The following is a 71,508-nucleotide window of genomic DNA, read 5'->3' as shown; positions in this document are numbered from 1 at the left end:
GCCTCTAATGAACAAGGTGAGAGTGTAACAGCCACTGAGGGAGTGTGTCCACAGAGCGATTTTCTCTGGCAGGGTACAGAGGAGAGCTTCATCCCAGCACTCATCAGAAAAAGCTCTGCGTGTGGGGTTTGTTACCATGACAACAATATCTTGACAATACATCACCTCTATCGTGCCCTCATATCATTTGCTTTTTTATTACTCTTTGTTTGACAGTTTCTCTCTGTGAGCACCAGCTGGAGGATGCTTGCACTTATACTTTGTATGGTTGAGCCTCCCCAGGTAAAATGTCTTAGCGTGATGTGTCCTGTCTTAGCGTGATGTGTCCTGTCTTAGCGTGATGTGTCCTGCTGTTGTGAACGCATCTGACCTGGACAAGCTCCTGCAGCATTGGTGATGTGTGAGGCAAACTCCAGAAACTGTCCAGTCCCAGTTTTCTAGACATTTTCAGGAGTTCATGTCTGAAAAAGGCTAAACAATGAACGAACAACATTCTTTATTGACTTATCTCCTCCAACAAATGAGCTTACTGTGTTACTGTTGTACATACAGCTCCATGTACGTCTAGGGGGGATCTCCAGTCCTCACTGCAGATGCCACAGAAGAGATCATTATTAAGTATATGAGGCACTTTAATACAGTCAAAAGTGAAGGCTTAAGAAATTACTGTAACTACAGTAGAGCAGAGACGTCTTAAACAACGGCTACCTGCTGCAGTTCCTCATGACAGAGAAGAAGGACCTTGCTTATTTTGAGATTAGCCTAATATTCTATATTTTAAATAGTATATTAAGTCATGCATCTGCAGCTTTGACTAATTGATGCTATTTGATTTCAAGATCGTCCACCTGGCTGAACATCTGCACCAGCCATAAACCGTTAGGGAGGTGGAAGAGGAGCTGGCAGCAAGCCATACAAGAGGACACTGTCAAGTCACCACCAAAAAAAAAGGGAGCTAGAGATAGAGAAGTATATGACTTCTGGGAAATAACAATACAAAAATTATAAAAAACTAGGTCACTCAGTAGAGTGTATACCTCCTAAGGCCAAACAATCCCCTTATGAAACCACATTTAAATTCATAAGCTCCAGATTTTTATATGGATCTACTCTAAAATGTAAACATTCATAATATCTGTACCTTATACACTGAGAAATTACTGAAAAGGTTGTTAAAAAATGTTCAACAAAGTAAAACAAAAATCCTGGATCTGCTCCCTGATCTGGATCTGCACCAAAATTGACCAACAGGGTGAAAACATAACGTCCTCCGTGGGAAGTTAATGTAAATCATAGAAGTATACATTAAAGCTGAAATCCTACATTTATTGTAGCCAAGAGCAGAAAGCTGCTTCTAGGATTCTTCACTTTGTAAAACCTTGTGTTGGATTCAGAGCCACACATTTTATTTTATTTTTTTAAATAAATGTCTTTCACCTGACGATACACAGCTCATATACTCTCCATCTCATGATTCAGCTGCAAAGCTTTGAATAATCTCTGTCGATCACTACAGCAGCTCCCCGGACAGCCTTCGTACATTCATCTCTTTGAGCATATTGGAGTGTGTGTGTGTGTTTGTGTGTGCAACAACTCTTCCTCAGAGGCAGTATCAGCTTCTGCACAGTGTGATTGACTCAACATGAATAAAAAATGGCAAGCGTGCACCAGTCAAACACCTTTGCTGAAAAAACACCATCTCCACCAGGACCAACACACTGTAGAAGAAAATACATCTGATTCACTGCCTCCTCACACGTGTGCGCACTCACACACATAAACAGATGGTCGTCCAAATAGACAAACATGTGCGTAAGCCAACTTGCAGCGTGGTTACTATATTTACTCCTTTCTCAGGGGCAAAAACACACACACACACAGATCCTGCCAAAAGTGTCACAGTCCCCAACTTCACAGCTAATTTTATGAGCAAGCAGACAGAATGTGACAATGCTTTCAGACCTCACAACACACACACACACACACACACACACACAAGCCCATTTTGCAGATTCTTCAATTAAGCAGTGAAGTCAAGCTGCAAGGAGCGTGTTTGACTCTCGGCAATATCCTACAATCACATCGCTCCCTTGGCCAATTATAAAAAAGCAACTTGGTAGACGGAGCTGTGGCGTGGTGTGAAACAGACACATTTAGCCTTCACAACCTGTAGAGTGACAGCAGCTGGACTCCTGCAGTTTGGCTGCGATTCACTAGAAGAAGCTGTTTCCTGACAGTGTGACACTGTGACGTTTCTTGGGAGGGTGAGGCTGCATTCACGTCCAATCAGATGATGGACAGTAGAGTCAGAGCATCAGATAGTACCACTTAAGGTCTGATGGTCATTGTTTGAATCCCAACAGAGCAGTTAGGTTTTAGGTTGTTTTTTTTAGATTAGAGCCAATTTGTGATCATAATGTTAGAGGGTCACAATGTGTCTACGTGCTGGAGCTGTTAGATAATGTCAGATCTGCCTAAATCAAATGAAGATGTACAACACAATTCAGCGCAACTCAGAGTCAACGTCTTTCTTTATCCAATTTGTACTATATTTGTATATTTGTACTAAATTTGTACAATGATAATTTCAGAAGGAAATCGAAAGACAGAAACAGAGACATCTCGCCCTTAAAGGAAAAGTTTCAGGTTGTGAAGCCCGTTGGCTGCAGCAGTCAATTTAAGAAGAAATAAACAAATTAAACAAACAAATAGCCTTCTTGTCAATGATCTAAAAGTTGAGATTAAAAGTTCTGTGGAGTGAACCATCTGCTGTTGGATGACGATTCCTGAAACAGAGAATATTCGAATCATAAAAGAACAAATGACAAATTATAACTCTCACAGATTCAACGTCGAATTCATAATAAAACACAATGCTGGGGTCTTCTTATGACCAATAGTTTATGGATGATGATGTTCGTTATTGACCTAAAAAAAACAGCAGATATGAACTTTAGCTTTACAGTACAAGTTCATTCTAACTGATTAACTCAATTATATGAGAAATAAAAGTGAATGAATATAATGAGATGTTTACTGTCAGTGTAGTTTTGAATGTTATGGAAGATTTCAGAGTGTAAATGTAATCTAAGTGAATCTTTAGTGGTTTCCACAGGTATAGAGTGTTTTTCACGGAGTGACAGTATCTGGGATGTTCCCTGTGCAGCTATGTGCTGCCTGATTGTGTGTCATGGAGCGCCCCCCCCCCCCCCTGCATGTGCCAGAGCTGCTGATTTGGGTTGGAGCTTGGCACAGGAGAGACGCAGTGGGTGGGATGTTGGCACAGGCGAAGCAGTCCTGAGTCAGGATTGTCCAAAACCCACCGATTTAATCCGGATTACACCCATCGTCTCTCTCCCTCCCTGTGCGTCTCTCTCTGTCTCCCTTGTTTCCCGCCCGTGCATTCGGTCTCTTCCTCTTCACTCCCGCTTCTGTCTCACCCCTTCATCACAACCTTACAACCTCCCAGAAAAACCAATGCTCTCACTGGTTGGTCTGTTGCCATGGTGACCAGTCGTGGCACTTCCTTTTGTTCCCTCCATCTCTCTGAGAAGATTTTAGAAAGTATTTTTGATGCCTGGGCTTTTATTTAACCCTTACTTGACTGCCTAATCTGTTGCCAAGGTAACTGCCACTGTAATTATGGACATGGAGACCCTTGTGTATGGTGCACTTATGAACCAGTGCATTGGTAGAAACGTCTAATACTCTTAACCTTCTCCTGGGATCAATCTGATTGTTTGAAAAAAAAACAAATGGACAGACAAATGGACTTCCTAATGGATTTCATTATAGAACATAATGAAATGGTACATATCCCAAATGACATAGGACATTTGCATGTGTGTGTGTTCATATGCACATTCTGTATGTGTGTCTTTGAGTCATGAGCTACATTTTTCAATTTCAGTTCACATTCATCAACACACCATTTAAATTCCTTTGTCTGTAAGCGTGTGCTTACAGAGAGAGCGAGAGAGAGAGAGAGAGAGATGGATGGATAAGTGAACAGTATTAGAATATACTATTATTAGATTTTCATTTTAGCAGATTACAGAGGCAGGATTACACACCGAGACTACAGTATATCATACTATATAAGAGTACTGTCAGTGTCTACAGTGCACCTAATGTAATACAGGGCATAAAGAACATGAAATCTGTTCATGTGCACACTTACAACATATTAAAGTAATATCAATGCAAATGCTGAGGCTTTGGACTTTTTCAGGAAATATAAGATCGTTTTTTTATCACTTAAAGTCTTGAAAGAGGAAACCATGCAAGTTTATAGGGGAATGTCTCTTTGGTGGTAATAATATCAATATATAGGTTTGCAGTTGTACTTTTTAATGTAAGATAAATCTATCAATTACAATTACACACACACACAGACACACACAGAAATATAAATACAAAACAAAACTGAAGCAGTCTGTGGGTATTTACCCACCAGTCAGCAAGACAAGGAGGTAGAAGTAACACAAGCAAGCCCAGCCGCCCACACACACCTGCACAACTCAGGAAACACTGTAAGCTAAATTTAGATTAAAAATAGTAGGATAAAAAAACAAATGCTAAAATAGATGAACATATAAAAGGCTTAACTGTAAATACATGAACAAATAAATTCAATTCAATTGAAAGCCAGACTAAAATAAATAGTTCTTGAGCTTGCATTTAAAACTTGTCACCAACTATAACTGTTAAATATATGTAGGAGTGTAATAATTGATATACAGATATCCACAGATATGCAGTGGAGTAAAGTTACAAAAAGGAAATACTAAAGTAAGATATAATTCCAACATCTGAATTATACTTAAGTGGAGTTTATAGAGTGTACATGTAAATTTAGTTTGCTTTGAATACAGTACTTCTTGAATTTTCCTCCACTGGTACTAAACTTCTCAGATTTATCTGGGCTGACCCAAACTGAGCTGAGGCTCTGACGCCACCTGATTGGACATCAAAGTTTAACCAGACCAGACGATGATAAAACCATTAGAACTGTTCGCTATGATAGAAATTCATTTTCATCTTCTCCCCAGAGGATGGAACTAACACCCGTCAATGTCAGACACAATCGGCTTTGTAACGCCCCGCAACAGCTGGGAGAGTGTGCGTGTCCCTGATTAAAATGTGTGTGTGTGTGTGTGTGTGTGTGTGTGTGTGTGTGTGTGTGTGTGTGTGCACATGTGCACAGAGGTGTCCTTATCTTGTGTGAGCTGAGAGAATTCAGTCCATATTCGGTTACACCGCATATAGCTCTTATATTGGTCTTAGCATGGGAGTGTGGTGGTGAATGTCTGTGTGTGTGTGTGTGTGTGTGTGTGTGTGTGTGTGTGTGTGTGTGTGTGTGTGCGTGTGTGTCAATGTGTACTTGTTTGTTCGGACATGGGTGGCCATGCAGGATAAAGGTCTGTCAGCAGGGGGGAGTGCAGCCCCCTCACTCCTTCTGTCACTCGCCTCAAGCACCGGAATGTCCCTTCTGTGTGTGTGTGTGTGTGTGTGTCATGGCTCTTGTGTGAGCCTGGTGCCTGCATGGTGACCTGCTATGAACTACTAGCTATTGATAAACCCTGGCAAAGCAATAGTGAGAGAGAGAGAGAGCGACAGAGAGAGAGTGAGCGATAAGGGTCCGTCTGTATTTGACGATACAGAATTAGAGCTGTCAGATGTTGAATGTTGTATTCAGTTAACCAACTGACGCCCTTAACACAAACAGGAGCAAAAGAAAAAGGAAAGAAACTGTAAGAAGGGAAGCAGGATAAAGATTGATGTAAACAAAGAGAAAGACGGACTGACGAGGGATTTTCCCCAAAGCTCTGCTAACACTGATGATAAAACATTACTACAACTACATGGCTTCCATAGTACTACCATATGCCAGTAGTCAGTCAGATTTATCTTTAGCCTCAGCGTACCCTCAAGTTCGGCCAAAACACTTGATGACACTAAGGCGTACAACTGAGGTTATGTCCCTGACATCTGCTGGCGGCCGCTAACACTTGCTAACATCCACAGTTTATGACTTAAATTGTGCAGAAGACTTTCAAACGTACAAGAGACATTCACCATCAAGTCCTTTATTCTAAAACATCTTGTACAGAACACACTATTAAATCACTTTGTTTTTTCCTTTTAAGAAAGATGTCTATATAATTTGTAATGTGTAAGTTGCTCCCTTGATATATTTTTTATTTAGCTGTTTTACAATAAAAGTATAGAGGTGGTAAGTTGTTACTTTGCAGCCGGAGAGACGATGTTGGCTTCTCGCAGTTATCATATGTTGATGTGTTTTGGGCGTGCAGCTTTGATGAGAGGGCCGGTGGGAGGGGGTAGGGTGCAGCCTGCTATTGCTTGCTTTTCCAGGATAACCAACCCTAGCGTTAAACAAAAAGGGAGAAAGAAGGGGAAAAATAAAAATGAAAAGCGAAAATGACCAAGGCATAAAAGTTTTGTGACTTTAATGGTGCACATGACCATGACAAAAACAATTCATATAATCATTTAAGATCTGTTGACTCCATTGTTAAAATTTGGATGAGCTCAGAAACTGTTAACCCTCTTGAATCTGCCAGGGTGCTCAAATCCTGTGATATGTCCAATATATATCATCTTATATATAAGTGAAAAATTATTCTTTGTAGAAATAGGCAATGTTACGCTGAAAAATAGATATATGGGCAAAATCATAGGGGTTCAAAAGGAGCCACAATAGCTTAGTTGCTTGTGAAGTCATAATGTTTCTCAGATTTTCTTTGGGCCTACAGCATAAATTCATTAAAGCTAGGGTTGGTAATCCTGTAAAAGCTTGCGAGAGCAGGCTACACTTTGAAATACATCCCATCAGCCCTCTTTTCAAAGCTACTCTGGCTATCATCTCTGCTTCAGTGGTGTTTGTCTCTAAGGCTGCCGACTCCAGTCATGCACACTGAGAGCAAAGTGCATGCAGGTCGGTAAGTGACAAACAGGTACACCAGTCAATTGTCGGACCAAATGAAATGATTGGTTGTGTTAATTAAGCGTTTTTTAAATAATTTTGATTTGACCTCCAGGTAAAATCCAGAGAATTGGCTTCAGGGTTTACCTGCACTCATGCTCAGACGCGTTCTCAACATCAACAAATCCTCCGCATTATTCAGGTGACAGGTGGAGCAGCAGGAAGTGACATATTATTCATCTTCGTCAGTGTCTGCTGTGTTCACACATCGACTTCTCCTGGATTTCTACAGACTTTATATTTGGAGGCCAGGTGGATAAAGTCCCATAAAGTCTTTTTCCCTATCATAAGAAAATCAGTCTGAGAATCATTTTGGGAAATCTTAGCCTGACAGCGACTGTGTTGCGATGAGCTAACATTAGTCCATGTTAGTTCTTCCACACATCTTTTCCACACAGCTCATCCTGCTGTGCTAGCATGCCTTGGTCTGCTGACCCGTGAGAAGAGGTGAACTCCTGATTCGATGAAATTGCACGTGCTATGTGTGCTAACCTGGTTCCAGACCCCTGGACCTGAAGTGAAATGCCAATTCGGTGTGATTATCAGGCTAAGTGAGTGACATTCACATCTGAGGCTGTGAAACAGAAGACATGAGATGTTTGGTGAATAGTTCAGAGACTGGATCTGGGATGTAAAGGAAACAGAGATACAGGTTAGAGATGCATGTGAGAGTAGAAGCGGAGCAGCGCCAGCAGCGATGGATGAGCAGGAAAAAGCAGTGAGGGGAGAGGTGCAGAGAAAATCAGGAACAGGTATTGATGGAGGCTAGAGGTGACGCTCTGAGAGGGATTAGCAGGTCAGCCAAGGTGCTGCCTTTTCTACTTAATCATTAATGATTCCAATCAGGAAAAAAAGGAACGTTTTCTCATAACAGAAATAAAATCACAAGATACTGAATGTCTATTTTGAAAAGGATTATGTGTCTCATTTGGTAAAGAACCTTTATTCTCTGCGAGTTCAGCCTGCGTTTCTTCACGCTCTACTTTTCTTCACTGAATTATCTTCTAAGCAGCTTCCAGCACAGCAGGGTCAAATTGTTTGCCTATTTGGCATAATTTGCTGTTTCACTGAACTTTCGTTCAGGATTTTTTTAAGCATCAAGCTCTCTGAGGCGACTAAGCCACGATCTTAACTGGTGCAACAACAAATCTGCTCGCCTCCTCAGCAGAAATATGCTGTTCTTCAGTTGACTTAGCTTCCAGTAGGCACCCCTCTCTCTCACTTTCTCTCTCTCTTCCTTCGTTTTCTGCCCCTCGCCTGTTGCCGTGGTAACTAGCAGGGGGAAGTTGAGCGGAGGGGAGAATGAAGGGAGGGAGGAGAGATGGGAGAGAAAAAAAAAGGTTTTTGTTGGTAGTGGTGGTGGTGCGAGGAAGAGGTTGTATTTTCTGGGTAAAGGAACCACAGATGTTCTTCCTCTCTTCTCCCCTTTTCTTTTTATCACCACATCTTGCAATCTCTCCAAGACTTGCGCTCCTTATCGATTCCTGGCCAATTATTTCCTGTCCTCTGCCTCCTCCTCCTCATTGTCTGCACACTCTTATGTCTTTTCCCGGTTTAATTTCCTCTTTTGTCACTTTCTTTCATTCACAATGCCTGAATTTTTTGCTTTTCTACTCCGTCTCTTTATCAAACACTGTCCCTCTCTCTAGCAACATACTGTCTATACTTGGTGCTTTTTTTAAACTCTGTTTTCATATGCTTTGCCTTACTAACCCCTAAACTCTACTCCAGCTCTACCTATTGAGCACTACTCCAACTCATCTTCTCCAAATGCCATGTAAACAGCGTTCAAGGTTTCATTGAAAGAGAGCCTCATTATGCATGGGATTTTAATTTCTCTGGAAGTTGAATAATGCAGACCACTGGGGCAGCAGCAGTATTGGCTGTTTGCGTGTGTGTGGGTGTATGTGTGTATACTGAGTGTCTGCATACATGTGCATATTTGTAAAGTACATGCATATGGAGGTACTAGATGAGAGGATTTCTCACGTCAGTTGTGGAAATTATAATTTCTTTAATGTTACTGTGCACCTTTTGATTTAGAACATTAACTGCACATCCATAATTACAACTTTGAATATGAAAAACACCATTTTAATGCAAAATATCCACAGTCAGATACTGAGGAAGAGCAGGAGAAATCAAATGGTGGGTGGGACATGATTGTTGGACGGGAAGAGGCGTTTTTGGAATTGTGCTGGGATAATGTTTTTGCATAATCACCACCGCCTGTGTGCTAACACAGGCAACATATTAGTCAAAGGGAAAAACAAACACTGTCTGCTGGGAACAGAAGGTGTGAGTGTGTTGAGATATGTGCTAATATGTTTGCCATGTGTATGTTTTTGAAGCATTAGTAAACAACATAGGCTCGCAATTGATGATTATTATTTGTGTTGGCATTTTAGCCAAAATGAAAAGTCAAAATTGAATCAATTCACTAATCAGTTTAGGAGAAACACAAAGGAAATGCAGTTGCCGGGTGAACCAGTTCCACCGTAGTGTTCGTCAGCAGCGAGTAGTTTAAATGCCTTGTGGGACTGAGAAACAAGGCTCTTCATAGAAAAGTACAGACACAATCTGTGTGTGTGTGTATCAGGGGGGGGGGGGGGGGTTAAGAGAGAGAGAGAGAAGAGGAAGAAGGGCCAGAGAGCCCTAGGAGTGCAAATGAAAGAAAAAAAGCAAGGAAAGAAAGATTCTCTAGAGGGAAGAGAAAAAACAGGTGGGGGATGCGTGGGGTACGATAATCTAAAGCTATTCGATGGCATTAGCAAAAAAAAAAAAAAAAAAAAAAAACCTAATGCAAGAATCCTCCCTTGGCCCAGCCGCAGATTACAGCAGTGGGTTTGCGTGTGGAAGCTATTATATAATTCATTCTCTATGATGAGATTTTCCTTCATTGCTGGTTTTCCTTACTACCCCCCTTCATCTCTCACACTCCGTCCCAGCACTGGCAGGTTACTCTTTTAATTTAAGGAGAAGATGTCCCAGCCACACTGGGGTTTTTTGGTGACTTCATAATCTTTTTATCCCTGTCTGGAACTAATTCATCTTAAACAGCAATTTGATGTCTTCTTTCTGTACTCACTCAGTCTCCTTTCACTGTCTGGGATGCATGGATATGTGTGCAAACGTGCATTTGTGCACGCGTGGCCATGTAAAATGTGTTTGCGTGCACACGTGCGGACATTAAGCGCAATGCTCTCTCGCTCTGGTATTGTGAATTCTCTGCTTACTAAGCTCCTTAATGGAGTCACTACAAGGGCAAAACCATTTTCTTTTTTTTTTTGCAGTCCTCCCTCCATCCTTCGTTCGCTATCACTCCACATCCCTACTGATTCCAGGTGGACGGATTGGCAATAAGTCTTTCAGGTTTCATTTTGGAGGTCGCCGCTGGTGACCTGTTGTTTTGATGAGAGGTACATGTGACCCGCACGCTGTCAGTCTCTGGAAAGGATTAACGCTGCCCTTCGACTCCACATCTGCACCACACAAGACTGGCAAAGCGACTGCGCGATACCATTCACACCACCAAACCCCATAATGATTATCATACAATGGTGTCCACACATACAGAACTTCTTGTTGTGTTTGATTTCATGAATCTATTCTCAACACAAATATAACTCTTTCTATGAAATACAGAGGAGTGGCCTGAGGTAAATTCAAGTGACAGCTACCATCTCTTGCTGATGTTATTTAATAAATTCAGAGTCACCCTGAGGGAGAGTTACAAGTGACTAAGAGGAGGTTTGAGGTGGCTGCTGTGAACACGTATGACAAATGTCCTTTGAAGAAGTGCATGTTAGTGAGGGACTGAGACTAAACGAGATGTTTGAAGTTTCTAGCTTCTCTCGCTAAATAGCTTTACCAGCAAATTCTGGACTCTCCATTAATGTCATTATGCTGCAGAAATAAAAACAAAAACTACAACATGAACCCTTTTTTAACAAAGATGTGATTACTATCACTGTGTCCTGTGTTTTTGTGCAGCTTGACACCATCTTTAGAAAAAAACCTATGCTAAATCTATCTGTGTTTTACACTGTTCTGAACCATGATACATTAAAATGTCACTATCAAACCAAATACCTCTCAAAATTAACAGCATCATGTAAAACTGGTCTGCTTCAAGACTCTAGTAATGAATCTGTTGTAACTGGGCTTTATCTCTTTAATTTAAATGGACTGGGTTCAGCACATTGACCTTTTCTCAGGAATGAACTGCACCTCATACTGTACTGCCCAGCAGCGCTGCCTGCGAGCCGTTTTTATATGTCACCATCTATTGACTTGTATGCACACAAAAGTCATAAATCCCTGATAAATGTAATGAGGTCACATTTTGATGGGCTACAGTAATGGCGCGCGCTCTGGATTCACATGGAGTAATGGCAGTGATTTATCTTACAATTATTTATGGGATTATCATTAATATAAATGGCAGTGATTAGCGAGTGTTGATCTAATGCAGAACTCAGTTTGAGCTCCCTCATATTTGTGGCAGTAATCAATCAACAGATTAACAGCGATGTCCGGGCCCGTCTGTAGTCTGCAGCCTGGTCTCAGACTTAGTTTAGTCACAGGTTACAGCACGAGACAGCCGACACGCTTGCACAGACGAGAAGGAAAAAGCAGAGAGCTTGCTATCTGAAGTGCTTGCCTGTTCTCAGATCTGAAAAATGAATGAGGGATGAATATAGTAAGAAAAGAACAAAGAGAGAGATGTCTGCAAGAGAGGAAACAGAACAGAGAGTGGGGGGGGCAGAGACCTGTAGTCCATCTACTGTGTGTGTCGAACATTATGCAGCGCACAGTCAAACTAAGTTTACGCCAAGTCAGCCCGCGTAAGTATATGCTTGGATAGATGCACATAACATGCACCCATCCACAGAGCAAATAGAAGTCTCTCTCTCTCTCTCTCTCCACACTCCACACAGAAATAGCTCCCAATCAGCAACTAAGGTTATAACCTCAGTCACACCTGTTGCTAGGGCATTGAAAGCAGATGACACGTTTGTATTGTTCATAAGCGAAACACAAACTGAGAGGTGACTCTGTGTTGTTTGAATGCGCGCGGAAATTAATCACAGCTCCAACTTAAGTGTTTCTAAACAGAGGTTGCCATGTTAACTGGGCCTAATGATGGAGAAGAGATTCAAAATAGTCGAGGAGGAGGCATGTCATCTCAATTCTCCTTATACCTGTAACCACACACACACGTACACACACATTGCATACTGAGTCACCTAAAACAGGCCATGAGCCAACTGTCCTTCTTTTTGGAGTGCTTACTTAGGCTGATAGATGGAGTCTGGAGTAGACCTCTTCTGTGGAGGAACAGTGACTTTAATGGTGGTCCATCATTAGTACAGCTTTCCCTCTGTTTTCTCTGCCTCTTAAACTTCTCTCTCTGATTAAGGAGTTCAAAGTCCTTTCTGAAGCTCCCCCCTGGGATTTCAATTTCAAACCCCTCCTCTTAACCTCAATTCTGACTTTTTTCCATCCACACTTTGTGTCCTTTACCGGATGTCTCCTGAATTTCTTTCCTGGTCATATTGCTCTACTATGTCTTGAAGGCAAGTGGTAATGTCCAGTTCCCCTCTGCTTATTCACTACGTCTGCTTTCTGTCCATCTCCACCATACAGTCTCTGCTTTTTGTCCCTTTTCATTAGAAGACCGTTTGTTGAAAGATTTGATGCTTTCTCATAAAAACATTTCATGGCCGGAAGTTGGATGTATCAGTTGAGGCCACAATTTAAACAGAGAGGCCAATTATATGTCCATATACAATCCCTGATTCAGTAAGGTGCACATATAAGTCATTTCTAGGTTACTGTTAGCTCTAAAGCCACACATCATTGAATATATTTGGAAAGTTGTTCCTTCAAACACATTGGGAACTTCAAAAGAGCTTGTTGAATAAAAGTTCCTGACAAATTAAATTTTTATTGTTGGTATTGTTAGAAGATGACATAAGACTACTGACAGGACAGGGGCACTTCAGGTGCCTCTGTCGCACTGGCCCCTCCCCTAGATCTCTGAAGTGTTTTCTGCTTCCTCCCTTCTGTTTACTCTCTCCTGGTATGTTGTTACTGTCATCGCCCTGTTCACATTACCTGTGTGGTACTGGGACAATAAGTTCAATCAAAAGACGGATTTTTACTTTGATTCCTTTCTCATAACAGCCTAGCAACCTTCCTGTTTCATGAAGCACTTAATATCCTGACAGAGGACGTTAAATGAAACTGAATGGAGCAATAAAGTTCATTTGAAATTATAGTTTCGGTTATTTTGGATTCCACAGCTCTCTGCTCCCTTGGAGTTCAGCACCGTTGAGCACAAATTTACACATGAAAGCACGTTAGATGTACTTTCTTGTGTCGAGCCAGTCCACAGATCCCAGTATTTCTACCGAGTTATATTTATTTCACTGCAACCTGCCACTATTTTAAAAATAGTGCAGCGTATATTTATACACAGATATTTCTAGCACTGCTTATTGATGTTTCTTTGCTTTTGTGTCGAAACTGTTACTATACCAGAAATATGATTGCAAATCTTTCATCCGTTCCCTCTTCCTTTCACTTTCCTTTCGTATTCAGCACATCTGTAGAACCTCTTCTGGGAAGGACATCAGGACATCACATCCTTCCTAATGCAGTAGATTATTGTATGTCTCTGACTGTACTAACCCCATATATCTCTGTCTTCCTCTGCTAGGATCCTCCTGACAGTGGTGGTTATCTTCCGTATCCTGATTGTGGCCATTGTGGGGGAGACGGTGTACGAGGACGAGCAGACAATGTTCATCTGTAACACTCTACAGCCAGGCTGCAACCAGGCCTGCTACGACAAAGCCTTTCCTATTTCCCACATTCGCTACTGGGTCTTCCAGATCATACTGGTGTGCACACCCAGCCTCTGCTTCATCACCTACTCTGTCCATCAGTCGGCCAAGCAGAAAGACCGGCGCTATTCCTTCCTCTATCCCATAATGGAAAGGGACTATGGAGGAAGGGACGGGGCACGAAAGCTTCGCAACATTAACGGAATTCTAGTTCAGCATGGTGGTGATGGCGGAGGAGGGAAGGAAGAACCTGACTGCCTGGAGGTGAAGGAGATTCCCAATGCTCCGCGGGGCCTGACCCATGGGAAGAGCTCTAAGGTTCGCCGGCAAGAGGGGATCTCCCGCTTTTACATCATTCAGGTGGTGTTCAGAAACGCGCTGGAGATCGGCTTCTTGGCGGGCCAGTATTTCCTCTATGGCTTCAGCGTGCCTGGGATTTTCGAGTGCGACCGTTACCCATGTCTCAAGGAGGTGGAGTGCTACGTGTCCCGGCCCACAGAGAAAACAGTTTTCTTGGTCTTCATGTTCGCGGTGAGTGGCATCTGCGTTGTGCTGAACCTGGCTGAGCTCAACCATCTGGGCTGGCGCAAGATCAAGGCGGCCATCAGGGGCGTCCAGGCCCGCAGGAAGTCTATCTGTGAAATCAGGAAGAAGGACATGGCCCATTTGTCCCAGCCACCCAACCTGGGTCGCACACAGTCCAGCGAATCAGCCTATGTGTGACCGTGAAGAGAAGAAAACGAGGAGGAGTGGATGAATGTGCACGAGAGAGAATGAATTAATTTTGATTTTAATTTAATGACGACAGCGTGGAGGTCGAAACAAGATGACCTCTCCTCTGTGATGATGGAATGAAACACAATGGGAGAAGACCAAACCTCTGACTCTTCGACTTTGTAGGTCTGGAGAGAGTAGAAGAAGAAGAAAATGAAAATGAGCATAAGAGGGGACAAAAAGTTCTCTGCATACGAATATGATTCTGGTCTCCTGGGGAGCTATTCCATTTTCTACTTTTGTCTTTTTTAATTAATTACCTTCTCCTCTGACCCTCGTTTCTTTTAATTGGAGGAATTAAATCCTCAAGAGGCTGGAGAGGGCAGGACTTGAGAGAAGAGAAAGAAGAGGGGAAGAGAGATGAGGACTGATGAGATGCTGTTTAGGTTTCTTTGGGGATTTTGGAGGACAATGGCAGTTTGATGCATCCCATGGTGCTTTTCTTCTGGACTGTGTCAGCCTCAGTGAAAAAGGGAGGACAGGACAAGGGGTGGGACAGAGAGGACAAGCGGCAACATCATTAAAAGAGTAAACGGAAGAACTGTCAAAGCCATGACAGACTCGAAGGCAAATTATTGAGTGAGAAAGAGTAGGAGGGAGGCATCACACTCTGGGAAAACATATGAAAGAAGGGGGGAGGGAGGGAGCAGAGGAAACTTTTCTTTTTTTGCTTCCTCCCCTCGCTGAAGACTGGAGGTAAAATTGAAGCCAAGACAGACGGAGCTGCCTCTGATCAGTGTCAGCCTCACCTCTGCTGGAACACTGTCACGAGCCAAAACCAAGAGAAAAAGACTGACGACGTTTATGTTTTGTCTCTTGGCAAAAGATGATATTAACACAAACAAGAGCGAGTACCATAAACACTTCCCTCTCCTCTATCTCTCACTTTCCCTGCTCCACGGTTGGCAGCTACATAGTCCCCTGGGGCTCGGGATGACAGTAATGACCCTCGCTGCACTCCTGCTACGTAAACTCTGGAGAGGAACTAACGAACAAATGAACAAACAACGTGTAAACGTCAGTGTCTCCAGAAGCACAAACCAAACGTCCCTCGTTCCAGCATTCCAGTGTGTTGAGAGATAACGGAGAGGGGGACAGAAAGAAGAAGGGAGCTCGTGGAGGAGGCAGACTGATTACAACTTCAAACAAATTTTATAAAGTTTAACACCATGAATCATGATTTTTTTTTTGAGAAAGCGACGGTGCCATCCTTAAGTTGCATAGAGTATAACATGGTAATATTATTTCTCCATTTATCCAAATAGAGTATATCCAAATAGATTTATTTATCTTTGCAGGTGGGCTGGTTGGGACGTCATGTTGCTGTTTTTTCACATGTAAAAAACTATTTGTCTTTTTTTCCATTTTTAGTTTCGTTTAAAGCGTTTTTCACCGATGGAACTGATTAATGACATGTGAGGGGTGGGAAGGGACAAGTTGTGAGCTTTGTTTTGAAGCATTTTGAGGCTGTGCAGCTGATTTTTCTTTTCTTTGCAACAATCTTGGAAGCCACAAGTGCAGTTGTGAATCCACTGCATTCAGAATGCAGAGCAAAGCAGCCGAGTGTTTCCTTCAGACATCTTTGCTTTTCTTCAAAATCAGCTGCACGGCTTCGGGCAATTAATGCCTGTGAGCCGTTTTGAAAAAGGCATGTTTACACGGAGCAATGTTTCTCGATGAAGCTGTGTAACCAATGAGTAGTTTACTCTCTCGGGACAGTTGTGGGTTTATTTTTCTTGTCAGTGGTTTTCATTTTGCATTTCTTTCCTGACTGGATTTCAGAATGCATGCCTTGTAAGAGAAAAGTAAAAGAATGACATGAAAGAAGTAGAAAAAGATAATGATGATCGAGAGTGCTGCACCTTGAATAATGCAGACGAGTGGCAGAGTGGTGGACTGAAGGAACTCACTTTGGGATAAAGGCCACGTTCATGGACTCACTGAAAACTACCAAAATGTGAGGCTGCAGTGAAACCACATACAGGGACCGTTGAGTGGACTGTGTGTGGTACCCTTCAAAGAAATTCAATTATTTAACTGATATGGACACACACACACACACACACACACACACACACACACACACACACACACACACACACACACACACAATAGACCAGCATTCTATTGTCAAGACAAGAGGAAGCAAGCACAAAACAGATATGATGGGGTGTATGTACATATCAGTCATCGGCTAACAGAGGAAACTCCCACTAATGTTTCTTATACCTGGTCTAAACATACTGCTGTGGGTCAGAGCATTTAGCTGTGCCAGCTAAGAATCTCATTCACCACCGCGAACCTTATGTAGCCTAACACTGCAGCAGCTTAGCATTGCCACATGTCTGATTCTCACACATGCACTAATGCTGCTCTCGCTCAATCTGCATGACGCTTTCACTCATCACATTATCTTCATGACAAACTTGTTCATCTGCAGCTTCAGAAGTTCATCGTATGCTACTTAATGTAAAGAAAACATCCTTTTAAAAAGATTTGTAGTTGAACGTCTTTTTCCTTCTTCTCAACTTGCCTTACGTTTTTATACTTCCTACATTTCCCACAATGCAGGTATTGCATTAGTTACTTATTGACTAGATATAATTCCCTTTACAACAAATTAATCAATACAATTGATAAGCAGCTAATTTAAACTATATATTTAAATAGCACTTCCTTTTTGTTTTCTGGATGTAAAATCTTTATATTCTTTGTTTCTGGATTTTGTATTTTTTTAAGAAGAAAAATGTGTAGTCAGGTTTCATTGTGGCTGTACTGAAGACACAGTGACATGACAGTAAGTAATACTGACAGCACATGTTAGCCAGATCCTCAGAAGGTGTTTAAGCACCAGTTGATGTACCAGAACATGGACCCCCCCCCTCCTCCCAACTCTCTGTTTCTCCATTCACTCCCACTGACATAATCTCTGTGATTCTTACAGGTGATTATCCCCAGATTTAGATTCCTCTGAGGATTTCTATGGGGCTCAATGCGATCGGTGCAGTCTACAGTACGCGCTTGGAAGGACACGCCAGAATGCCTAATAATAGAGGCAGAGTCTTGTCTTCCCTCAGTTGCTGGGAGCTTGTGCTCCGAGCGAAGGCTTAAAACGCTAACCTTGAGCTTAGAGGCCAAGCTGATGTCCTTTAATATACGCAGCTCCTTCTGGAGTCACTGCACAGAACAGCACCGATCTAATCTCCACAGAGCACAGGCACTGTGCACTGTGAGCACTGTTTTCAGTATATGGTACACACACACGCACACACACACGCACACACACACACACAAACACACAAACACACACACACATGTTAATTCTCAGAAAAACTACTTGAATGTAACAGGAGGAGTTTAGGTTCACTGATGTTCACTGTTCCTATGTGTGGTTTCATTCAGGTCAGAAACACAAACTGTGTGAGGCCGTACATGTGTCACGGTTTTCTTTGGTTTACATTTATCCAGCGTTGATTAGTGAGTCACAACTTCTACAGCTCCACAGGCTGAACTCCCCAAAGTAAAATCAGGCACCGGATATCCCAACACTCCACTACTCTCCACTACTGTCTGCTTTTGTATTTGTCAATGTGAAATGAATTATGCAACTTGTCTTTTTTTTCATTTGCTTATCTTTTTTGACTTGTGAATTCATTTTGTTGTCTGTTGCTCTTTTTGTGCAGTGACATATCAAAAAAAAAAGAAAGATGTTTTTTTGTAAAGGAACAAAAAGTTGTTTTTTTTTCAATGTGTAAAATCAAGGGTAGAGTATTCAAATATAAGACTAGCAGAAAATATGTTCTATTTGCTCCCTTGCCAAAGTGATATACAAAATTTCATTCATTTTAAAAGATTTTTTAACTGCATGTGTAATGGCTAGAATAAGCATGTTTCTATGTTTCAACAGAATCTTCAAAGAAAGACTTTTTTAGTCCAAACTATGGAGCAAAGCTATTATGTCTTGATGCAAAGTGTGTATAATAATTAACCAGTTTTTCAGACGGTACAGAGCCAGGCAGATAATACCAACTCAGTGATGTTAAAACTACCTATTACAGTATCAGTCTCACGCCTGGTTCACACTAATGTGGATATTTCGCAAAACAAACTTTTTCTTCTGCGTTTGAGCCTCTCGTCCACATGCATACAACATTTTGTTTCACTAAAACAGAGCATGTGGGAAAAGATTACGTCACAGTATAGTTTGCACATGAATGGCGGCTATACACAAGTTTCTGTGCACTTGGTTAGCACTGCTTGGTCTAATCACAAGTTTGCAGCTACATTTACCATTACAACTTACTTCCCATTACTTCACCACCCACTGGTGCGCCAAGCTTGTTTCAGCATTTGTGTTCTCGTGTTTTGTAAAACAAAGGTCGTGTGGACAGAGATTTTTTTGATGAAATATCCATTCAAAAAAAATATCTGCAATAGTGTAGACAAGGCATCAGAGATTTTTGAAAAACACTACACACAGTCCATCCTCTACATTAAGAAATTTGCACATGAATATATATATATACCTTTATAATCTTTCTGTAGAAGACGTCTTTTGATCTATGAGCAAATCAGTCAAATGATCTACTGTAAAACACAGGGTACACAGGAATATAACAGGTCGAAGGCTCGCACCGTGAGATGTCACACACCAGAACATTCCAGGGTTTAGTCCCCAGCACAACATCAAATTTACAACCAACATCTTTTTAGAGTGTAAATATGATAAATCCTCTGTGAAGCTCCTTACAGGCGTCTGATCGGGTGAAGTGCACTGACAGCAGACTCAGGAAAGACAACAGTGCTGATATTTTACACCAATCTTTTCTAGAGAAAAAAATGAATCCTGTTAACATACAAGAACACTTTTATAAAAATGGTATGACATCATTTCAGAGAGACGTTTCATTCACCATCCAACCTTGTACTGTAAACCCTGCTAAAGAAATAGTCTACAAGCCTGATTATTTACCAGTTGGTGCTACTGAGGCCGGACTCTTTACCAAACACATGAATTCAGACACATTCCCTCGTCTCCAGCACACGACGGAGGACAGGTAGCAAAGCAGATGTCCTCTAAAAGAATTAAGCTGTTACTTGTGACTGTTATTAAAAAATGTCCACTAAAGCCTATATCAGGTAATGATATCATTGTCATCAAGCTCTCCACAAACTTTATAATGAAATCCCGTAGCAAACAATTAGGTTCCTCAGGACTGTAAATGTAACTGAGCTGTTTCACTCACTGAATGACTACATCACTCTTTATACTGCCGCCAGAGGGACCTTAGATTTACTTAGTAATCGCATACGTATGTAGCCAATCCTAAGGGCTGGTTGGTGGTTATTTTGGAAGCGCCCCTCTTATACTGCACATTTAAGGGCTTCTGATTTATTATGACCTAAAAAAAAGCCATAGTTTTTTGTTTTTTTTTAAACAAAAAAAAACTTTACTTTACTTTGAAAGAGTCCAATGTGCACTCGTGCACTGAAATGCGGTCAATTAGGTGATTTTTTTTATTTATTTTAAATTTGAAAATTAGACATCTTGTTCCAAATGAAAACCTTTTTTATGTGTTTAATCGAATGAGAAAATGTAAAATGTAAAGCTCCTTTTATCCAGATGTTCAGCCTCAATTTTCATTTTATTCTGATAAGAAGTGCTCCCTCCCTCCCTCCTCCCTCCAGCGCCGTCTGATACTGGTCGTGCTGTCCCATGGGATAGATTATTATAACCATTTCAGGTTTCAGCAGAGGACCTCTCAACCTCGCACTAATCTGTCATGATATCAGTTGTGATTACTTTGTCTAATTATGCTGAGTGGCAGATCCAGGCGGAGTGGTTTTTATACCATCACTCATATTTGACCGAACGGCCTCCGTGCACCTCCCTCACCACCACTGCCTCCTCCTACCGGCAGTGAGGTTGTGGATGTGACAAATAGAAATTGCTCAGTAAAATTCAGTAAATCCAGATTGTTAAATTATAGAGTTTAAATTGTTATATCTCCTATATCTGTCCACTTCTCCTGAGGTTAGACCACATCACCTTTACGTCATGGGGCTGTGAACTGTGAGAGATGCTGGTCACCGCAGAGAGAGTGATGAAACCTGAATGGTGGCCGTGTCAGGGGAGCGGGGGAGCATTGTCAAGTTTAGCCAATATTTGGCATCCTGTAGCAGAGATCAATGAAAGGGAAGCTAGTTAAAAACCTTCGCCCCAGGAACTTCTACAGCCATCTGTGTCACCTGCACAGATGTAAAAAAACGTGGACTGAAAACAGGAATGATGAACAAGACACTCACACACGCTTAACGCTTTGTAACCTTCATCTGAAAATCTGTGGCTTTGGACTGCAGATTTTATTGCGTACCTGCCGGACCTTCATTGAAGGGTCACTGTATATTTCTGACTGGTGTACTGTATGTAAAGACTGAATAAAACCTTGAATGTTACATCAAGCCTGAACTGGCCTTGTGTCTGAGGATTTATGACCTGTAAGCATGTGTGTGTGCCGTTTCCTGTACAATGTGATGTTGTGTGTGTGTGTGTGTGTGTGTGTGTAGAAAACTTGAGTGGGTGGATATCTGAAACATGTGGGAGTGATGCGATTTGGGCGACAAAAAAGCGCTCAGTTGTGTGAAGGGAACCGAGCAAAGGTGCCTAAAACATGGTCTATATATAGCAGACTGAGAACAGTATTTGCAGAGAACTGCATGCAACACAGTTGGTTGGTGTAATGACATTTCTGAACTCATATGTGCCACTGAAACCTTTCAGCAGGATTAAAACCTTTAGACCATGATGAGAGGGGAGGAAGCGCACGTGTGTGTGTGTGTGTGTGGGTCATATCCTCTCTTAAACCCCACCCCACAATGAATGCACAGTCCATATACAGTGTCTATAAGCTAACACAATACACTAAAAGTATGAATTCACAAAATTACTAAAGCTTTCTGTGATATGGTCTGTGTATGGTGTCTATGTGCACCCGTGTGTGTGTGTGTGTGTGTGTGTGTGTCCAACCCCCACCTTCCTCGCCAAGGTCACATGGTGGCTGCGCTGGACTGGGATTGAAGGCTTGTTGCCACAGTGATAAGCCAGCCGGTAATATCTCTAAGCACAGCCAGGATTAATCTGCCGACAGATGGCTGACTGCTCGGCGTCACTTCCTGAAACACACAAACACACAGTATTCATACTCACCAGTATTGTCCTCTTATCCTTTAACATCACCATCACCTTCACTTCCGCTGGTATCCAATCATACCATAGAATGGAAACACACACACACACACACACACACACACACACACACACACACACACACACACACACACACACACATTCAAAGAACATCATCATCTCCACACACCAAGCCATCACCTAAAGCATTATCATTACTGCTGCAGCCTTTATGACCAGCCACCTCAGCCTCCACTCTCCCTCATCATCATATCCATTACCACCACTATTATCTGAAACACCACTGTCATTACCTAAATCCGCCCTTGTCTCATAAGGATCAATACCCTCCTGCTGCTGATAAAAGACCTCGTGTGCATCATCATTCATCAACTCATCTTCATGATAATAGAAGCAGGACCAGGTGGTTTGAGTTTACTTTCTTGAGAAATCATCTTATTGGTGAGAAGTCAATTCATCGATTACATGTGAACATATGAGCAGATGTAGGGGAAGAAACTCCTGAAGATTTAATCCTGTTATTACTCTTTTCTCATCCATAACATATTGCTGTGCGATCTTCAAATCGCTTTTAAATTGCGTCTCATTGTTTGCTTTTTATTGGTTTTCAGTTGTTTTCCTCCCAACACCTTGTGACTGTGCTTTGAAAGATGCACTGTTAAGTGTGGAAACTTTTCAATGTGTCAAGTTTTTCAGGAGAGATTTTCATCTGCATGTGTGTGAGGATGTTGGTATAGTGTGTGAAGGAGTTTGGTTTCATAGGCTTATATAATTCCGAATACTGTCTGTGTTGGCCCATCATAGTTTACAGTAACCTCAAAGCAGCCAACTGAATAATAATGACATAATTATTTAGAAGCCAGTCCCTGCACACTACAGTGTTTTTTGTCGCTGTGTCTTTTTTTTAAACAAACATGTTTCATTTCTTTTTTGAACGAGTCGCTGCCCCTCAAAATGCTGCTGTACGTGATGTGACAGGGCTTTGGGCAAAGCAAAGAGGCAAGAGAGTCATTACCATAAACATGAACCCATATGTGACACTGATAGAAACTGCACGAGAAAGGAGGGAGGAGATGATGAGAATCAAGGAGTAAATAAAAACTGTGCTGGAGGAAAGAGGAGGAGTGGAGGAGAGTTGAGTCGATGCTGAGCAGGAGGGGGGCAAGGACAGAGAGAAAGAGTAAAAAAGGAAGCAGAGGAACCATACTGTTAATGGAGGGTGGGGGGGTGAGAGAAGAGAAGAAGGCTTGGGGATGAGAGACAAGAATGGCCTCTGGCAATGTTTAGCAGGGATGGGAGAAGATGGAAGAGAGATGCAAAGACCACGGATAAAGCCTGGAGGGAAAGGAGGGAGGAGACAGGGGAGAAGGCTAGTGAAGATGAATGGGAAATGAGGGGAGTAGGAGGACTGAAGAATTTAAAAAGTAAGAAAGAGGGGGGAGGATGCCAAAATGAATGTGATGTGTGCTGGGGAAAGTATGGAGGAGAAAAAGGGAGGTGATGGAGACGGAAACTGAGAGGTTTAAGAGGGCTAGTGCAGCCACAGCGCTGGAGTAAGAGAACATGGGAACATGCTGGCTGTTCTGCCTGGCTGCCTCTGCTCTGTCTTCAGGGAGCGCAGCTGAGGAGGAGGAGGAGGAGGAGAGGAAGGGGAAGAGGGGAAGGAGGACGTGGGGGGTTGCTTTAGGATTGATAACAAAGCAAATATGGAAAGTAAATGCAGTTTGGGAAGGAGAGGGAGGAACCGGAGTGGTCGATGGGGAGATTTAGCGAACGAGAGGTGCAGAAATGTTTCGTCTGGGGTGATAAACTGGCTGTCGAGTTGTTAAAACAAAAGTGGCCTTCTGAGGGAGAGCAGAGAAAGACAAATTGACCAAGACGGGGGAACAAGACGATAGTGGAACTAAAAGGGAAAGAGGGTAAAATAATGAGAGAGAGAGCTTAAAAGTGGACGAAGTAAAACATTTGAAAAAAGTGTGAAAAGGAAGTGTACAGGAAGTGTTTTAATCAAAAGACAACGTACTGAGGACAGTAAGTCACGAGAGGACAGGAAAAGAGAGAGAGAGAGAGAGAGAGAGAGAGAGGAGGAGAAGGAGAGGGAGAATCGTGTCAGAGTGATTGTGAGACGGCAAGGCAGTAGCTCAGGGCAGGGTGAGAGGAAGTGATGCGTACACTAACAGGAAGGAGCAGATCTCCGCGGCACGCGCCAATCAAACACCAGTCCTCCCAGGCGCCCTCCTTGACCGGCAGCACAAATACATTACGAGCACGTGCACACACACACACACACACAGACACACACACTTATACACACAAAAAATTATGAAGCACTGAGGGGATCCCTGACCAACTTCCACACTTGTGCACTTCGGAATAAACATTGATGCACATACACACGAATTAGAGGGTTCACACCATATTAGATGTAGTCACACACACACACACACACACACACACACACACACACACAGGTCAGTTGGCAGGCCTTCAGTGGCATGACACTGAGTTCAGGCGGTGTCTGGCTGTAGCTGCTCAAGCTCCACTGATTCACTGTCCCTGTCTCTTCATACTCACGCACGCAACCTATATAACATATACTGCAGCTACTGCATGAGATCACACACAATGAGCTTTAAGTAAAGTGTACATCACGCACTAACTCCAAACCTAAGAAGTACTTCACATGTCGCAGAGTTACACAAAACACTCACAATTTCTTTTTTTGGCCTAAAATACCAACTTTATTTATTACAACTTTATTGGATTAAAGAAAAAGGTGGAAGTGCGTCCATGTAAAGGTTTGTTTGGAGTATTTTTATATTTCATTGAGAATTTGCTTAAGGAGCTGTGTGTGTTTTTGTTCACTCCAAACAAAAGTCTTCAGGTTATGTAGACACATTATTTTAAGTCACAACCATCTAGGCCACAGTTATTGACAGATCTTAAGGGATCTAACTGTGATGCTTCTCACACAACCGACCTTAGACTCATTTTCCTACGTTTGATAATCAATCTCTCTCATGTCCCCCTGCGGAAATCAAATTTTTCTCTCAGGATGACACTGATGCAGGACCGAACAACTGTGTTTCAGCATTTAAATTACATCATTAATTTTACTGTGAATCATTATACTCTGATTGACTCGATGCATAAATGATCAGCTTTCTCTGACTTCTAAAAATACCTGTCACTGACTGGATCCCCACAATGAAATAATGATTTTAATGTCATTCAAATATGTTCCAGACCAGTGGTAGCATGTGTGAAAGAAAGAAAGAAAGAAAGAAAAGAAAAAAGAAGAAAACGAAAAAGCATAAATAGACATAAAACAAAATATATTTCATAGACACATCATGTTGATATCATGTCATGCACAGGAAAACACCAGAACATTTTATGTACAGAGGATGTGAAAACGATTTTTTTTCGCGACTGAAGAATAAACTGAAGGAAGCTCGTGCAGGAAGTGGAAAAATATAATAATTTGTGCTGAAAAACAGAGAAAGTCCAACTCCACACACAATTATAAAGACCAGACAGCGACACGCAACCTGTTCAGGGAGCAGGAAACTAAATATAAACAGAAGCAACGTGCCAGATCCCAAACAATGTGTGGGCTCCCACAGATGCTGTACCTTCCGTTCTCACATGGACAACTCGTGACTGTAATATTCAGCAGCTTCATTCATGTTCATTGTCTCACAGTTTGTGAGATGGACTTAAAAGTACATCACAGTATTTACGCTGTATATGGAAGTGTACATTTTCATAATGCTTAGCTTAGTCAATCCTCTTATGTGACCTTCACGGTGTCATATAGACTTTAAATGGCAGGTTGCGATGCATTGTACGAATACGGCTTATTCAACCTGACATGCCCTTTAATGCAACCTGATTCTAAATGTCTCCAGCAGGCACTTACACTACACACAGTTAACTTCATAAATACGTCCTTTTGATTTATGACTGTTTTTACACTACACTGCTTCTAAATAATATACAATTTGATAATATTGAGGATTGTAACTGTGTGACTGACAGTTAGACTTAAAACATGGTGTAAATTACGCTGTTTCGAGTAGAATTTTAACGTCGGGGCTGAGGGACACTTCACTGACACCAAAGGAGCAGTATGGAGGCTTTTTTTTTTTTTCTGTTGTTTTGTGGTCAACCTTTACTTAAATTGGATTGGATTTGGTTTGTGAACTCAAACACTTCACCCATCCCTCCATCTGCATGGTGGTGAGTAGATAATGAGTGAATTTTCATTTTTGAAATGAACTATCCCTTTAAGCTACCGTCTCCTTAAAGTTATCTTTATAAATTATTGAACATCTCTGAGGGAGTCGGTCTATTGTTTTGATGTCATTGCAGCTCAGACTTTACATCGGACCATTTCTCTCCTTTGGTGGTTTAATACACAGTGGATTTCATTGATAAAATGTTCACTTTAAAGCCCACAGCCTAAATGAGTCCCAAGGTTATGGTTTAATTTCAAAGAAACTCCTAATGCCATGGCAACCAGGCTGACTTCAATTACACCGATGGCTGCCACATTAACAAAAGGCAGTTTAAAAGACTTCTGCTCTGCTTTGATCATTTATCTTCCCACACTTTCACCCGACGAGCATATTCCCAAAGATCTCACGCGCTGCAATCTTGTTTTGCTATGTTTAGGACAAATCAACTTTTTTATTCTCATTTATATCTAATCACCTATCAAAAGCTAAAAATACATACTAGCAACGTCCCCTTGATATCGTAATGCTTTATTTTTGTGTCATCACAGTTGCTGAAATGATTGCACACTGAAATCCAGGATAAAGTCCAAGAACATGTTTCATAAATGAGGTCCTGGTGTTTCCTTACATAATTCCCAGGAACAGAGGGACAGTGGACACTAAACAGGAGCTCTTTACAGGGCCGCTGGACTGTGTCTGCAAAGTGCTTTCAGAGAGACAGCAGCGGGATGACTTACACCGACAAGTCCGCATATACAAGCGCACACTTAGACATATATATCTGTACACAATTGCACGTGCATGCACCCATTCCTGTCCCATTTGAATTGTCCCCCTTACTCTCCCCCCTCCGGTGTCCGCATACACAAACCAGAGACATCCACTATCCATCCACACGGCACACTCTCCTTACATAATCCTCACCACTAGAGATCATTACCGAGGCTTTAAATCTCCAATCCGTCACTTTAACAGCATCTCGAGCCCCTGGCACTTTGTTTGGGGTAAGCTGAGGGATGTGGTACACGCAAAACAAAAAAACTTGGATGCTGGTGCTATGGACCCTGCCAGGAAAGAACAAAAAAGGAAACCTGAAGGTTAAGCCCTCGTCACTGAACCTTTTTAATCACAACATCCCACCAGACAAATCCGGGTGACATGTATTTTTTTTTGTGGCATTTTGTTCCGTCATGAGTTAGGTTAGTCCCCGGGAAACGAGGGACGAGAGAGAGGGATAGTGAAGAAGAAGTAAATTGACTGCATTTATAAGAGAAGGCCTACAGTCCAATACACACGACTCTTCACAAAGACCCAGAACAACAATTTGAGTCTTTTATTGGACTGTCATAGTTGCTCATTAGGAATACAGGAGGGGATCTGCTGGACTGATTCCAAACACATATTTATGAACATATCACCCAGGAGAAATTCAGTTTAATGTGCTGCATTTTTACTGCTCTTCAATCTGTTTTTTTGGTAAAATAACTACTACTACTAATACTTTTTACCTTTTGGAGGCAAAAATATGTTAAATATCACAAGCCAAAAAGGTTGTTTTTTATTGTTTCTCCAATGAAGGGGAATGGTTGTCATTTCTTTTATTTGTCTCCTGTAAACTTTTATAAAGTAAAGATGACATTGATGTCACTTCCCTTCTCTGTTAGTCTGTTGGCAGCAGTTAGTCATTTGATTTTGGATGTAGCTGTAAGCGAAAGCTTACCATCAATAATTCTTCCCCTGCAGGGTGATGGAAGTAAGACTGGATAGACAGACAGATGGTCCGATGAGTCAGCTGCCTCTTCAACAGGAAAAAGCTGAATGTCAGGGGGGACTGGCAGAACTAATGAGATCTGCTGACGTGAACTCTGAGACGAAGGTGAAAGGAGTCATGTACGGACAGTACACACTGCATATTATATTATTATAATTATATTCACTTCCAAATGTTTATCAAGCCAGAGGGCAAAACAGAGTCAGTTGAATAAAACAACAGTATAAACACACTGTGGTAATTCAGAGGTGGAGCTTTTACTTAAGTAAATGTACCAATGCAATAATGGAAAAACATTTTTCTGCATGAAAATTCTCAGTTAGCAGCAAATATATGACTAAAGTATTTAATAGTAAAGTGTTTTCTATCATGTTGAGTTAGTGTGAATTGATCAAATGACTTTGATCAATTCCGATTTTAATTAAATAAATTGTGTCTTCATTTGATGATTGATACAGACGCATCAGTGTGAATGCAGCATGGTGCTGGTGGAGCTGCAGGAGCTAGTTTGTATGTAGAGTAATGCACTACAGGATACAGATGAGTGAGGGGTCTGCATGATTAATGGAAGAGGAAATAAGAAAAAACAAGTTCTGGAACATAGATCTGGACTTTTTATCCACAATCTTCTGGTTTATGGTGAGATGTTGAGTCATTTGAAAGTTTAGAGGGAGAAATCATTATTTGGAGGAATTGTTAACAATTCATAGGAATCTAATGATGACCCTGATGACACACTGCTCTTTGTAAGATTTTAAGTATCCACTTGTTTAATCTCTGACAATGTGCTCTATTTATTATTTTATTAATTGTGTATTACTTTTTATTGTATAATTTAAGTATGTAACAGATAATATAATGTTGCAGTCAGTTGCAGCATATGTCCGCCTGCTTGTCACCTCTGAATCACTGGGACACACAGTTGGCCATTAGCAAGGATGCTGCAGCACCACTGACTCTGCTGTCAGTCACTGTGTGCACCTTTAGCCTGTGTCCGCTCACGCATGTGTGTGTGTGTGTGTGTGTGAGTGTGTGTCTTAACATAATTATTACATAACTCCATGGTCTTGTTTGCTCTGAGATTCATAATCTTGTTTGATCATGAATATTTTACACATTTGCATTACATTTCAACTTCAAATTTCCCCTTATCATGCATAATGAACAGAGGCGATACTTGTAGGACTGAACCGAGTTCATTTTGAAGTCACTGTATTTTCAGCATGCTCTTGTTTGACACCACAAGATACACAAACAGATGAGGGGGAAGTAAATCATCTGTTGGGTGAAAGGGTTGCCCAGATCCTCTCGGCGTCGCTTGTTCTAATTGTGCAGACTGCAGTGAAAGTTGTCAGGGTCAAGAAGAGGTGAGAGAGGAGACTTCCACCTCATTAAAACTGCAATCTTCATCTTTTATGAACAGATTTTCATCTTGGAATAGATTATTTGTGCTACAACAGCCAGTTGCTGTTTGGAATTAGTGAGTGGGGCAGGAATTTTTTTGAATTTATGTTTTTAGCCCTGTCCGTTTGTTTTTTCGGTTTATTTTTAAGCAAGATTATGAAAGAACTACTGGATCACCATGAAACTTGGTGGAAGGATGTGGTATGTGTCAGGGAAGAAGCAATTAAATGTCGGTGCAGATCTGGATCGGGTGGATCCAAGATATTTTCGCTCATTTTTTTTTTATTTTATCGGATAATAATTCACTGGTCTTGGTAATGATACTTATGTCTCTGCAGTTTGGTGCATATCCATATACAGATCTGGATCTAATGAATTTAAATGTGGTTTCATACTTATTTCTATTGTCTTTATCATATTAATCCCTCTGGCACATTTATATAGGTTGCATGCACAAGGTGTATTGTTTGCAATTAGATTTGTTAGAACTAGGTTATTTTTTTAAATATGTGTATAATTTAACACCAGACCAGACCACCAGGCTAAAACACAGGTGGGTGAATTCAGCTCATGTTTCATTCAGCTTCAAGAAGAACTGCGGAGGAACGGAGCATGATGGGGAGGACATCTGGAGGTGACAGAAGATCACGAGGCGCAGTAGATGAAGATGAGATAGATGAGCAGAGGAGCTGATGGCTGCAATATGTGCTCCCTCTACTCGGCTGTCCAACTCCCAGCCGGTGCTCGCATGACATGAAAATCATTTCTGAGCTAGTATTGAGTATGAGCTTCGTTAATTAGCTTTCAACCTCTGCACTTCAACATGATAAAGGAGGCTCTGATGACACGCATGGATGGAGCATCCAAAGGGTGGGATGATGAGAGGGAGGGAGAGAGGGAAAGAGAGAACGAAAAGCTGACAAGCAATGTTGAGCATGCGAGCACAGGCCGTTCTTTGTGTTAGTCAAATTCGAATTCCCAATAAACCTGACTTCAATGAGAATAAGGCAGGGCAGAATGATGGAGAGGAAGGCGAAGCAGATGAGTGAGGTTGAGCTGCGAGGATGGATGGGTGCACGGCTGGGTGAGGGGTGAAAGAGGAAATTGAAGAGACATTATGGGAACAAACGAGCAACAGGAAGAGGGAGGAGAGGACACTGATAGAACTGCGAGGCAGGGGTGTGAAGGACGAAGACAGATGGACAGATAACAATACTGTGATGAGGATTGACTTTGTTTATGCGCTATCTGTTGGCTCGAGCCCAATCATATCCTGCAACCATCATAATGAGTAATGTTGGTATAAAGAGTTGCGTCTTCATGTCAGTGTATGAGATACACAGTGCGAGATGAAAACATTAATTTGATTTATTATGTTTTGTGTGGAATTCAGCTCGAGGAATCAGCGAATCATAAAATGACATATAACGCTTCATGAAGAGTGAGAATAACAAATTCCTCTCCTCTCGACTAGTGTTTTCCATTCCTCCTCGCTTCTCTGTCTCTCTGCATTAAGCAGCTTCTTGTTGCTTCATTTCACGTTCTGATATGTTTAGCGATTAATGTAAATAACCTACAGCGTTGCTTCCTGGATTTAAGCACTGGTTGATCCACTTTACTGATTTTATGGCTTTTGAGACTGAAAGTCTAACTCAGAAGGTAAAAAGCATCAGAATGGATATGTAGACCCTGCACACAGGCAAAGATAAGTGTTTTATTTTGTAATTATACCATTTTATAATGACATCATCATGATGTCATTGACAACATATGATGGCGAATGATTGTTTAATCTAAAGTCCTGCACTGGGTTTTGTAGAAAAGTTGTGGAATGGTTAAAAAATATATTCATATAAATTCATGGGTATGGGCACAGGTAAAAATAAAAATGTTTTATTGTGAAAGCCTATGATCCCACCTTCGACAGCTTCACTTCTGCTCACATAACTGACACTACTGACAGTGAACTGACAAGAACATCAACATCAAATGAATAAAGACAGAAACAACCTGTGGTAAAAATGTTCTCTGTGGCTTTGCTGCTTGTAAAAAGTGCCACAATGTAATAGCTTTTGATAGCCGCAAGCAGACACCTCTCAACTAAGCCACCAAAACAGGAGGACAAGGAGACCATAACCCACTTAATGTGAGTGACTGTGTGTTTAATCACAGGTAATGGGTCTGGTCACGGATCACATGTTAATGAGTCCAGGTGGGTTCCGCATTTGACTTGGAGATAATTGCTGGTGACAGATCTGGTCCAGGCACTTTGTTAAAACTGACCTGTGCAGGACTTTGGTTTAATCTAGATAAGCTGTAGATTTTGTCTTTAATGCTTTGGCTGCAGAACTTAATGCTTTACTACACTACAGGATTTTGACTTCATACTGACATCAGGGTGACATATAAGCTTCAGGTCCAGTCTATAGTCCTATAAGAGGCAGAGATGCTCTCTATCATTTTCTGACTTCCTTGTGACTTCTTCACAACACCATTTATCATATCATTTAACAGGGAATCATTTTCTGATCAGTATAAACTTTAGATTGTCTCTCTAGCCCTGTTACTTGAAAACATAATTTGGAAAATATATCATATTTTGTGTTGAACTTTGACATTTGATTGAACGGGTCAAAGAGTCAGGTCAGTCTTCATTTTCCTCCAAAGCTTTTTTCAGATATGATAAGGATGTTCACACAATTGGATCGGGACTTTCTGTGGAGGTTACCTTTCACACACAGCAGGAGATTCTCCGCTTAGACACAATCACAGCAACACAGAAATCACAGGAGAGTTGAAGCCGGAGGCAGGGAGTAACATATTAATTCCACTGCAGGGGTCATTTTTTTGGTAACAGCATATCAACAACACTGTCGGTCATTATCACCACAAAGTCTCTTGACGTCTTTGTCTGTGTTTTGTTTTTTTCATTTTTGTGTTGCATTTTAGAAAAGTCATCAACAGGCCTACTCGCTCGTGGTTGAATCTTTCAGAGGGACTCTTGCTGTTTTCTCATGTGATCATTTTAACCAGGGGGCTGGTCGGAGAAACTCGGGAGCCTCCGAAGTTCAGATATCAGTGATATCTGTAAGACAGGATCACAACTCGAAGGCTGAAGTGGAGCAGATTCTTGCAGTTACAGTTTGCAACACAACAAGAAGTCGGCGTTGTGAGGTTACTTCCACTGATAACTGCTGAGTTAATGGCCTGTGATAATGACAATAATAACAGCTTTAAAACGAACAGATTAACCATCACACTAACATTTGTTGCTGTAGAAATAGTGTCATTTGTTTTTCAGACCTGTTGCTGCAGCTAATACACCTCATTACTTACTTACTTAGATTTGTGGAGGGTAATGAGCAGCAGAAATGGATAGTCGGAGTCACTGTCAGTGGTTGCTAATCGGAACATTTACAGTGAATTCGACTTACCCATCATTAATTTTATGAGCTGCTGCTGCCTGTGCTCAGCTGTGACACTGTGAAAAGGGTCTGTTAGTGTAGAGAGGCAGCAGTGTACTAACAACTCAAGGCGGTGTTGTATAAAAAGCCTGAAATCACACGTTTCCTCTCAGAGGGTTTTGAATGACGTCACTTCCAGGCGGTGAGAAAAGGATCTTGCTGCTTTTGAGTCTGTTTGGGGAATCATTTAGGAAGCTGGTGTCTCACTCACAGTATGAGTGATACAAGGTCATGATGGGAAATGGTCAGACCTACGTGGCTCAAACCTTCTCGCCATCAGACAGCTCCACATGGTGAATGCCATATTAGATCATTTCTATGAATAGCTCTTGAGCTACGAATGTATGATGGACAGAGTTGAGGATAAGAAATGTACATTTGCCTCAATTTAAGGTTTATTTACAACAAAGGTCCTGCATGTGTCACATCATGTACATGTACCTGTAATTTATATTTGTTAACCAGCCTAAAAAGTCTCATAAGTAATTTATGTTATTACTACTACCACTCTGGTCATCTCTGTCAGAGCTCCCAATGTGTGTCTGTCTGTGACGGAGGTTGTCATTTCACTAATCAGTTTATAACCTTGACGAGGAGAGTCTCAATTTAAGTGAGGGGACGAACGATTGGTAGTAAATGTAAGAGTTCACATCCATTAGCCATACTAGTTATCTGCTAAGGGTCGCAAGGGAGCTGGAGCCAATCCCAGCCGACATTGAGCGAGAGACGAGGCACACCCCCAATAGGTCTCTAGTGTATCACAGGGCTGGCATGTAGAGACAGACAACTGTTCTTGCTCACATTCACACCTACAGTCTGCGATGACCCTAACCTGCATGAGTGTGGGAGGAAGCTGGAGGATCCACAAAACCCTCCTGCTGTGACAGTGCCAACACCTGCCACCCCTTATTTATTTATCATTAATCTTAAAAGCATTAATATGAGCGTGACACTTGATGCTTAACAGATTCCAAAAATGAATTCATATAAGTATATGTATAAAAATTGCGAACCATGAGATTAGCTTGATTGGTATCGGGGATATGTCTGAAGTCATGCCTGAGAAAACTGTAGAGATGCACAGTAAACCCATCCGTAGCAATGAAAGCCATTCATCAGATACAGTATAAAGGGAAACCCACCTTGGAGCGAGAGCAGCTCCTTGGAGAGGTTATTTAATCATAGTTTGAAGAGAAGCAAATATTGCTCGGTTGACATGCAGCCCAGAGTCTATTATCAGTTTAATGAAGCTATACCACAGTAAAGAGACAGGGCTGTGATTGATGACACCAGGATTGAACAGCCAGAATTCGAAAATGTTAGTAGTTATTTATGGTTTGCGGCTCAGCTCATTCTTGGAGTCATTTTTAATCTTGTCTCATTTTCTTTTTTTTTTCTGATATGTATTTGTGTGTGTGTGTGTGTGTGCGTGTTTGTGTTTGAGTTGAAAGTGTGCTCATATACGCTCCACAGGCAAAAGCCCATATTCTGCTGACATAGACAGGGGGAAGGAGAGATTAGCACCATACGTGAATGGAAATGATAAAGCATGAGCTGAATTTATACATTAAAAAATCTGACTTGCATGTGGCGTGACTCTTGATTGCACGAGAGGTGGGGGAGGGGAGGATGGCATTGGGTGTTAAGAGGGGAATTATAGGAAAGACCAGAATAGAAAGTTGTGACAAGATATAAAATGACTTGAATGTATAATATATTAAGCCTAATTTAGCACATCTATCTATAGCCATAATGTAAAACACATGATTTGATTTCCAACTCCTCTGAATGAATATATCATACAGAGCACTGCATTAATATGAGGGTTCATAAATGTTCAAAATTGCCCTCTCAGGCCTACAACTCCTACAACAATGGTGTGCAAATACAGGCTTTTTGTTTACTTCCAATTAAGTGAAATGACTCATCAAAACAACGCACAATGCACACAATGAGCAGCCTGCACTGTGCATAAATCCAACATGTCATTGTTGGCTGCACGGAGTCACTCAAAAGTCACACAGAGAAAAGGCAAGTCAAGCAGACGTTTTGAGGTTAGTTTACAACTCAAAGCCGATGTATCATAGCTCATGTCGCTGCCGTGCAGAAAAAAGCCCTTTATTTCCTCTGCATTATTCATCTGCTGTTACGTATCTGACACTTTGAAAACTCTCTCCAACCTAATGGGAATACAGTATGTACAGTCGCTGTCTGACAGAGAGAGAGAGAGACGAGAGAAGCAGAGATACAAATGTTTTTTTAACTACATTTATAGCATATATTTCTGTGTGTGTGCCTGCGTGTGTGGATGCACACAGAAAGATATGTATATATATATATAACATAACAAGCCATATTAATTCAATAAAGTAAATAAACAGAGCATAGATTACAAGTTCAAGGATGCTTCATGCTTCGTTAGTCTGTGTGTGATATATATATAGAAAGAGAGAGTCTGCGTGCTTGCATGCATTTGTGTGTGTGTGTAAATGTGTGTGTGAATGTGATATATGTATATATATATATATATACATTCATGTACATATGAATCCATTATCCAAAGTTTACAGTTTACATGATGCTTCTTGAGTCTGAATGTGTGTGTGTGCATTAGCATGTTCAAATGTTTTGGAGCAGTAGGGTGCAACTTTTGTTTCTGATGTGAAATCTCGGAGACAGATCCAGCCTCACTTTCTGTTTTTTTTTAAATGGTCGACATCAATTACAGCTTTGCACTCAGGGTCATCCACATGAGAGAGCACTGATCTCCACACAGCAGCATTTGGTGGTGTTTGCATTCATGTCAGTTATGTGCACGAGGCCGAGTCTGTCTTATCTTCTTCAATGCAATGACACATACAGATCTGAGTGAATAGCAGTGATTTTTTTTGGTTCTATCAGCTCTTTCCAGTCAATGCAGCCCCCATCCGATGACACGCTCCGCTCAGCTTATGCTATTTTTGGCTGATGTGCTATTCTGAGTGATACCTCACATCAAGATAATGGTGCTGTATAATTGCACGGCGCATACAGCGATGGGCTGGTGTTTGGTGCGGTGTTCGTCACCATGGAAATTAATTCTGTCGATGGAAATTAGAACAGATGTGTGGAAAAGAGAGATAACAAGATGATGATTACGTGCTCTTGTGCAGACACACACATGCACACACGGTGTACAAATAATTGAATAATGAGCAAAATGTACAAAAGATAAGAGGACACACATCACGTTAATAGTACAGCAGTGGTATGCACAACTAATTATAGAAGACGTGTGTGTGTGTGTGTGTGTGTGTGAGAGAGAGAGAGAGAGACAGAGAGAGAGACAATTAAGATATATTAGTTTAACTTGAGCTTCCGGAAAGAAAACCTTTTTCATCCATGACAACACTATTAATCCCATTATATCATAAATTAGATACTGCATCACTAATACAATAGCAGGTGTATAAAACATTTGCACAAACATGTCCACAAACTCCCAACTTCTTTATATGTATCTGAATTTTAAGCACTGAATATGTGCATCTGCTCACTGTGACCTCCATTCGCCCTCTCAAGGATTGTCCCGCAATTTGAGCATTAAGCAACTGGCCCACTATGACCGCCCACTAACGGCTTTCCTGCCAAGACCGTAGAGATTTACAGACTTCGCTGGCCTTATGGGAGCTGCTCAAAACAAAACAACCCTGACAGTCGCTAACCATCTCGAGAATGCAGCAATGGGTTTTTTTTAGCAAGTGTGTAGAGTGTCTTTGCCACATCTCTGCTGAGACAGAGGGCAGAAGTGGGAGCAGAGACAAAGAACAAGAGACAATCAATGGCTAATGGCTTTCCCACAGGGCCATCACTTACTGCAGCTCACAGTGAAAAGTGTGGATCCACAGGGGAGCAGCTACTAGGAAACCTCAGACTTCATCTACTAACAAGGCTGTGGGAGCAGCTCTGCCTCGCTGAAGAGAAACAAAATTGTCATTTGTCTTTAGTGAACAATGTGGTGATGAGCATCTGACAAAGGCAGACTAAAATTATCTGTCTATAATTGTTGAAGCTTTCCACTCACCACGGTCTAATGCTGGCCGACATGTCTACTCTGAACTCTGTGACAGTCTGTTGAAGCATGAGGAAAGAGAATGGTTGGCTTTATGTAGCAATACATTTCTGTCTATTCATATTAATGGATTTAACTGACAATTGTTTTCATCAATTCATGTATTGATTATTTTTCAATGACTAGTGCATATTTGCCAGATTAGGGGTACCACAAGGTTCTGTGGTTCTGTGCATGACCGAATGTTATTTGCAATCTACATAAACTTGTTTTATTTTATTAAAGGTACAGTGTGTAGAATTTTGTGATATCTGAACTTGCATGTTGCAGCTGAACACCCCTCACCTCACCCTCTCCTTCCAATCATGAAAAAGAAACTGTGGTAACCTTAAATTGTCATAAAACTCAAAAGGTGTTTAGTTTGTCCAGTCTGGACTAATGTTAAAAACATGGCGGCCTCCGTAGAGAGGGTCCCCTCGATGTAAATATAAAGTATTTAAATATAAAGGGCCTTTTCTAGGGTAAAGAAAACTGCAATTTATACAATTTAGATGAAACAACTAGTGAATACATCATGAGGATTATTCTACATTAACTTTCTGCCAATCGTTCCCTTTCACCTAAATCTTACACACTGGACCTTTAAGATGATAAAGACTACATCCGCACTTCTTCATTATCGATCGAAAATGCATCAATTCTGTTACACCTGGCATCCACACTTTTCTGACTTTTAGATTCACAAAAGACAGTAGATTGGAAACACTGCTGGAGATCTTTGGAAAGAGGTTGTGTGTTTTTGTTTACACACAACACCAGCATTGGCCCTTATCACCAAAAGCTCCTGAAGCTTGTTGTCTTTCCAAGTTGACGTCGTCTTTCACGTCATCTACATGCATGGCTCCTTTTTTTCATCCTTAGATATTTGTAATATTTTGTTTTGTCGCTTATTAGAAACGTTATCAACACACCCAGTCGCTCACTCTGATGTTTTACAGACATTTCACATCCATTAAGGCTGAATGAAACATTCATGACTGTAAACACACATGTGGGGATATAAATGCAGAGCGCCAACCCCAGTGTAAACACAATGAATGAAAATCCCATCAATAATACACTAAGGTGAATTTCAAAGAGAGACGCTTTTGATCTGAGAACATGAATTACTGTCATCTCGACCTGACAAAGATCGATTGGTTTCAAGATGCTTCCAACCAGAGCTGTGAGCGGAATATTTAACCGTTTTAACTCAGAGTGATCACAATCATTATGTGATCAGTGTCATTGTAGCTCGGAGATGGAACACACACTGTCCCACACAAGCACATGCACACAAACACACATCGTTGATTTTGTCCAGGGAGGAAAACAATATAAAAATTGTCCGTCCCTGCTGTTTAAGTATTGAAGTTCTGGTCTAGTAAGCAATCCATCAATTCCACCATCTATCTACTAATCAATTCATTCACTCATTCATTCCCTCACCACTTCATTGGTCCACATGTTCATTCAACCAAGCCTTCACTAATGTGATTTGCTCGGGCTCCACGTCCCTTCACTTCCATCTTGCATCTCTAACTAATATGGAGGACCTGATACATAGTAATCAGTTTTCTAGACATTTTATTTTCCACGCGGCCAGTCAGCTTTTACACGTGACACATATATTGATGGTTTTCTATATGTATATGGGACTACTCACTGGAACACAGTTCAAACCACTGAACCCTATATGGTCAGTCCTTCACCAAACCCTTCTGTTCACCTCACCATTGCCTCTCCACCAATCGTCTGCAAACTCAGGAGAAGCAGACGTAATCTCATTTGTTAATTGTTTGTACCAGCAGGTGTCAGTCACACCGCAATCCCTGTGAGTGCGGGAGCTCAGGGACGTCTGTGCATGTGTGTTTGCATGAATCAAAACGAAGAGGAAGAAAATCTAATCGAAGGAGAAATTGCCTCCAGTTTTGGCGAAGTGACCGTTTAGAGATGAATTCCTGTGTGGGGGAGGGTTTCAGTTTAGATTTACCTTTACATTTGTCTCACTGTTCTGCATTTTGACGATGAGGCAGCTAAAGCTTTTTTCCCCATGTATTCTTCCTGCTGCAGTAAAGCCTGATGTCTGATCTGATCCCAGGCTACACACACACACACACACACACAGATTTGATTTGAAGTGCAGGCAAGAAAAATAATCAGCAGGTGGCGAAACATTAAACCGAAAAAGCCCAGCAGGAGTCCTTCTGTGGTTTTTGGCAGTCTTTGAGGCAGGCACTTCTGACACATTGATAGGCAGATATAGACAAACAGAGTTAGTTATTCTATTCGAGAAATCTTTTTTACTCTCTTTCTCTTTCTTTACTCTAAGTAAAAACTTATTTAAGGGAACTGTTTGTTTGTCACAATTTAACCATGGTTCTAAACAGGTCAAGAATCAAAATGGTGAGGCTTTATGAGGCATACATCGTAAACTACGAACCTTAGTTTTTGTGACTCTATTCGTCTTGTCACTAAATTTACTGTATTTTTTCACTGTAGCTTTCTTTTTTCATTATCTTTCCTCCCCTCCAATCTACAGCACCATCAGCAGTCGCTTCAAGTGATAATATTAATGTGTTCTTTGTTGATAAAAGCCAACCTCACTCACAACAGATTCTTTATATGGGAAGTTTGAGATTACGGAGTTCCAACCATGGAAACAGCAGCATCAAACAAAACACAGGTAGCAACTAGCTGTTGAACATAGTGGACCCAGATATATTCCTCAAGACATGGTGGACACCAAAAAGAGAGCTGGAAGAGAATTTTAAAACTTACATTTAGCTTATGGCAACATTGATGACAACAAACGAATGATGAGGTTGCTTATAACTGCTGAAGGGTTCAGAAAACAACTTTTTGCTAACAAGTTTGCTATATCAACTTATTTACACTATGTTTTTAGCCTAAAAATCCACCGGAAGTGGCTACGCTAGCGGATTTCGCTACATGATGGTGTGTCTGAGGGGCCGTCAATGCACATCTTAGGAAGATATCAGCAGACATTTAGGTTTATTACACATTATGTGACTATCATCACAGAGACCTGGCGGAACAACAACATCCCAGACACTGCGATCAAAGTAGCCGGCTGCTCTCAGATCGGACCAAACGAGAGACTCAGGGAAGAGCAGAGGAGGAGGTGTGTGTCTTTACGTGAACAGCTGGTGCACAGCCCTGGAGCTCCTCACAGAAAGGTGCACACCGTTCTTTCTTCCAAGGGAATAATTATGGCACTATACATTCCCCCAAAAGCTACGCTCAGGTAGCGCACGAAAAGCCTCATGACGTCATCAACTGATTATTGTAGCAGGGGACTTCATTTAATGTTAATAAATTAACAATCATACAGCAACAAAAAGACAAATGATGTCATCGCTATGCATCCTACAAACAGCTCTGTGTCTTTTTTTTTTTTTTAAACAAATGCACATGCTGTCTCGACCGAGGTTTTTTACGACAGGACGCAATGGAAAAATACCACTTTTGACCACAGAGGCGCCAAAATCAACAAAAATGAAAAAGTCCTTGTAGTGGCTTTAAATTATGGAACAGATAGAGGACTGTGAGACAGAGACACATGGAGACACAAACAACCCCACACACCTGGAAACCCACACATACACAGGGCGAACATGAAAACTCCATACAGTTATGTTCAAACCCAGAACCTTCCTGCTGTGAGGCCACAGTGCTAACCACTGCTCCACCGCACCTGAATTCATAGCGTCACTTGAATTTTCCCTCTGGCACTGTCTCCACCCTTCTTCCTCCATCCATCACCTTTTTTATTAACCAACCCCCCCCCCCCCCCCCCCCCCCAACCCCACCTTCAAAGCCTGTTTCTCTGCCCTTTCATCTTTACCATGTAAAGACTCAGCTATCACTTCTCAAAGCTCAACACTAAAGAACATTTCAATAATAAGTTTATTTACACAGCAACAACATCAAGTAGTCTGTTTTGCTGTGACTCTGTGTGTGCTTGTTTATGTGTGTGTGCGTGAAAACGCGCGTGTGTGTCGTTCAAAAGGTTCATCTCTGGATCTGCAACTTGACGGACGTGCATGGGGCGCCACCCAGCGGTAGACGGGATAAACAACAACCGTAGGAAAAAACCCGAAAGCGCAGGGTTTGTCCCTCACGAGTCGCTGTTGAACAGAACTGTCATGTCGGCTCACTTGATGGTAAGTCACCCTTCAAATACAGACTCATTACTACACTTGTCTCAGCGATCAGAAAGAGAAGTAAGTTTTAAAATGGATCAGAGCATGTTGTTGGTCAGAGAACAGGCTGTGTGTGACGTGTAAGTGGATAACTTTACATTAGCTGGGTGTTGTTGTTGGTGCTTAGCTTGAGGACTGATACTAAAGTTAGCCGCTGTTAGCTCCACGTGTGAATATATAACGTCATATTAGTGGTTCTAGTCTAACCTTGCAAACCTTCTATCGAGCTGACACAATAATGGCTTCAGTTTGGAGACAGTTCTTATATCGTCCTCTTCCGGAGCACATCTGGAGGACACCTCTCACTGTGTCCGTGTTCAGTCTCTGCACAGATGTTGCCAGCGGTCGGCCCTCCTCCTTGTTGCCAGGCGACCGTGGAGCTCGAGCTCGGCGTCTCCTCCTCCTCTGCCCACGAGGCTGCTCCTCTTCCTCACCCAGAGGTTCTATGATATGGAGATGCTCCTGAGCTGGAGCTCTCGGCTGAGGAGGAGGGGGATCAAGACGAAGAACGCGTAAGAGATAACTATTATAACTAACTACTATAACTACAGTATTAAAATCATGTAATTGTCACAATCATCATTATTGGTATTATTGCTGTTGTGACCATCACTGTCTTCCACAGTTACTACAGCTACGCTCGGAGGTTTCATGGGGCGGACATAGCTGCAGCTTACTATGTCTTAAATCTAAAGGGAGGATTTCGGTAAGTACCATGTCACTTCATCATGTATGTACATGCATACACTCAAGATTCTTTTTTTTTTTCATTTAAATTACTGTTAATTAGAATAAGTTGCGTGAGAAGAAATTATTCTCATAAAAAGTATTAGAAAATAATAGGATAAGGCCGCTACTGCTGTATGACCCTGATGATTATGGGCTTAAACTTGTCTTTTTCTCTATTTACTATATTCATGTAACTTGATTAGGACCAAACATTTAGTCATGTGGGGCTGAAAGTGATGATTGTTATCATTACTCAATCGGCAGATGATTTCCTCAGTTGATCAACTTAAAAAATTTGTATTCATATGAAAAAACTCCAACTGGACATAATGATGACTTAATGGAAAACCAGCTAAACTAAAGGTCTGTGTAGCTGTGAAGTTTCCTTCTTCTAAACTTTTGGGAACTCAAGCTTCAAGAGATTGAAAGCGAGTAAACCATCTACTTGTTGTCTGACTCAACATATCTGCATTTGATGTACACACCCATTACTTCCATTTCTTAAATGTTTTGGCCTGAACCAAACTTCATGTGATTGTGTTGTGTGCTCAGGTATGTTGGGCAGTCAGCCTGGTTTCGTGCTGACCAGAGAGGCAAGTTCAGTTGGGATTTCTTCAACCACAAAAACACACCGCTAGAGGAAGTAGACATGAGCTACTCAATCATCAACTACACAGGACTGGGGAACCTCGGTACTGAGCATTTTTTCCTCTCATAATTGTATTTATTCTGATGTAACCTGATTCATGTGACACCTAAACATGTACTGTGTAAGTGCAGGGTTTTTAATTTGATTTGTCTTCCCTCAGAGGGACAGCGATTTTTGAGGACTCTGTCTTTGAGAGGATGTCCTGAAGTGGACGACTGGTTTCTGGCCAAGCTCCACGTGTTCCAGGACTCTCTGGAGGAACTGGACATCTCTCACTGTCCACGCATCACAGCAGGCGGCCTGGCTGCACTGAGGAATCTCAAGTAATTATCCAGACACTCACAATAAAGCCTAGTTATTACCAACACACTCCTGTTGTGTTAAACATCTCTTTTTGTGGGTTGTTCTGCAGGGGACTGCGGCGTCTGGACATATCATCCCTACCTGGGATCTCGAATCCTGGGTTGATCATCATCCTACTGGAGGAAATGTTACCACAGTGCCAAATCACAGCGACTGGCTACGACCTCAGTCTGACTCAGGAGGAAAAAGGGGAGAAGATGGAGCTAATGCAAGGGCAGAGGTAGAGCATAGACAGGGACAGGACGTGAAGACAAGGAGTTCTCAGAGACTTCTGTGCTTTTCAGAAAATGACTAAGTGAGGTGCAGAGGGAACCCTTGACATAAGAAGACAAGACGTGATAGGTCTGATTTTTGCAGCGTTACAGCGATCACAGCTTAATGTCAGTGTCGGACCAGGCCAGAGAAAGATTGAATTCTTGATGTAATCCTGCAGAGTCAACCAGGTACAGACTCATATTAAATTGGACATTTATAACACAAGATTGGATATAAACATTTTAAAAACAGTAACGCGTGGAACAAGAATAGACAACGTCAAGTTTGTTGAGTTATTGGTCATATGTATTTAAGATATTTGTTATCACAACTCTGTTTTCAGACATGAACTCTGGAGAATGTCTGCACAATGGGCTTTGGACTGTCTCCAGAAGTTGCCTTTCACAAATGAAGAAGGCGGCAGGAGATTCTCTGGTCAGACATGTAACAACACAGAAATCTCTGTGGCGTTCAGGCGAGGGGTAGCGCATCACGCAGCATATAAAATCCACTGGGCAGATCGTGACGTGTTTTTGTCAGGAGAAACTCTGGAGAATGTGAACAGCAACTAACTCGGACATTTGCGTTATTTTTATCCAGAGTTCAGTGCATGTCTGAGCAGCTCAGTCTCTCTGGCCATTCAATTTCAAATCAAGTCGAGTTGCACTATTGTGAACGTCATTTCTCTGTCTCCAGCCAATCAAACTTTGTCTTCATATGTGTTAGTGATCTTATTTGTTGTTGAGATGTAAATATGATTGTAAATGTACAAAATAAAAATTACATTGTTCAGTACTGTGAGTACGTGGCATTGAATTGTAACCTTTGCCTGTGATCCATAATGAATGTTTAGCCGCCCTGCACAGTGCGTCTGTATGTGTTTGGAATCTTCACTATGAGAGCTTGCATGAGCAATCTAAAGCCCATAATCCAGCGTGAGCCTTCATGTGTCTACAGCAGGGCCGCAGGTCGGAGCGCACAGTGGGCTGGTGAAGACACCAGTTGGACTGGGAGGAGATAATGAAAGGGGATGAATGAATCACTGGAAGTTTTAGAAATACAGATGCAGTAAACTTACACCGGTTTGGTCGGCAGGTTTAGATTTAATAGATTTCCCTCAGTGCACTTCTCACCTCCATCGTCTGCCTTAAAATTGAACGCAAGTATCTCTATTGATCTGAAGTGTTACCCATGTTTGTTGATTGTGAGTCTGTTAAATATAAATTAATTCATGTGGCATTTAACAGAGCATCGGGTGTTCCGGCGATGTGCGGTAGGAACTGTAAACTGTGTCATATCACCCCGGACCCTTTTTATTGACGGACAACAACAAGACGGGCCAGCTGAGAGCTACTGGTCACAACTTAGTTAAATAGTGGATTCACATTAGTTGTCATTCGGACCCCTGTGGTTAAAGGGTTTCAGTGGACGGATAAATGTCTGATGCAGCAGGTAATAATGTTTGTCTGATGTGAAACGGACCTGCTCGTTGTTTCCAGCAGGTCCACGGCGCAAGTTCAGCTAGCTTTGAAGCTAACACGGATATTTACACAGAGGAATACTTGTTGAGGATCTTGTTTGTTTGACGGACTGTTTGTTTGTTGTTCTGTCAGAACGCCCCGATAGCAAAGAAGAGGAGGAGGTTTCACAGGAACCAGAGGTAAACACTAAAGAGATTGACGTTTGTATTCGTCGCTGACTGTAGCAAGTGGATGCTAGCAGGTGTGCTACTGTCACCCAGCTGAGACAAAATCCAAACAAGGCAGAGATCTGTGAGCGTCTGATGTTCATAACACACATCAGCTGTCTTTACTTTGTCCGGATTTATTCTGTCACTCATTATTTCTATTGTTTATAGGAACAATCCGACGACAGCAGTGAGGAGGAGGCAGCAGGAGACACAGAAAGTATGTAAACACGAGCATGTGTAATATGCTGTGAAGTTATCACCACGAAATAATACCTGATAACATCCAGTTTTACTGCTGTTGAGTATTTGTATTCTTTCTTGTATTTAGAACTATTTAATTTAAGTTTTGCCATTTGAAGATTTTGTATGTTTCGTGTTTTATGTTTTGTTATTTCTGTGGTTTTCATAGAAGCCTTTAATGGTCTCTACCACTCACCACACATTAAGATTTTCATTCGTGTAGTTTTTTTTTTTTTTACTTGATGGCTCAAGAGATAGAGCGAGTCAACCACTAAACAGTTGGATGGTGGTTCAATCCCAGTCTGTGAGCATAAGTGTCTTTGGGATAGATACTGAACTCCCAAAATTGCCCCTGATATTTGTGTCACTAGTGATGAGCGACAGACAAAGTGTTGTATATAGATGCACGAATGTTTTATTATACTAATTATCGTAAGTAATTTTCCATCCAAGTTACATCTCTGACCTCCATGCCTTCTGTCATACTTTATGCATCACAGTGTTTTAACCTATTCCATTTTTAAACGAATGATTTCATGACTAGTTTTATTTTGCTGATGATCTTATGAGCAGTAATATGGTACTTGTGTGCAGTGCATTCTCCTCCACTTTCTTTTTTTACAAATGTACTGGTTGTATTGAGCCATGTGAACAAGAGTAAATCACTGTTTTCACCTGCCCACACTTCTGCATGCTGATGATTCTCTTCTCTGTTGCTGTCAGTGGACTTTCTGCGTAACCTCTTCTCAAGTACTCTGGGCCTCGGCTCAGCAGAAAAAGTTCTGGATGAGCTGACTCTAGACGGAGTGGCTCAATACATAAAGAGTGGCAAATGTGAGTCTCCTTGCTTCCTGGATTGATTTACAGCTTAGAAGTCTGTTTCCACATTGCATTAATTATTTATTTAATTTGAAAGTTCCTTTGTGTCCACACAGGTAAGAACATCCTCTGCATGGTTGGAGCAGGAATATCCACATGTGAGTATCTCAGGTTTAAAATTGTACTAAATATGCATTTAAAAGTACTTTATGTAAGTACTATATGTGGTTGTGTGTATGTATACTTTATTGTTAATCTGTAAACCCTTTCTCTCCACAGCGGCTGGAATCCCTGATTTCCGTTCACCAGGAACAGGCCTGTATGCAAACCTGCAGAAATATAACCTTCCTCACCCAGAGGCCATCTTCCAGATAGATTACTTTAAGGTGGGTAAATAAAGTGTGAAGCATGGAACAGCACATAACAGCTCTCTCAGGGCCCTAAAAGTTTTAAGAATTTAAAAGTGAATATTAACGCTAGAACTTTGTCTGTGTTTGTTGGCTTGACCACTTTGGGTAGTTGCTCAATATACTCTCTTACAGTCATCCAATGGCAATTACAGGTATAACTTCTCCGATCTTCGTTGTCAGTACAATAAAATCTTATATTTTTTGCCATCTTGCGTCTCAGAAACATCCAGAGCCATTTTTCGCCTTGGCCAAGGAGCTTTACCCAGGACAGTTCAAGGTACACATAGCACTTCCAAATAACCAGCTCATGACTGTCATGTCATTTAGGAAACCGATTTGCTTCCTGTCTGACTTTTATTTGTGTTTAGCCGACAATCTGTCACTACTTCATGAAGATGCTAAAGGACAAGGGGCTCCTGAAACGCTGCTACACACAGGTAGGTAAACACGCATAATGTAACATAATGAAACTTCATTCATTTTGTCTGTGTTGACATTAATGTGTCTGTTCTGTCAGAATATTGACACACTGGAGCGAGTGGCTGGGCTGGAAGGAGAAGATCTAATCGAAGCTCATGGAACGTTTTACACATCACACTGTGTCAGTTTCTGTTGCCGTAAGGAATACAACCTGGACTGGATGAAAGGTTTGTTTTACTTCTGTTAGTATTTACATGAAAAATGATTTTTGAGTTGTTTTTTCCCCAATTGGGACATTGAACTTTTATTTTGTGCTTTGTAGAAAAGATCTTCTCTGATGACATTCCCAGATGTGACAAATGCAGCAGTCTGGTCAAACCAGGTCAGTTGATACTTGTCTCTCTGCTTCTTTTAACTTTTGTCTTGTTCAATTTTAGTTCAGCATTTTCTTGAAATTTTATTTCCTCTTGACGACCTGTCTGCACATCATTTTACCTCAACAAACATGACGATAGGGTAATTGTGTCATCACACTGTTTATTTCTGAATCTCTTCTTACCTCGGTGTTCATGGCTTCTCTTCACTCAGATATCGTCTTCTTTGGAGAGAATCTGCCTGTCCGGTTCTTCACTTCAATGAAGATGGTGAGCACATGGTGATGGTTCAAAAGTATGCATGCATGTGATGTCACACTTCTGCTGAAATAAACTCTTTTCACTGTCTTTATTCACCTGTCAGGACTTTCCTCGCTGTGATCTTCTCATCGTCATGGGGACCTCTCTGCAAGTCCAGCCATTTGCAGGTCTGGTCGGCAGGTACAACAGATCAAGTTTTCTATTCCTGAAATATAGTAGATTGCTCTTATAAAAAGCTTCAGCTGAGTTTTCTAAATATTGTCTAAGCAATTGTTTATTTGTTTGTCCCATTTTCTGTGGTTTCACCTGTGTTACTGGTTTTTGGGGGGTATTCAGGGTCTCAAAAAGTTGTCCCAGACTGCTCATTAACATGGAGAAGGCCGGGCAGGTGAGCAAACATCCCTCCCTGGCATCTCCTTGTTTTAAGTATTCTATTGTGTCATAAATGTGTTTCTGGATTCTCTGTGCAGCAATGTGTGTGTTTCTCCGTGCAGGCTGACCCTCTGTTCGGGCTGCTTGGTTTTGGAGGAGGGATGGACTTTGACTCGGACAAGGCGTACAGGTGATACAGAGACGCTGCTACGTCTCCCCACATATGAAAAGCTTTATTTTTCCAGTCTAACATAAATCTCATATTAGATTTTTATCAATACTTTTTCAGATTTCTCGTATAAAACATTAATATATTCTTTGTATTAGTCTGATCTTACACTTTATGTGTGCACCACCAGATGGTGCTAAAGCTGCATTCATAATGATTGTACTTTTTCTATTTTTGTGAAGAATATTTAAAAAATAATGCATTATATCTTTAAGCTATCTTTACTTTTAATCTTTAAGTACAGATGTTCAAGACCAAAAAGTTAAATGGTATTTGACATTCAGCGTTTCAATAGTGACAGGTGGATCAGCTCTGGAAACAAACAAAATGTTGTGGAGCCCAGTGCAGACTCTCATCGTGGCCTTTTTCTTTTCCCTCCAGAGACGTAGCTCACATCAGTACATGTGATGACGGCTGTTTGGCTCTAGCTGACCTGCTGGGATGGAAGGTAAGTTATCACATCATCTATATACAGTAGATTCAAAGGAGGGAAAGGAAAATAGCCTTCAACCAAAGAGTAATTAATCCTGACATCACTTCAGTCTGGAGGTAGGTCAATATAACCACTGTTGTAATTCAATCACTGTGTTGAGTGGTAATAAAGTTCAACACAGTCTCATCAGCTACAGCAGAAGCAAAAACACATGAGTGTAATTGAAATGTCAGCAGAGACTGAATGTGATTTTCCTGTATGATGTTGTGGTTGCCAGCCCCCACTGTGGGAGGACTTCTCAATAAACCCAAAACAAGAGCTGTTTTTCTCCATGCTGTCACCAGACGCTCCCCTGTGTCTGTTTACTTTACTCCTGGTGAATACTTTCTGGTTTCAACTCTTTCCAGGTGGAGCTGGAAGAATTGGTGAAGCAGGAGCACGCCAGGATCGATAGTCAGGACAAAAAAGAAAAGGCTGGTGAGAACAGCAAAGCTGCAGCCAAGACGAGCTCTGCATCAGTGGCTCCAGAACCAGAGAAAAAGGAAGAGTAACTCATTCCCAATCTCCCTTTTTATTCAAAGCGGCTGTACTGATGTCGCTGTGTGCAGGTGACCCTTAGAAGCAGATTCTGATTGTTTCTGTTTGACGTTGAGAATTGATGCAGTTTGTTTTTATCGGCAAACATTTGATTCCTCTAAACATCCTCACAGGACGACTTTCATCCCTGTGTTTTATGCTTTTGTTTATATCAGTTACTTGCACTTTACTGACATGACTTTACTTTTTTGCATCTTAGATATACAATGTTACATCTGAACCACTAGTCAAGATACTTCTATTTTGCTTTTGTTTCAAATATCATGCTCATTTCAGTCACTGATTCCAGTTTATTAACCATCAAAAGGAAACAAGGCTGTTGTGTATTGAATCGCTCATGCAAGTATCACATAGATGAAATAATAACTTCATAAAAGGTGAACTTAGGTAGTAATAGATATAACAACAGGATTATTGAAATTTAGAAAATATTCTCTTGATTTTTGACTCATATTTTTTTCATGTTGACCCTCTGCTCCTGTATGAACACATTTCTGTTAATTTTTTAACACAATGTTTTTAGATGTTCATGGGGGGGAAGTTATGCTCTCTTCATATTATGAAACTACAAACTTTACATGATGCACAGTCTATAATCACAGCTTTGCTCCCTCTGTTGCCTGGACTTCAGTTGGTTGAAAGTTGATTTTTCCTAACAACAAATGTGTAATTTAATATAAGAAAATGAAAGAGTTTCATAGTGAAGCAAAGTGGAAGCCACTTATAGTGATATTGTCTGCCGGAATCAGCTTCATTTCTATAAGCAGAAGATTATAATAACCCCTCATGCAGATTATCTTCTAATCGGTATTTGTGTCTTCATTGCGTAAATACAAAATTCACATCCTCACAATTTACCGATTTTAAAAAGAACATAGGTGACATCAGTGTATAGTCCTGCTCCAGATCTGATGGTCAGAGTCCACTCGCATAGAACACCTGCCACTGGACAATAGTTTGGCTCTGTATTAGTCTAGTCTAGTAACAGGAGGGCAGAGCTTCTCCCAGAAGAGCAACAGTTAGAGTCCAGGAACATATCACATGCTGCATGAGTGCACACATACAGTACACACACATACAGTGAATATAGGGAGAGCGGACATCATCACACATGCAGTCCATGAACCTCATACATTCTAAAAGAGTGCATGAAATTGAAGCTTCTTGGAGTAGGCGACAACAGTTTGTTGTCTTGTATGAAAAGGCCTAAAATGAACTGTACGCTTGATAATTGTAAGGGAATTATTTAAGCATCTGTATAGAATGAGTCTGTCCCAGGCTTTTTGGTCTCTGTTGTTGTTTTCCACTGTATTTGGGATATTTGGAAGAGAATGAATTGTTCTACTGTGACATATAGAAATAAAGGGGTGGGCACAGTAGCGTGAACGTCTGTACAATATTATGGAAACCAATACGAAAGTCTTGCAATAAATTTGCCATTGTAAACCTGACACCTTTCAGTTTTGTTGAGACTGAATGAGTTGATTCAACTACATGTATGTGGCTGTTTTAGGCTATAATTAGTAGAACATATGTAGAATATAGAAACGGATATATATATATATATAAATAAATAACACAGTGGCTGGGAAACAACCCAACAGTGCGTCAACACATTGTGATCCACATGTTGCATGTGACCAATGCACAGAAACACTTGGCATCACATTTTTCCAGCTAATCACAGTAAAACTATTGGAACAAAACATTGTAATAAAAAAACTGATGTGACTCTGGGAAGAATGTTTGTTTTCATGTAGAACCAGTAAGATTCAATTAGTAAGAAGCTTTCTGAGAAAATACGTTTTATAGCCATTTAAAGATCAATGTAAACGATGTTGTTGGGGCCTTTTACCATATTTACTTGTGACTCTTCATGGTTACACTGTAATCAAAACCATAGCTGTAATAATTTCTGTCACACAGCCCATTATACATTGATTATACTTTGAAATGTGCCAACATCAAAGACAATGTGGTTCACGTGCTAAATGTGAACTTTTCAGTGTGGTTTGTGCTTCCTTTTATCATTATCTTAAACCTTCAGATATTGTACATAAACAATACTTATTATGTCCTTATGAGACTGTCGTAACTTTTTTTTGGGACAACAAATTTCACAAAGAAACTAGTCGTATAAATACTAGGCGTATAAGAGCTGTATTTAGCCACACTAGTACTTTGATTTAAATGACAAGCTAGAATAATGTTCCTGTCTTTATTAGCACATGAAGACCAAGAGTTTCTGATGGTGATAAATAATTCACAAAGTGACATATGAGGGCACTCAGGTAACACATACTGTACAAGGCCCAGCTTGGGAAACAACATGGCCTGTGATCAAAACAGCTCAGTATTTTAATGCATTTTCACCAAAATGATTCTTACAAACATGAGGTAGGAAAGTGTGAAGATGCTACATGGAAAAGTTGACCAATCAGCAACACCTCTAGATGGGGTTTCCATTAGGACTGTCGGGCAGTCAGTGAACCAACCTGCGTGTGGGTGATTATGAAAAAGACTTGAAACCTCCCCACCCCCAATGTGTGATCACAAAATACAGATCGATTCAAAGTTGAGTCTAATGCATGTATCTCTTGTTTTTTCATGTATTCACAGGTCGTCTTAGACCTGTGTGATGCATTTACACACCCGGTCTGCTCTCAACTTAAAAGGTTTGAACCCTTCCCATCACTGCTGCAGAGAAACAACAGACAGATGTAGCTGTTCGGAGAGGAGACAGTGTCGTCTCAGTGTTCATGCCGTGTACAGATGAGGGTTAACCACATAAAGAATTGTGGGGAGGAGAGGAGTGACGATGAAGAGCAGCAGCCGTGTGAAATCCGCAGAGCAGCTTCATAAGAAAACACAAAGTTCAACAGACGCCAGTACGAGCAGGATGCAGAACAAGGCAGCAAACGTGGCAGCAGCACGACAGTTAGCCTGAAATTTAAAATACAAAACACTCAGGGGAGGATGTGTGTTTGAGGAGCATGTGAGCTTCCTATTTTCTTTTTGCAGTCTTGAGCAACATTTTGTTCTGTGTAGAAAGGAAGAGCTGAAGAGAGACGATTACAACATGTGTAGGAATGTGCTAATAGTGTAGAGGAGAAAGGTCACATGAACCAACTGAACCAGTGCAACACATGTAAGTATTTACCACAAAGCAATATGCTTTTTCTAAGAATTCAGACATTTTTTAGATTTTTGAAAATTTCTGAATAGGAATCCCTGAATCAGACTTTATGAAAACTGTAACTTTTATTCCAACTGAGCTGTTGTTTGTTTGTGTGCATAAACACGTCCATGTGTTTGTGTCCAGGGCAGTTCATAGTCCAGTTAACGGTACAACGGCCATACCATTCAGCAGGAGGCCGTCGCTCCTGGAGCAGCTCAGAGGCTGTCAGGAGGCCTGGTGTCCCAGAGCACCCTGGGATAGGGAAGGGGCCCACACTGCAATCTGTGGGACACCTGCAGGGGTGAGCTGTACTGTAAACTCTTCTTTACAAACACCCGTCAGTCAATCAAGCAGTCGTCATGTCAGTATGACATTTACATCATAGTTACATCAACTCTGACGCTGCTTCACTTATTCAGAGAAAGTCTTGAAATAGGTCCGTGTATGCAAGGAAATTATTTTACAAAATCTTAACAATAAAAAGTATTGATGTCTGACGTGTTAGTTTCACACACGTAGCGTGCAAACACTGAATCGTTCTCTTCTGGGTCTTCAGCCTTCAGTCTCCATCCTGGCTACAGAAACACATAAAATACTTGTGTTTCTATATAATAACAAACTAACGATAGGTCATCATCAAATGTTAATGAGACTGTGGCCTCTGTTATTATATATTATATAGTATTTTCTTTTTACTTTGATGACCTATCGTTAGTTTGACTTATGTCTCTTCTCGTTTGAGAAGCTAAAATAATGGGATATTTTTTTGTGTCTCAATTTCTTTTCATCTGTCCTTCTACTTTCCTATCTTCCCGTCATGTCTTCTCCCTGATCCTCACTCTTCCTTCTTTTCACTGTTTCATTCATTAACATATAATCCAGCATCCTCCTGTCACCTCCAGGTTAGTTTGCTGCTCACGTTATTTGTCAAAATTGTCTCAAATGAGCAAAGATGTAATTTTGTTTAACAACAGAAGTGTTCTTAGCAGGCCTGGATACAGAATCTCTGTGTCACAAAAGTAGTTCCCTCTTCTATTCAACTTCAACATAATGAACAGCAGTTTTGAGCTGAGTGCAGAAGTAGTGTTGGATAACAGCACGTGCAAGTCAGTGAAACGACCGTCAGCTACAAAGAGAGAATGTGAGTGGAGCAAACATTTATTTATCAGTTTTCTTTTTGAATGAGTCACATGACAATAATTACAGAGAAATGTAAAACTTTATCTAGAAATAACACGATGCATGAGTAATGTTGGTTTTGACACAGAAATGTTTTGCATCCCAACTAGTTCTCAAATTAAATGTTAATTTATTTCTGACTAAACTCTGCTGTTTTAATCAAGAGAGAAATATTTATGAACATCTCATCTGTCAAACGTCAGCATGCTCATAGTTTGGTGATTTCAGTGAACTCGACTCAACTTCTGGTCACACTGACATTGAAAGCCACTTCCTCTGTGTGTGTATAAATGTGTGCTAGTGTTCAACAGCTCAGTTCACTTGTGGTGCCATTAGTTGCATGTATATTGTTATAACCAGGTAAATATGTCTCAACCAAAGGTTTAGTTGTGTTTCAGTCAGTGTTTGCAGAGTAGTCAGATCATCAGTGAAGAAAAAAAGACTGGCTTTACAATGCTCTCTGTTCAAATGTTTGTTGTTTTATTGAATGCCCACGACTCGGTTCCCTTCATTCTTAACAAAAACATGTTGCTAAAGTAGATATTGTTGCTCAAGTCCAAGTGAGAGCTACAAATATTATACATCACTTTGTTTTAAACTGAACTGTTTCCACTTTGAACCAGGAAAACACACAGGCAAAACAAAAACTACAGAAATAACTTCTATGAAAAAATCTAATTGTTCAAACTTTGGCAAAAACTGTGTGTTCATGTAGGAACCAATGAATGATAGAATACATTTTGTGTTTCAACCAAATTATCATATAATTCAAAATGTTTAGCGTCGATGAAAAGTGGGTTTAATTGTATTAGACGGTTTATAATAATCAGATTGAGCCACATGAGAGTCAGAGCTGTCATTACTGCTATTGGCAAAGAGTCTGACTGTAAAGAGTTCATGTACAGTTTACATAAAATAATGCTGTTTATTTTTAATGTATTTAAAGTAAGAATACAAACAGTATAACACAAGAGACTGAGCCACGTTCAGTTAGTCAGTATCAAGCCTCCATACAATCATATCAGCTCTTTATCACCAAACAAATCACTATCACATCACTGAACCTGTGAAAAATGACATCATGACTAATGATCAATACCTAATCAATACAACCTTGTCATAGAAATACTGGCACAGTGTTGTTTTTCTTCTTTACTCTCTATTTTGTATTGTCAGCATTTTCCTTTTCAATGTGAGTCCTGTCATTGAACATTTCAGAGAAGATGTCTCCTCCCATGACGAATTTCTGTTACACTTCACTTACTAAAATGAGTCACTGTGTGTGTCTCTCTATGTGTGTGTGTGTGTGTGTGTGTGTGTGTGTGTGTGTGTGTGTGTGTGTGTGTGTGTGTGTGTGTGTGTGTGTCTGTGTGTGTGTGCGTCTGTGTGTGTGTGTGTGTGTTTCCCTCCAGAGTTTCCTAGTTGTGCAGGACTCTGCGACGTCTCTGCCCAGCCTGCTGTGTGTGTCTGCTGGAGGAGACAATGACACCATTCTCGATTATACCATCAAAAGCACAGGCAAAGGTATGGAGCTACCCGTCTTATGCAAACATGGAGTTATTTCTGTGTGTCTCTGTTTGAGAGCATCTGTCTTAATGTGAGTCTGTGTGTGTGGACCGGGTATTAACCACGTTATGGGGACCTACATCAGTGGGGACGAAATATCACGTCCCTATCATGTAAATCATGATATTTTAAAGTGAGGGTTAGAGTTAGACAAGTAGTAATGATTGGCAATGTTTGAGTAAGTCTCCCTGAAATTAATGGAAGTCATATAATGTCCTCTGGAGGTATGGAGAAATGACTGTGTGTGTGCGTCCACATGCATGTCTGTCTATAGTTATGAGGGACAATTTTGGTTCAATACCATCACGGTGAGGACATTGTGACGTAGTGAGGACATTTCGGCTGGTCCTCACAAATTCAATGGGCTGTTTGAGGGTTAGGACTTGGTTTTAGGGTTAGAATTAGGTTTAGGCTGAGGGTTAGGTTAAAGCATCTAGTTGTGATGTTTAAGGTTAAGAAATGCATTATTTCAGTGAGTGTCCTCACAACTATAGAGAGACGTGCATGTGTGTGTGCATGATCTCTAAGTTCCCCATTCAGTCACTTTCAGCCGTTATTTAATGACTCATTGCTTCTGCCGAAAAACGTCGCACTAAACTGATAAACAGTTGCAGTAAGTTTATAAAACCACATCAGGTTCTTTGTACTTGCTGCTGTTGAATGAGTGTGTCTGGAAATTGTACAGGTGAGAGCAGGTAATACTCACACACACACCCACACATACCTGCGGTAAACTGCAAATTCTGGTTCCTTAAACTGGTAACTCCCTTTGAGTGCTGATACAACTCACACCAATCCATGTTGTTTTTATTGTACATGCATGTAGTATGTGTAAAGAAAAAAAAGACTGAAGTGACCCACGTGGTATGAGATAATAAAATAATAGACTGATTAAAGGAACACTGAAGTTACTGTGACCAAGCTGATCACAGCTTTTTTTTTCTTTAGACACCCTGTTAGTGTTGCCTGTTTAAGCTTTGTTTGTTTCCAGGAATGTATTTTCATAATGAGGGTAATACCCACTCTTTCTCTCTTTCTCTCTCAGTGTTCCAGCTGTCTGAGTCTCGTCTTTCTTTCTCTGACTTGGCTCAGCTGGTGTTCTTCTACTCTGTGACCAGGTGAGGACCTGCCGTATCTCAGATATCTATTTTTGATTGTTTAAACTTCCTCCTTCCACAACATTTTATCACTACAGTACGGGGAAGCACAAACGTTTATGCCTCTGCTCATTCTTTAGTCTCTATGGCTATTCATGTTATATGAGGTCTCAGTGAAATATCTTTTTTCTAAAATAGTTTTGAATTCATTTCTCAGGTCTGTGCAAACCTCACGAATCAGTTTGTTTCATCACTGTAATTTCTCCCTGTGTGTCAGGGATGTGTTGGCTGTTTGTCTGTCAATTCCTCAGTGGATCTACAGCGTCACCGGCAAGAACAAGGATCGCCTCTCTCAGCTTGAACCCAGTGAGTCCTTTCGCACTCTATCTGACTTTGTCTCGTATCCTCAGCAAGAGGAAGTATTAAAAAACTGCAATGGACTTTTACGTACATGCAACTAAAATGTAGCTGCAAGAGTTTTAACTAAATCTAAAAAGACAGCCCACACCAGCCCTGTTGTTGAATCTCTACACTGCCAGTGAGCCACAAGATTGATTTTAAAGTTTTAATGCTAGTTTTTAAATCTGAATGGAGCTGCTCCAAATACATAACAAACATGATAGTCCAACATAACCAACATTAAATGAGATGCCTTGAAGAGCGTATTTTTTAATCAGTGTATGATTTGTTTCTGCAGAAACGTGGCTCAGCTCACCTCCTGACCAACAGATGGATGAAATGACCCAAAGGGAGCCAAGCACCGTCATGTGCTCCATCCAGGTAAATGACCCCTGTACTCCGGCTCCAACATGGGGAAACTTTCAGTAGCAATGACTCAACAGTTAACATTACTTCATCTCTGCTGGATGTGTAACTGTTCACTCACATGTCTGCATGTCAGCAGTGACTTAAAGCTTCTTCTACAGCTAAATTGTGGTGCTCAGTGTGTCACACACCATCTTTGTGTTTGTGTGTTTCCTTAGCTGACTTCCACCAACGGGGCCCTGTGTATCATCAATCCCCTCTACATACGTGATCATGGAGATGACTGGCTGACACAACGGGAGCGTACTGCGCAGTGCACCACACAGACATCAACCTACAGGCGAGAGCGACGCCTCAGCACCACTCGGCCGTGGGCAGGGGCTGGGTTACACAATAAACGGGCCATCTCATTGGACCAGGGACCCTCTCCTGCCAGTGTGGAGACTTCTGGTGAGGATGAGTTACTTTTACATATGAATTTGTATTTAGTACCTCCGCTAAGGAGGTTCTCTTTTATTTTACATTTGTTTGTTTGTTAGCAGGAGTATGTGTAAACTGTGGAGCCATTAAATTGAACATATCCAAGCACTTGATTGTAATTCATGTACAACAACTTCCTTACTTACCATCAATAAGCAGTAATTAGGAGGTTATTAAGGGAAACTGTTAATCAATGGAGTAGTTGCAGAATAAGGTCATTAAGAATAAGGCATTAATAAATGCTTCATAATAACTAATAACGAGCAAATATGCCTCTAATATCCAGGCTAATAAGCAACTAGTTAATGGTTGATATGTGTTCCCTAATATAAAGTGTTTCCAGAATTCTTTTTCACTTCCTTTAATATTGCGAGGGTGTTTTGTGGATTTCTCAGACTCCTTCTCAGATCTTAATGAAAATCAGGTATTTTTAGGCTGCTGATATTTATGAGTGTGTGTAATTTGATGCAGATCCATATAAAAATCTGGATCTTGTGAATTTAAATGTGGTTTCACAAGGAGACTGTTGGACCTTGGTGGAAATAAACACTGCACTGAAAGATATTCTCAGAAATGTGCTTCTCCCACTTTTGGGTCAGTTCACCCACATGACCTTACGTTCTCCATTCCCTGGAGGAATGTTTGACCAAGCGTTTAGATATAACCCAGATACTCTGCATGTAAAAATAATTAAAACACTCTGCAACAATGTGTTTCGGTCCAAGTTAACCAGAGAAATTGACAGAGCCATACTGTCATCATTTTACAAAGACACTGTAGGGAAGTCCACTCATCAGCTTTATTGCTAATAATGGGTTAAGAAGATTGACACCGCTCAAATCTGTCACTAAAATATGAAGCTACAGGCACAGGTAGGTTAGCTTAGCCGTGTGTCTCCCTTCAATCACTGCTGATCAGAGCTGGAGACAATTCAAACTCTTGTCTACTGCAGAGACATTTGAACAAGGAGTGAATGAAGATTGAATCAATTCCCGTTGCAAACAAAATGCAATTGTTAGTGGGTTTTTTGAACGATGAAAAAGGGACATACGTTGCCTTAAAAGCCGCAGTCACAGTAACGTGGTGTTCATACTCTGTCTCCTTATCCAGGTCTAACCAGAGCTAGATCAGCTGATTCACAAACCCCATCAACACCAGCTGCCACAGCAGAGGTGGTCCTCAGGAGGCCAAGCCGGACTTCCACCTGCAGCCCCCCACCCAGAGCAAGCATGGAGAGCCTGGATTCATCTCCTCCCTCCACACCTGAAACTTTAAATTACGCCGCGTCCGAGCTGCTGCACCGCGGCAGCCCCCTCCCTCAGTCCCCTCACAGGGTGTCCTGGATCGAAGATGGATTCTGGCTGCCCCCACCCAGGCCCTCATCCTTGCTCCACCCCCCGTCTCTGGAGCTTGACTCGCTGTCAGTCAGCAGCATTGAGGAGGAGCAGGAGTCCCAAATTCAAAGCCCTACACTCCACCACCCGTCAGCGCACCGTTTGGCCGACAAGGTCATACATCGGCTCTCTGCAGTGGGCCAAGTGCTCGGCGGGCTGGTATGTCAGAAGAAAAGACTCTCCAATCGTGTGCAAGAGATGAGCGAGCGGAGAGGCAGTTCATTTGCAGAGGCCGTGAGAGGATTCGTGGAGGCGACGCAGAAGGGAGGGGCTGATTCCGATGGGGTCACGGGGTCAGAATTCCTACAGGAAGTAAGATCATCACTTTCATCGCTGAGGGAGACTCTGCTGGACTACCCAGAAATCCAGGCGTTGTTGGACAGCATTACTGATCTGAGCGACTCAGAGATAGGTGAGTGAGCAAACGGTGAACTTTGACAGAAGATGGATAAATCTAAATCTCAGCTGTGTGCTTTATTGAAAGAACTTGTGTTGTTAAAGTCATAACTCAGTAGATGATTGATTGGTTCTCCTCTGACTTCAATTACCTTCTTAAACCCGCTGCAGACTCATTGGTGGAGCTCTCCCTCCACAAAGTGGCTCTGAAGCCCGTCTCCACCCACCTCTACTCCTGCATTCACACCTCCCGCACTAATGATGGCAGCTTCAAGTCTCTCCAGAGCAATCTGCATGTGCTGGAAAAGAATGAGGTGGAGGAGCTGGGAGGGTCAGCAGGAGTTGGGGTTCCTGACAGCATCAGCCTGGAGCGAATCCAGCAGAGGTGGATGGCGATGCATGAAGCCTACTCCCCGAACAAGAAGGTCAAGATCCTGCTCAAAGTCTGCAAGAGCATCTATGAGAGCATGAGTACAAACTGTAGCTCAGGTAAACTGGTCGTGATTTTTACTTCTCTAGTTCTGTCTGTCTTGTCTCTGTGAGTGGACTGGCTCCTTGTTTGTCTCTTAATGTCCTTTTAAATACATTCTCTCCTTTCCTGCAGGTACAGTATTTGGAGCAGATGATTTTCTGCCCTGCCTGACATGGGTGCTGCTCCGAAGCGATGTGGTCACCATACAGCTGGACACAGACTACATGATGGAGCTCCTGGACCCCACACAGCTACAGGGAGAGGGTACAGATACACATCCTTATGCTGCACACACATTTCTACCATAACCCACATAGTAAAAAATAGGATGTTAAAATATCCACCACCCCTGTAGGTGGGCACATTGGCTGATTTGTAAGTCTTCATGTTTCCTGGAACTGCTCACATGCGCTGTTAAGTTTTCTTTTTCACACCCATAGTTTGCTCTCCGAATCAGTTCGTGAGTTTGAAAACTTGTTAAAAGGTTTTCTCTTTGTTTCAGTTTCACTCAAAGAAAATCCTATGTGAAATAAAGTTAATGGTTGCAAACCATATGAGAAGATTTGGTGTCCGGGCTGACAGCGAGAAAGTAAATTTACTTTGTGACACCTCTCCAGAAGGAGGCGGTCTTTGTGGGCCACACAGACCACAATTCAGATGAAACGGAAACGAGATGGTCTGTTCTATAAAGTCCCTTTGTACTGCCCCTTTTCATGTTGCCCAGCAACTGAGCGTAATTTGGGCACAAGGAGGAAGTTATAATGCCCCATGTTTTTTTTTTACATGTGTCATGATACTGGGGGGGGGGGGGTTCCAACATTGAAGCTTTTATTTCTCTAGAATTAAAGAACACATTTCTCTGCTGCATTGGAAGAGGTCTTCAAAATGGGACCGCCTATTCCTGCCCCTGTGACGCATTCGGTCCTCCAATTCAGCCTCTGAAGGACGCAGCCCCAAAATCCCTTCTTTGTTCATTCCTTCATTCGACCCTTTATAATGGACACTCAAAATTATGCAGTAAATTATAATAATAATAATAACAGGATATTGGATTTCCCATTCAATTTCACCTGCATGAATACAGTTTTCTCCAAAACACACATATTCCTTATAATAAAATGTAAATGTAAAACAAAGTCAAACATCAGACTTAGTGAATTGCAAGTTTGTTGCTACTACCTGCTACTATTTCCTTATGATTTGGGAATGACCTCATGCCCTAAACTCAGTGACTAAACTATGTCTGTGCTGCTAAATTACAATCCGAAGTCACAGACTGTCTCCTTTCCTTCATTCCCCACATCAACAGGTGGCTACTACCTCACAACTCTGTACGCCTCTCTCTACTACATCAGCAGTTTCCGTCCACGACTGGCAGCTCGTCAGCTCAGCGTGGAGGCCCAGCAGTCTCTTAACCAATGGCATCGCAGGCGCACCCTGCACTGCAACCAGTCTCGCCGCAGCAAGCATCGACGGACCATTCGCAGACAGATGTGTCTGGAGACGGGGCCGCGGAACTGTGACACCGACACTGTGACTACAGAGGAGATTGGAAAAGAAAAGGATTGTTTTCATCCTGATGAGTCACAGCAGCAGAGAGACAGCAGTGCAGGGGCTCTGCAGCAGCTGAGAGAGGAGACGGAGAGAGAGCAAGGACACGAGGACCAATCACAGACTCCTTCTCCAGGATCAGACTGTCACCAGCAAGATGGAACAGGAAGCAAACAGGAAAACAGACAGAATCCATGTGCAGCAGAAGAAGACAAACAAGCAGAATTAAAACCGGTAGAAGAAGAATAAGGGAAATTAAAAAGATGTAAAAAATACCAAAGAAAGCTTTTGATTAGTATTAATAATGTAGTGGTGTCAAACCATGATGAGGATTTTTGAGGCGATGTGACTCCTCTGAGGGACTCCAAATGATTCAAGGCCTACATTTTTATTTTTTTATGATCTAACAATTTTCTGTTAAAAAATAAATAAATACAATTTTAAATAAAAATTTTTTTATCCCAATTACAAAAAACCTTTTCAAATAAAATGTGCAAATATAACTCTTTAGTTAATCTGGCTTAAAAGACTTCATGTTGCAGGTGATTGTAAATAAATTAAACTTTATAGAAAACATGACATGTTTAGACTCCCTGTGTAAATATATCAGAGGATCAGTTTTTCCCTTCAGCTGATATTTAACTTATTTATATGTAATAATTGATCACTCTGATCACTTCATTATAGTTTCCCAGTTGTCAGCCATCAATCCACCTTTTCCTCAGAAATGTGCTTAAGTTTCCTCAGAAACTACAGCTCAGATTTAATGATACAAGAGTTATGTTAAACCTTATCGTCTTATTCATTTTGTATTTGTTTGGAGACTATTACATTTCGTAAAGGGCAACATGAACTGGAATTATTTTATATTCTGTTTAATTTAAAGTGAAGTTATTTTTGATGAGTGCATATATTAAAATACAAATGAGAATTTGCAAAAAGACTAGAGCAAACACAAGTTAAATAAAAACGCTCCTGTTGTTAAATGTGTTGTGCTTTCTTCAGCAGCTGATTTCGGATAAATCGATCTTGTTTTGTAGGAAATTCATTGTTGAAATTTAACTCAAAAGTGCTTCTCAACAAGTTCAAAAAGACATATGATGGTATCAGCTAAGTACTTTTCCAAACACAAGTATATGTCTTCTTTTGGACCACTAGAGAGCAGCATTAACCCTGTTGTAAGGTTTACAGCTTCTATGTATTTACAGTAGAATACATAGGTTAGATTTTTTTTTTTTTTATGCAGGGAGGTATAATCTATAGTAGGAAATAAATTAAACAGGAAAAGTAATAAAATATGGATTTATTTCTGTATTTTCTAAATATGTTGAGAAACCATGTTAGTGAATGCAGCAACTGCCTATTTCTTCCAACACATTACACACACACATACATGCATACACAAACCAGTATTGCATACAGTAACATTATTAAAAAACTGTACATGTGTTGTGTGTTTAATGCTGCCCTGAAGAAGCAGTTGAAATTGAAGCGCTTTCTTTCAAGTGGTTGCATAGATTTAAGAAGCTGAAGGGATTTGAAGAAAAAAAATGTCCGCGGAAGAAGCTATTGAAGTTAAGGTCTCAACAAAATGACATGTGGGAGTGATGCAAAAAGTCGAAATGGCAGATATACTGCATTGAAGGAGTTGAAAGTGACTCATGTTCATATTTATAGCTGTTTACTGCAAGATTAAAGGAAGTGACCTCAGTGGAAGTCAAACTTCAGAAGGTGCTGCGATGACACTTTGAATAAGTTGAATGACATGTTTATTATTTTTGCTTCCCTCTCCCCTAAATATTTTATCTGTACACCTCAGCTGCTTCTTCCAAAAACTTGAGAAACAAATTTACTTATAGTACTTATACTTAAAGTGCACTCTGAATTGCATAAAGTGCCTGTGTGAAAAGTTTTTTATAAATCAGTTAACAAGGAGAGACGATAAACCAGAAGTTGAGATTGAAAAGGCAGTTAAACTGAATGTCAACTTAAAAGTTACATAATAAGCTGTTACAGTAGTTGAAGTGAAAACACGAGCAGTGAAAGTAGAAACTTTATAGCATTGAATTCACCAGTTGACATTTGAAGTTATTCAGTGAAGCACTTGTAGAACAGCAAAGAAATCTGAATCGCCGGCTGCTTCACATAGTTTAAAAAATATTGTGGAGCATGAAAATGAATTTGGACGCAGAGTTGGCAACATTTCATCTCAATCTATTTTACGTATTATTAATTAAACTGTATTTTCCAGTTCATTGTTCTATAATATTCATTTTACTTATAGTTTATCTGGGTCTTTTTTGCAATTACTATGTAATTAACTGCATGTAAATACAAAGGTTAGAAAAATAGTTAATGGATGCACATACATGTACACATGTCAATAGTTATACAGGGGGGCCTCTTATGTAAATGTACACACACATATGGAAGCGTCTCATCGCTGCATTCTAAATGACCGAGCCAATCAAATTTGCCTAATGAGACATCTGGCATTCTGCCTGCATGTGGATGTCAAGCCCAGAAACAGCTGGGCCTTCACACACACACACACACACACACACACACACACACACACACACACAGACGTTCCCTTTCTCCTCTCTCACTTTATCAGTGCTGTCAGATCTGGTGTAAGACTTTGGAAGAAAGACAGTGCTACATGTTGGATCACACATTCAACACACACACTCACAGACACAAGCACACAGTTGGGATGTGTTGGCGAAGGAGTTGTGGTCAAGATGTTGCTGGTCAGTCAACAGTGTCGCACACTCTCCGTACCACACACAGCTCTTTCACACACACGTGATATATTATGCATACATGAGTCTGTGTAACGCACTCACCACAGCCATAAATTAGATATGTGGCAGCGGTGGAGGCAGTCGAGGAGGGGGGAGGAGGGGAGAAGAGAGTGTGAGTGTGTGTGTTTGTGTGTGTGTGTAAAATGAGGGAGGGGGGACAGATGGTTGTGGCCTGAGGCATTTCACGTACTGCAGCTAAACATGGAGACTGCAACACACACACACACACACACACACACACAGATGGGGGCTGCTCACGTATACAAACACTTAAACATATACTGTATAAGAAGGTGACACATGCAGCACAAACAACACACCGGCACTATTTTCTCCGATCATGCACAACTATCAATAAACAATTAAAGAAATTATAACATTTAGATTGTGAAGAGCTCAGTCAAACAGTATGAAATATTAGGATAAAGACGGATGGTGTGATTTTTATACCTTATAACTCAAATTTGAGTTACATGTGTTTATTCAATTTCATTCTAATTCAAGTCAACTTCATTTCTATTCAGTGTTCCAATTTGCTCCTCTACATTTAAAAGGCAATTTGTCATCAAGTAAATCAATAATGAAAATAATTATAAGCTTCTGAGCTGAGAAACACTTTTACTTCAGATCATTGTCGGACATATTTTCATGTTGTGGTTTTATTTATTTATTTATATTTATTCATGGAACATTTGAGGTCAACGATGTTCTTGTCTGATGATTAAAATGAGGACAGTAAAAGTTTCAGCTCTCAGTTGAAACAGGAAGCCAGTGTAGTACAAAGTACCTCAGAAATAGCCAGCTATTAATAGAACTCATTGTGAATTTGTCTTATTGTCACTGATGCATCAGCCTCAAAATGTTAAAAGGGAGTTTTTTTAATGCTTTAAATGTAGAATATTGGTCTATTTTTATGCAAATAAAAAAACAAGTAGAATGGCACTCAGTAAACATCATACCTCCACCGAGGCCCAACAGTCCATTTAAATTCAATCAAGCTGAACCACATCACCCCACTCATAAACACCAGTCCCCTAAACCTGCCAGATTCCTTTCATCAAGATTCATGAATTACTCCCTGAGAGGTGAAAATGTGTGTGTGGGGGGGGGAACTCTTATATCTGCTTCCTGATCCAGATCCGCACCCGAATGTCGTCTCCTCTCCCCTGACCTGTACCACATTCTTTCAGCTAATTCTTGAACGGACAGAAGTGAAAACAACCTGGAAGTCATCATTTCTGGTTCTGCTTCCCTTTCAGCTCAGGATTGCGTCAGTTTGGATGAAGCTCAGAGTTTGGCTGCGTCTTTACTGTCCTGTCCTGCCTCGTGCTCATCTGTCACTTGTTCCTTATAATACTTGTACGTGTCGTTGTCTTTACTGCGGCCTTTCAGCGGCTGTCACCATCCGGCAGCTTGCCTCTGTCACAGCTCGTTCACACGCCCACAATAAAACTTTCTCTCTTTCTCTTTACAGCCATCCTGGTGCTTTTTCAATCCCTCTCTTTATCTTTCAGTTCCTCCCTGCTCTTCCTCTTTCTCCCCTGCTGCATTCCTCCATTACCCCCCCCCCCTCTCTCTCTTTTACCCCATCCCTCCCTTCCCCTCCCTCTCTCCCACTTGTCTGAACTCTGACAGGTGTGTAATTGAATGATTAATGACCACCAGAGTAACTCCCACACACACACACACACACACACACACACACATTATGTTAAAATTGAATTGTACATATTTATGCACACACATATTCATGCGCTGACACACGCAGCTGTTCACGTTACACACGTGCATCCATTTTGCTTCGATAGCCCAAATGATGAAATTCAAAGCAGTGGGAGTCTTGAAATGATGGAAACATTATAAGGAATGCAGCGATATACTCTCAACGCATATGAAACATCCTGCACACGAGGGCCAACGCTGTACCAGCACTGCAATGCAACTCATGTGAAATGATTTTTGTCAGTGTAAGAAAACTTAACTGACTTATGTATAATACATAAATTATACTTGTTTCTGATTTGTGAAGGTCTGAGGTTAAATAACACACGCTCCTCCGTGTGCTATTGGCTTCAAATGACTTTCTGTGCACAAACACTGAAATGCAAATTCACATAAGAGTGTTCTCCTCTCCCTTTGTCAGATCGTACGCAGAGTAATTCCCAGCATCTAATGGAGTGTGTGTCGGTGAGAGACAGGGCAGCCAATCACAAGCTGAGCCTCTGACCATGAGTTATGTTGTGTGAGGTTTCAACACTGACGTATGGATGAAGTGCTGCATGTGCTGTGGCTGTTTCTGCCCCGACCCCTGCCTGGTTGTGATGCTGTGGGATTACACACGTTAGGATCAGTGCTTTCTAACAGCTGGAGAGAAAAAGAAAATCTTTAGGGAGGTGATATTCATACATTATAAATGGAGTCCAGTCAAGACACTGTGGAGCTGAAGGAAGAGAGTGTACCATTACTGAGATTTTAAAAAATCTGATGGAATGAATCCTCATCATGTTAGGAGATACGATTATTCACTTTATTACTGAGAATTAGATGAGAAGGTTGATGCCACTCTTAATGCACATTTTAAAGCTCCAGCGTGGAAGATTTAAAGAGAACTATTGGCAGAACTCTAATATAATATTCTTATTGTTGTTTTCATCGGTGTATAATCACCTGAAACCAAGATTCATTATGTTTTTATTACCTTTATAGAATAAGCCCTTACATCTGTCTGCAAGTTTCCACTGTAGCCCAGAGTAGATACACCAAACACTGGCTCTATAGGATTTGAATGTTACATAAAGGTGATGCTCCTGATGCTTGAAAGGAGAGGGTGACAAGAGGGGTTTTCAATTAGACGCCACTCAATCCTGCACGCTGACCTTTTAATATGAAGCCATAGCTGGCAGCTGGTTAGCTTAGCATAAACACTGGAAGCAGAGGGAAACAACTAGCCTGGATCTGCCCAAAGGTGACAACCAGACGCTTCATTAAACTAATAAGATACTAGAGAATACAAGAGAGAGTGTAACTGGCTTCTCAAGACAATAACCCCCTGCCTCCACAAGAGGGAGTAAATCAAAAATGAATACAAACAATTTAATATATTATATATTTTAGCTTCATTTTTGTTCAACGAGAGGAAGAGGAGACTCGTCATTCTTTATTTAAAGTACGATTTGGAGAGCTGAAAGCAAAATCTACCCATGTAGTCTCACAAAGAGCTTTATGGTAAATCAGAGGTCACTCTCAGAACTTCAGGAGGTTGCACTGATGTTGAAAACAGTTTAGTATGAAACTAAAGTTCCTGCACTATTTTACATGACAGTGATATTCCAGACAAACATCCTGTGAGGAGGAGAAAGAGCAGAAATGAGGGGCTCGTCCTGAACCACATGGCCGAGGAGTCAGTGTGTAAGGGGACAAAGAGAAATGAAAAGCAGAGGGGTACCGAGGTCAGGGCCCTGGTGCCGGGGACAACAGCCATTTCCTGTTGACCCCTGTTGGAACTCTGGCCCCTGACCCACCCACCCCTCCTGCCTTAGGCTTAATGGGGGCAGGGCGGGTGTGGGTATTTAGTGTTTGTTGTGTGTTTGGGGTGCTGGGTGTAGGGAGGCAAAATGATGTGCTGAGGTTTGTTAGATAAAGGGATGAGGAGGAGGAGAAGAGATGGTGAATGTTATAAATGGAATGTGTACCTCAGGAGCTGCGAGGGGAAAAGTTAATGTAGAGGGTGATAAAGTTTAGAGTGTTTGTGCTTGTTGACGCGTCATCTTTAATTTAAGGCGATAAGCAGAAGCAGAAAAGAGGAGTGTGAGGACGGGAAAATATCTGCCGAGGCCACCAGGTGCTCAGGTCTGAGCTATAAAACATTAAGAAACATCAGACTTCCTCCCTCTCTGTGATATTCTGGCCCGTGTGACAGATGACTGCGGCTGCAGCCTGAGGCCTCTGTCAGGGCTGAAGTGATAGTCAGGGGAGGGAGCAGAGTGACGTGACTTATGACTGGAAAAAAGGGGGGAGATTAGACTATTTCTCAAGCAAAGATCCCTTGACAGTGAAGGCGGCTTATGTTTATTCAGTATTAAAGCATCTCATGAAGGAGTCGAATTATTCCTGAGTGGTTTTGATTGTCGTACATCGAGAACAAAACATTTTATTTGTTCTGTTTTAAAACATTTGCGCAGCCTGATTTCTGGGAAGTCGTGAGAGGAGAGTGTCTCAGTATCTTTGTACCATATCAGTTTCATCTATGTGAAAAATGTACAAATTGTTTTTTAAAATAATTCCTGCACTGAACTGACTTTTACTTTTCATTCAGAGACAGAGACATAAGCTGCATCCCAACTATACACTAAATGTTGTATAGTGCAGTAGCTTACACTGGTTATCATCGGGGATGTGAACCTCATGTTCATCATGTATAAGAAATGTAATATTTGGTGCAAATCTAAAGAACAAAGACGCTGTCTCATTAAAACAGGCGTAATGAAGAGCTTTGTGTGTAACCAAAAGGTTTTCATGAATTAAGCTTAGTTTTACATTTGATACTTCACAATGAAATGTAACTTTATTCTTTGTAAAGTGGTTTAAATGAGATTAAGATATGGTTCATAGCTGCTAGTTTTATGATCATTTAAACATTCAAACGTTTTTGAATAAAATGTCTTTTATAAATTTGAGCACTGCAGTATTCTGGTGTCTTAATGCGAGAACGTGTATGAGAAAATAAAAACATAACTAAGAAGCTGACGAATTAATCAACAAACTCTCAAGTTAGACATGCATTTCTTTACATGAACTAACCACTATTAATATTTGTGGGTGTTTTAACTGACCAGAGGTAGAACCACACACACACACACAAACAGAAGACCACGTCATTTCTTAGAAAAAAATCATTTTAATACTTTAACGATATTTTCCCATCATCATTCAGAAATGTTTCAGCACTCCGAGCAGAGCGGAGAGGGAGCTCAATGTTTGAAGAGTCCTTTGGCCGCAGCTCCCCTCACACAACGCCGGCTGCCACAGACAAACATGTACTAGAAATGCTTACAGAAGTTTGTGTGTTTGTGTATGTCTGTGTGTAGAAATGGCTTTCAGTGTATTGTGTATTGTTGTGTGTGTGTGTGTATATGTTGCGTATTTGCATGTGTAGGAAAGATCCTAAGGTATCGGACACCTGTTGGCATTTTAAGGAGCTCAGTGGTACAAGAGCGAGGCAGACTGGAAGTCATTCATAGTGTTTAGCTTCATGCTGAGGAAGAGCACTAACATTTCAACAAGCTCATGTGAAGCTGCATCCGCCTGGAGTGGCACACATAAATAGAAAAATAGAATAAGAAAAAAACAACTCAAATCAGCTTTAAATAAAGTGTGTGTGAAGGTGTGTGTATCTTTGACAGTCAGCGTGCACAGGAAGACAGGGGGTAGTGAAAAAGGCGTGTTCGCAGGATCAGGTCCCATCCAGTAACGTCGATGTGCTGTTGTACAAAAGTCTGAGGATCGATATTCATCTGTGTCTCCGATCCAGTCGAGCATCTTCCTGTGGGTTCAGCAGGCATGATGGGATGATGGGAAGTGTAGTTTAAAGCGTGTGTCTCACCCACAGGACACAGTGGCAACATTTGGAGAGGAGGAAGCACTTCTACTCTGGAAGAGGTATGGCTTAAACCTGTGGGTCCAGACTGTGTGTGTGTGTGTGTGTGTGTGTGTGTGTGTGTGTGTTAGCAAGTGGAACAGCTACATTGAGGTCAGTGTCTTTCAGTGGGGAATGTAAACTTTCGGAGCAATGTGTCTTTTTTTCTTTAAATAGTGTACTGTGTGCGTCATTGCACGTTCACAGTCACACACACACACTTACATATTTAGCCAAACAGACTCACTCACACACACACACATTCATACGGTAATTTTTCTTCACGCACAACCCCCCACCCCCACCCCCAGCTCCCCCTATAGCTAGTGTGCGTGTATGTCCAGTCCCTGCGCGAGCAGTGATTCTGCAGGGTGTGCGTGTGGCGGCGGGTGGAGCAGCATGGCGGGGTGGGGGTGAGGGCCCGGGTAAGGGTGGAGGGAAGATCCTGGGTGGGGAGGGTAGCCCGGCTGGGACAAGAGAGCGCTGGAGTAGTCACCCTGCAGAGAAGACATCCCCTGGAGACCTGGTGGGGCAACAACAGAGGAACAGGCTTTAGAAGATGAAATCAGTTTTTAGAATACAGCTTCATTAATGTGGAGAAATCTGCTGATCAATTACAGTCCACAGCTTTTTTTGTCTTTTCATGTCTTTGGTAAAATAATCCAGAACTTATCCAGGATCTCCTTATTTCTCAGTGACTTTATTTTGAATTACTTTTTTTATATTTCATATTTTATTCATTAAAATTTGTATGTATTTATATTTATTCTGACAGGGACCTTTTTATTCTATATTTAGAAATGACAACATTTTTATTAAATATCATTTATTTAAAAAATGTTTTAACTGTAGCCTACCTTTTTTTAAAAACTGTACACATTTTTTTTTAAATATAGACTACTTTTTTTTTTTTAAACTGTAAATTTTCAACTTTAGGGTGAAAAATCTACTTTTTGTCTTTATGATCTTTACATGAACAACAGATCTGATTTCATGCATTTTTCTTTGAAACCCTAAAATAAATTTAGTTTTGTTAAAATTATCTGCTCAGCATCTTTCAGGCTGAAACGTCACTTTTTTTATTGCGGCACCAATCAATCAAACTTGACAAGATTTTTACTAATTTCTGGCCAATTTAAGATTCATGAGAGCTATGTAATTAATTATTACAAGCTTTATAATACACATTAATGTAATTAATGGAAGTAGAGTTTGCTATGCAAGGAGGAAAAAAAAATTTAATACAATTTAAAAAATGTTGTTGTTTTAAACCATTTATCAAATGTTTTGCTTATTTAAAAGAAAAATACAGGTGTTGCCTCATATGGACATATTTGAATTATGAATCATTCTTCACATATTTTTCTGATCACCAGCCTGACGTACTTCTTCTTATTATTCTTGGAAGGATTACGAGCTCTATTAGACTGTGAGTTTGACTAAATTCCGTCCGCAGGCCGCAGCTGGTCCAGGAGGTTTTAACAGCATCATAAAACATTGTTTTCTCGTGGTAATAAAAAATAGAACAACTGAGAGGTTCCAGCCTTATAATGTAATTTTCGCCGGTAGCCGATATATTCTGTTTACATGGTTATAAATGAATCACTGAAATAATTGTGAAATTAGAGTGTAGCAAGACACTGGAGTTGTGGTAGGATGTGTAGGAAGTGTGTACATGAGGCACCTCTAACACATTTCTAAATAAATGGTGAGTCACTCTCTACTTAGGCTTGTAAATATTTATATTCACAGTATTTAATGAAAAAGCACAGCAATGATAGGGGTATTTATATTGTATTTTTTATTTTCTTACCTCTATCCACCATATGCATTTTTGCACGATACTCAGCAGTGACTGTTTAGCTGGTAATGAAAAAAGTTTGCCTGGCTTTTTGTAGCACTCAGCCCCAAACCTACTTGTTCCCACTGAGGAGGTAAAACACTTAAATCTTTAAAAGAGGGTTTTTAAGAATTTCCAGAAACAGCTGTGCCCATGTTTTATAACCCGGAGGAAAACGTGTATTTGTTTTGGACTATTTCCAGCAGCCGGATAATACACATTTGGTGCTTTAGTGAGTACTCGGGCCGGCAGGACGATACATGTGGGATTGAA

General features: G+C 41.1%; 5 protein-coding genes across 11 annotated transcripts in view; 4 read left to right on the top strand and 1 right to left on the bottom strand.

Moving 5' to 3' along the window:
- The window catches only part of LOC109634484 (gap junction delta-2 protein), a 23,782-nt gene extending 9,012 nt beyond the window's left edge, over positions 1-14,770 (top strand). Inside the window, exon 2 of the mRNA XM_020094976.2 lies at positions 13,731-14,770. Coding sequence (XP_019950535.1) covers positions 13,731-14,580 — 850 coding nt within the window. The 3' untranslated portion in view covers positions 14,581-14,770. The remainder of the gene's footprint in view (positions 1-13,730) is intronic.
- Positions 14,771-40,849: 26,079 nt separating this feature from the next.
- dmac2 (distal membrane arm assembly component 2) lies at positions 40,850-43,825 on the top strand. Of its 3 annotated transcripts, XR_002203063.2 has the most exons (7): positions 40,850-40,995; positions 41,356-41,546; positions 41,660-41,740; positions 42,316-42,455; positions 42,573-42,735; positions 42,825-43,218; positions 43,374-43,825. XR_002203063.2 is itself a non-coding variant. In XM_020095264.2 (6 exons), the coding sequence occupies exons 1-6, from the start codon at positions 40,876-40,878 to the stop codon at positions 42,997-42,999; spliced, it is 870 nt and encodes a 289-aa protein (XP_019950823.2). In that variant the 5' UTR covers positions 40,850-40,875; the 3' UTR covers positions 43,000-43,825. The 3 variants fall into 3 exon arrangements, 2 of the variants coding, with proteins under 2 accessions (XP_019950823.2, XP_069390198.1); XM_020095264.2 differs by having other exon boundaries at positions 42,825-43,825; XM_069534097.1 differs by having other exon boundaries at positions 40,861-41,055; positions 42,825-43,825.
- Positions 43,826-44,321: 496 nt separating this feature from the next.
- On the top strand, positions 44,322-50,326 carry sirt2 (sirtuin 2 (silent mating type information regulation 2, homolog) 2 (S. cerevisiae)). Of its 2 annotated transcripts, none has more exons than XM_020095263.2 (16): positions 44,322-44,482; positions 44,644-44,690; positions 44,889-44,937; positions 45,684-45,794; positions 45,896-45,937; positions 46,059-46,165; positions 46,410-46,466; positions 46,558-46,626; positions 46,707-46,836; positions 46,932-46,991; positions 47,198-47,253; positions 47,348-47,424; positions 47,581-47,632; positions 47,739-47,806; positions 48,227-48,293; positions 48,686-50,326. In XM_020095263.2, the coding sequence occupies exons 1-16, from the start codon at positions 44,467-44,469 to the stop codon at positions 48,827-48,829; spliced, it is 1,152 nt and encodes a 383-aa protein (XP_019950822.1). In that variant the 5' UTR covers positions 44,322-44,466; the 3' UTR covers positions 48,830-50,326. The 2 variants fall into 2 exon arrangements, with proteins under 2 accessions (XP_019950822.1, XP_069390197.1); XM_069534096.1 differs by having other exon boundaries at positions 44,339-44,482; positions 44,644-44,802.
- A 124-nt stretch (positions 50,327-50,450) lies between these two features.
- On the top strand, positions 50,451-61,939 carry rinl (Ras and Rab interactor-like). 2 transcript variants are annotated; one of them, XM_020094953.2, is made up of 11 exons: positions 50,451-52,023; positions 52,198-52,354; positions 54,645-54,756; positions 55,844-55,916; positions 56,173-56,261; positions 56,593-56,675; positions 56,879-57,110; positions 58,251-58,946; positions 59,102-59,419; positions 59,535-59,666; positions 60,712-61,939. In XM_020094953.2, coding segments are annotated over exons 1-11 (2,385 nt in total). In that variant the 5' UTR covers positions 50,451-52,021; the 3' UTR covers positions 61,203-61,939. The 2 variants fall into 2 exon arrangements, with proteins under 2 accessions (XP_019950512.2, XP_069390196.1); XM_069534095.1 differs by lacking the exons at positions 50,451-52,023; positions 52,198-52,354 and adding an exon at positions 52,737-53,194.
- Positions 61,940-68,637: 6,698 nt separating this feature from the next.
- Positions 68,638-71,508, bottom strand: part of meis3 (myeloid ecotropic viral integration site 3) — a 12,172-nt gene continuing 9,301 nt past the window's right edge. For all 3 annotated transcript variants that reach the window (XM_069534884.1, XM_069534883.1, XM_069534885.1), the window contains one exon: positions 68,638-69,918. In XM_069534884.1, the coding sequence (XP_069390985.1) occupies positions 69,719-69,918 (200 nt within the window). In that variant the 3' untranslated portion in view covers positions 68,638-69,718. The remainder of the gene's footprint in view (positions 69,919-71,508) is intronic.

Source organism: Paralichthys olivaceus, chromosome 11, assembly GCF_024713975.1.
Source record: "Paralichthys olivaceus isolate ysfri-2021 chromosome 11, ASM2471397v2, whole genome shotgun sequence".
Taxonomy (NCBI): Eukaryota; Metazoa; Chordata; class Actinopteri; order Pleuronectiformes; family Paralichthyidae; genus Paralichthys; species Paralichthys olivaceus.
This window is presented reverse-complemented; position numbering and strand designations above follow the sequence as displayed.

What these genes read in the sequence shown, in the direction of transcription:
- sirt2 (XM_020095263.2), top strand. An exon ending in GGCAGCAGGAGACACAGAAA is followed by an intron (nt 44,938 to 45,683) that starts GTATGTAAACAC and finishes TGTTGCTGTCAG; the next exon opens with TGGACTTTCTGCGTAACCTC. An exon ending in TCCAGATAGATTACTTTAAG is followed by an intron (nt 46,166 to 46,409) that starts GTGGGTAAATAA and finishes CTTGCGTCTCAG; the next exon opens with AAACATCCAGAGCCATTTTT.
- dmac2 (XM_069534097.1), top strand. Translation starts at nt 40,876, where the DNA reads ATGGGGCGCCACCCAGCGGTAGACGGGATAAACAACAACCGTAGGAAA. An exon ending in CTCAGCGATCAGAAAGAGAA is followed by an intron (nt 41,056 to 41,355) that starts GTAAGTTTTAAA and finishes GTCCGTGTTCAG; the next exon opens with TCTCTGCACAGATGTTGCCA. An exon ending in CACAGGACTGGGGAACCTCG is followed by an intron (nt 42,456 to 42,572) that starts GTACTGAGCATT and finishes GTCTTCCCTCAG; the next exon opens with AGGGACAGCGATTTTTGAGG.
- rinl (XM_020094953.2), top strand. An exon ending in CCTCTCTCAGCTTGAACCCA is followed by an intron (nt 56,262 to 56,592) that starts GTGAGTCCTTTC and finishes TTGTTTCTGCAG; the next exon opens with AAACGTGGCTCAGCTCACCT. An exon ending in GAGTACAAACTGTAGCTCAG is followed by an intron (nt 59,420 to 59,534) that starts GTAAACTGGTCG and finishes CCTTTCCTGCAG; the next exon opens with GTACAGTATTTGGAGCAGAT.